The 60,948-nt window shown below is 31.2% G+C and overlaps 2 protein-coding genes and 1 pseudogene across 3 annotated transcripts; 2 read left to right on the top strand and 1 right to left on the bottom strand.

Annotated features, from left to right (window-relative positions):
* Nucleotides 1-26,857: 26,857 nt before the first annotated feature.
* On the top strand, nt 26,858-27,900 carry LOC107608434 (uncharacterized). The gene is made up of 2 exons (XM_016310229.3): nt 26,858-27,199; nt 27,379-27,900. Exons 1-2 carry the CDS (start codon nt 26,858-26,860, stop codon nt 27,754-27,756), a joined length of 720 nt encoding a protein of 239 aa, XP_016165715.1. The 3' UTR covers nt 27,757-27,900.
* An 11,574-nt stretch (nt 27,901-39,474) lies between these two features.
* LOC148554312 (uncharacterized) lies at nt 39,475-41,164 on the top strand (annotated as a pseudogene).
* Nucleotides 41,165-45,081: 3,917 nt separating this feature from the next.
* LOC107606144 (integral membrane family protein) lies at nt 45,082-47,611 on the bottom strand. Of its 2 annotated transcripts, XM_088493519.1 has the most exons (7): nt 47,402-47,605; nt 46,471-46,747; nt 46,229-46,367; nt 46,004-46,102; nt 45,852-45,922; nt 45,453-45,551; nt 45,082-45,379 (listed from the first exon to the last, which is right to left on the bottom strand). In XM_088493519.1, the coding sequence occupies exons 2-7, from the start codon at nt 46,729-46,731 to the stop codon at nt 45,281-45,283; spliced, it is 768 nt and encodes a 255-aa protein (XP_088349645.1). In that variant the 5' UTR covers nt 46,732-46,747; nt 47,402-47,605; the 3' UTR covers nt 45,082-45,280. The 2 variants fall into 2 exon arrangements, with proteins under 2 accessions (XP_088349645.1, XP_016163618.1); XM_016308132.3 differs by having other exon boundaries at nt 46,004-46,367; nt 47,402-47,611.
* Nucleotides 47,612-60,948: the final 13,337 nt, after the last annotated feature.

Genomic DNA, 60,948 nt, shown 5'->3' on the forward strand with positions numbered 1-60,948 from the left:
TTTGAAAGGAACTAATTTTTCTTATAGTGATATTTTTGTGACATAAATGTCTTATAATAAAATTTATTAAAAATTTATTTGTCTAACATATATATTAAAAATTTGATTAAAAGTATCAATCTGTCTAACAAAAATAATTCTTGAAGTCTTCTAATAAATAAAAAATTATTAAAATCTACAATATCCAATCTAAAATTTTTAAAAAAGAACAATTTGGACATTTACTTTTTTCTTTTGTATTTGTCTTACGTTTGAATCAATAAGTTGTCTTACATCTAAAATTCCCTAAAGATCACAAATAATTTGTTTATTCTGAAAATGATGGATTATTAATTAATAGTGCATTAATAATCCTATTAAGTGAAAGAAAGAGTAATTGAAAAGAGAAAGCACCCATAAGAATAAAATAATAGGAAAGTTTTAGGACCAGCAATTTTTTTAAAAATTGGTCAATATTTAACCATCAAAAGAAAATTGAATGATTCTACACTATTAGATTTAATCTTACACCATTAAAAACACTATTGATGGCCAATTGATGGTTACAAAACATAAAAGGTACTGGCCCCTAGCACAGTAGCACTCCTCATAAATAATTATAAAAGTAGTTTTATACGCTCACATAAAGTTATTTAAAAGAAAGATATTTCGACATATATTTTCTTTTAATCCATGTGTGAAATTTTAGTTAACTAATTAATTAATAAAGACGGGGGAGGGAGTATATTGGTTTGCATGTTTTGTAAAAGCATTTGTGTCTCATTAAGTGCTTCATATGTGGGAGTAGTGGTGGTAGATAGGATAGGAGAACTTATTATAAAGGGGGGTGTAGGATTTAGCTGAGGTAGTTCAGTAGATTCTGACAGTTTCTAATATGTGGGAAGTGATTGAAACTGCGAAGAAATTAAAGTGAAACATAAATGAAGGGAAGGCAAGGTGGGTTGGGGCATTTAACTGAAGAAACCTGCCGCTGAGAGAGGCTAAGAATTGAAGCTAAGAGAGCATACAATTCTTGTTTTTAATTTTTGGTGATTGTTGAAAGAAAAAAGTCTGCATTTATGTGAATTCAAGAGTGGTTTTAATAAGGCAGGTAGCCTCTCCTCCTTCATATATCTATCTATTCTTTCCTCAATGCCTTCAATTTAATGGCCTCGTAGTAGTTGGCAACTTTCTTTAACTTGGATTTCTATTTTTCTCCCCTGTCAATTTTTCATGTGGTTTTAGTAATTCCTATTATTATATGCCTTTCACTCTTTCTTTTCTTGTTCAATTAGCCATCAAGCCATGCATGCATTTAATAGATAGTAATTCTATTTAGAGCTCTTTTTTTTCTTATTTATTTATTGTATATTAGCTCTAATGATACAAATATAAGGTAAATTATACTAATATCATATGTAGATAGGTGATATCATAATAACTTGTTTGATATTTAGATTGGGTAGGTAGCATTGAACAAATAACATTCATATATTTTAGGGTAAATCACATAAATAAATTAAATGAATTTTAAATTTATATAAATATTTTAAATTCAACAACGTTACATGAATGTTTCAATTGTATATTTATATAAATCGAATTCCATTGATTTAATTTATATTCTTTCAATGTAAATCGAATTCAACTAATTCAAATTATAAAAGGTACTAATAAATCGAATTTATTAGAATTAATATACTATACAAAACTATTACGTAAAACAAAGCTTATAGCTTTGATTTATAAGAGTGGAACTACCCCAAGATAAATTAAATCTATTGATTTTGATTTAATGGTTTTGATGCCTATGATAGATTGAAATCACTTCATTCGATTTACTATATTTTGATATACGAACAAGTAAATCAAAATACATTACAAATTTTTATAATACTTATAATATCTTGTAAGTTATTTACAATAATTGCAAAAAATATTTATAATAAATATGCAATTGAGATATTCATGTAACCTCTTTACATTTAAAATATTCATATAAATTTAAAACTCATTCAATTTATTTATGTAATTTATCTTATATTTTATATAATAAAAATAATAAATATTATGTGCATACTAAAAGAAGCTAATATATATATATATATATATATATATATATATTAATTTATTTTTAATTTATATTTTTAATATATATTTTATGTTGATAATTAATTAATTTATCTTAATGAGATAACATTTAATATGGTTGAAAATAAATAAAACTATCCTCATGAATGCATGTAACCTTTATCTCCGCTTTAAAGAGGTCAATGTAAATATCACAAATTAAGAAGTGTCATAAGTAATACTACAGCTTAATATAGACCAGTACAATTTATCAGTAAGAGGATATTAAGTGATATCACAATTCAGGATTCCACTTGCACTTATTATCATTTGGATTTAGTTATCTAGTACTTTAAGAATATATTTTAATAGTATAATAATAAAATTTTAATTTTTTTATATATTTAATACAATAAAAATATAAAAATTTATTTTTGAATATTTTTAAATAAAATATTTTTTATATTATTTTTAAAATATTTAATACATATTAACCAAATTTTTATTATTTATCAATCACGCACCTTTTTTACCATGAGCAAACTTTATCTGATTGAAAAGAGTGATTAGTTATACTGTAAATTAATTAATAGAGAGAAATATTAAATTAATAAAATTTATTATTTTTGATATATTGATCACTCTAAATTGTAAATTTTAATAATACAAAAATTAAATATCTAAAATATTAGTTATATAGATAATAAAAAGTGTTCGCTTATATATATATATATCAACATCGTATGAAGTACAACAGAATAATATAATATTAATGTATTATACACCTAAAGATATATTATACTTAATGTTTCTGACATAAATTATTAGGGCCGTTGAGTGAAATAAAGTTATAGGGTGTTTTTATGTAGTAGACAAAAGAATTACTTGCAATTAGCATTTCTTATATATAAAAAGAATATATTTTAAAATAAATAAATATACACATTTAATTTTTAATTTGTTAATATTAATTAATTTTTTAATTATAAAAAATTCAAATTTTTAAAGAATTAAGATTTAGAATTTAGAATTTAAAATTTAATATTGAGAATTTAATAAGATTTAAAATTTAAAATTTAACATAGAAATATAATTTTTATAAAGTTAGTTGATATTGACTAAAAATATTGATTTTCTAAATGAATTCTTTTAAAATATATAGTACATAGAACAACAAAAATCTTAAAATATTTTAAAATAAAAAATTGATAAAATAATAAAATAAAAAAATTAATTATTATTAAATTTATAATTTTTATTATGTGTGAGTTTTACTATATTAATCTAGATTAGTTAGATTTTTATTTTCTTATTTTACTAATTTTATCAGTTTAAAAGAAGAACTTGATCCTAGTTTTTGTAGCAGAACAATACTTTCTTCAAATATCAGATTTTGCATATTAGGAATTTTTATTTTAACAGTACAAATATTTAACTTATAAATATCTAATTTAATTAAGTTATGAGGAAACGATTTATTATTGATTATCTTCGATGTGTTAGGTTTCAGATATGGTTTTACTAAAATTTAAATAAGGTTTTTAATCTTTTAAGTGTTGCTTAAAAATACTAATAGTTAATAAGACATCTATTAATTTATTATTTTTTAACGAGTGTAATAATAATAAAGTAAGAGTTTGTTTGGGTGTTATTAAGTTGTTAGAATTTTTTATTTTATTTTTTAGTATGTTTAATAAAATTTTAATAGTAAAAATAAAAATACTAAAAAAATAAAACAAACATTTTTTTTAATTAAAATAACGTTTTTAGTTTCTTAATGTTGCTTAAACGTAAAAAAAATTAAAAAAAATTATATCTTCAAAAAATACATATTTAATATTTTTTGATAATAAATAGTATATAAAAAAATTAAGAATCTTTTACTTTATTTAAAAAAAATAAATGATACCAACCTCTTTTCAAAGCAAGTAATGATATTAGGCACAGCCACAACAAAAAAACATCAGGCACAATATTTTTAAGATTCTTTTCAATCTTTTAAGAATACCTCATATATAATTTGTGAGATCAGGCTAAACTTTTCTATTTTTAAGTAGTGATGTGTGACGTTTGGGGTTAAATTTCTCTATTAGCCAAGTAAGATTATATGTATTTTTCTTTTATTCTTCCAATGTAGAAAATACAGTCTTAAATTCTCTAAATGCAAATGTTTTTTCATATCTTTCTGCTATAGTCCTATAAAATTTTTCTTCTAGCTTAAGTTAATAAATTAATATTTACCATTAATAGTTATTAAGATATCTATTAATTCATTATTTTTAATGAGTAATAAATTAAGAGTTTGTTTGAATATTATTAAGTTGTTAAAAAAAATATCTTTTAATAATTTTTATTTTTTATATGTTTGATAAAATTTTAATAGTAAAAATAAAACTACTAAAATAATAAAACAAACATCTTTTTAATGAAAATAAGGTTTTTAGTTTTTTAAGTGTTATCTTAAAAATTTAAAAGTTTGAAAAAATTATATCTTTAAAAAATAATTATTTAATATTTTTTATAATAAATAGTATATAAAAAATTAAGAGTCTTTCACTTTATTTAAAAAAAGATAAATGATACAAACTACTCTTAAAAATAAGTAATAATATTAGGCACAATCACAAAATATATATATATATATATATCAAACACAAAATGTTTAAGATTCTTCTTTAATTTTTTTAAAGATGCCTCGTATATAATTTATAAGTACATAATTTGTTATGTGTGACTGAGAAGGTATCAGAAACTCTATAAATCTGAGAAGAGAAGCTAAGAGTAGAAAAAGGAGAGAGATGAAGGCAAAGAAAAATATAAAAAAATGTGTGAGAAAATATAAAAAGGGAGCTAGGTCCTTACATTTATAGTAGTAAATAGGGAGAGAATTTTCTAACAAACTAACAATCCTTCTAATAGAATTGCCAGATTAGCATAACTAACTCCTTACCAATTCAACTGAGCTATAAACTAACTTTTAATTGTTAGCAGTTCTATCAGCCACTAACGTCTTCTTCTCTATTTACTTTAACATTCTCCCTCAAACTGACATTGGATTATTCAACCAATCTCAGTTTGGTTTTGAACCTTAGAAAAACATCATGAATTACGGGCTTTGTTAGTGCATCAGCAATTTGATCCTGTGATAAAATGTGAATTACAAATGCCTTTCTATCTATAATTAGATTTCAAATAAAGTGGAGATCAATCTCAAAGTATTTTGAACAACTATGTAAAATTGAATTCTAGTTCATAAGGACTGTGTTTTGATTGTCACAGAACAAGGTTGGAGGTGGTCTAGTTGGAATGTGCATTTCACAAAGAAGTTTTTGCGGTCATGGTATCAGCAAGGGCTTTAAATTCGGTCTTTGCACTTGAGGGCTATTGTTTTTTGTTTCCTGCTCAACCAACTTATGAGATTCATTCTAAGGAATAGAGAGTAGCCTGAAAGTTACATTTTATCTACTGGGTTTGCTGCCCAATCCAAGTCATAAAAGACAAGATTCTGAACTCCTTGCTTTTATGTATTTGAAGACCAAAGTCAACTGTCCCTGCCAAGTAGCACAATATTCTTTTTACTGTCTTCTAATGTTGTTCCATGGGAGCATGCATAAATTGAGATACCTTGTTCACTGAGAATGCGATATCAGGCTTAATGATGGTGGCATATTGTAATCCACCCACTATGGACCTGTACAGAGAATGCTTGTTGATGCGTGAGCATCTTTTCTATCTTTTCCTAATGAATTTGCATTTGAATTGTTAAGTTTAATCAAGATTTAAATATCTTTTAACCACTATGGATGCTACTTTGAGTTGTGTGCAATTCTGTTTATTTTAGGTAGCATTCGGATGGATTTGATGGAGTTTCTGTAGAAAAAGAGAAGAAAGTGAATGATGCTGTCAACTCTGACCTATTTTCACTCCAACGAAAATAACTTGAGCTACAGAGATCCAATTGACGTGATTCTCCAGCATACTCGGCCATACTGGTGCCTAACTTGGTCATTCCCAAGTTAGGCGCCGAAAGAAGAATTAAAACTCCAAGCGCTTGCTGCCAGGGTGGCACCTAACTTCAGGACAATGATCATCAACACGTCTCAAGCTTGCTGCCATAGTGGCGCCTAACTTGGGATTTTCCAAGTTAGGTGCCAAGCCTAAAGAAAGAACTGGTCCCAGCGTTCATCAAAGCAAGCAACGAAGATCTTATTTGATTTTTATTAAAACTTTAATTTATTTATAAATAGGAAAAGATATTATTTAGTTTTAGAAAATATATTTTACATTAATTAGGATTAGATATAAAAGGGAAAAGAATCAGCCCTTCGGGCTCTTCTCTTCTCTCGGACCTCATTCCGCAATTTACAGTTTTTCAGAATCCTTGTTTTATCTCTGAACCATGAGCAACTAAACCTCCACTGTTAAGGTTAGGAGCTCTGTTTATTCTATGGATTAATACTATTACTTTTCTATTTTAATTCATGTATTGATTTCAATTTCAAGAATTATTTTCATTCTTCATCTTATGAATCTGGGTGGAACGGAAGTATGACCCTTATTCTAATTGAGTTCTTGTAAAACTTGGAAAAGCAATTTACTTGAACAACAGCTTGAAAACAAATTCTCCTAAACCACTAATTATCTGGACTTAACGGGATACGTGACATATAATCCTCTTATATTTGGGTAATTAGAGTTTCTGTGGCACATAACTAGATTTGAACTTAACCCTCTAATTGAAATCAAGTGACTAAGAAATTGGTGGTTGATGAAGGTTAGAGGAGACTAAAAAAGTCTAAGGAATTAGGGTTTAGTCACATAAATTGAATCTTATATGATTAAAATAGTTGGTTTGAAAAGTTAATTCGGAAAATAAATATCTCTGAAACCTTAACTGTTTTCTCCATATATTTTACAACCCATTTACTGCTTACTTTCTGATATTCTAAATTTACTGTTTGATGCAATTGAACTCTCAAAACACCATTTTCTGTTTGTCTAACTAAGTAAATCACGCAATCATTGTTGCTTAATCCATCAATCCTCGTAGGATCGACCCTCATTTACTTGAGGTACTACTTGGTACGACATGGTGCACTTGTCGGTTAGTTTGTGGGTTATAAATTCCACACCACTTGTCAAAGGCAACACCTGAGTTGTCAAGCTTCAAAGTACTAGCCATTGGTGTTGCAATGGGTCGAGAATCAAGCATGTTGGCCTTTTTCAACAGTTCTTTTACATATTTTGAATGCTTTAGGACTAGCTAGAGAATCAACATTAGTACGTTCAAGGTAAAAATCCCATTCAATTGTTTGATTAGACTCTCAACCTCAACTTAATCTATGTCAGTTATCAATATGTCATCGACATAAGCAAGTCGGTAAGAGAGGAAAGGATCTGAGATAGTGTTTTCAAACTCGAAGCTCTTGAGTGTGCTGCTGAGTTTTAAGAACCAAGCTCTTGGAGCTTGTTTTAGTCCATACAAAGCCTTCTCCAATTTGCATACAAGCCCATACCCTTGTTCATAGCTCTCAGGTTGCATCATATACACTTTTTCATTCAAATCGCCATTGAGAAAGGCGTTGTAAAAATTGAATTACCTTACTTTCCAACTGTTTGAGACGGCCACAGATAAAATTTTCCAAATTATTGCAGCCTTTGCAACTAGACTATAGATTTGATCATAGTCCAGACCTTCTCGTTGGTGAAACCCCTTTGCCACTAGTCTCGCCTTGTATTTCTGAACTGTATTGTCTGGTTGTCATTTGATTCGAAAAATCCACCTGCATCCAATTGGTTCCACCCTAGTTGTCACCTCAACCAAGTTCCAAGTCTTGCATTCCATGAGAGCCATATACTCCTCATCCATTGCAGCCTTTCAGTATGTGGAGGATAGGACTTGTGACACAGAGGTAGGTTCAACTTGTGTTAAATCAAGTGCACTATGCTGAAGTTGTGTAGTGTGCAGTTTGGGATTGAAGATGCCAACCCGACTTCATGTAATCATTGAATGTCCATGAGTATCTGTGTGATGGGGGCAACAACTTGCCCTCCCTCTAGTTGCTTAGCTAACCTTGCATTGCTTAAGGAAAACATAGACGTAGAAGGAATCATAGCATTGTTATCAATTAATGAATAATTATGTGTATCAATAATATTGACAAAAGACTCGAGTTGGTCTAAGGGTTGGTGTGGAGTTGGGTGTGTGCATTAGAGATTCAGGTGCAGAATTCTAATTAGAAAGTACAGGAGCATGTTCAGATGCTCCGTCTTCTTTTACTGCTGAGTTAGTACAGCTTGTGATATTAGTTGCTAATGAAGCTTGCGTATTACTACTGGGTTGCTGAGAAGTAGGGGTGGTTTTGTATGAGCTGGATTAGTGTTGAGGTGATTATAGACAAGTGAGAGACAACAGATTTTGGTGTTGGAGTTTTATTAAAAAAGAGAGATTGATAAGGGAATTCGTTTTCATCAAAAAGTACATGTATGGAGATGTACAATTTGCCTAAAGGAGAGAGACACTTATATCCTTTGTGATGGGATGAGTAACCTAAAAAGAGGCATTTGTGAGTCTTGAAATCGAATTTGTGAGTGTTGTAGGGTCTAACTTGTGGGAAGCAGGCATATCCAAAGGTCCTAAGGAATGGATAATCTGGTTTCTTGTGATTTAGGAGTTCAAAGGGTGATTTGTGATCTGTGATGGATGAGGAAAGTAGATTAATAAGATGAGTGGCTGCTAAGAAGGTTTGATCCCAAAATTTTAAAGGCATTGAGGCTTCGGAGTATAGTGCAAGTCCCATTTCGGTTATGTGTCTGTGTTTTCTCTCGGCTCTACCATTTTGTTGGTCAGTGTGAGGAAAACTTAACCTGTGAGCAATACCATGTTGGGTTAGAAATTGAGTGAAGCTATGTGAGAGGAATTCCTTTCCATTGTCAGTTTGAAGGCTTTGAATCTTATGTCCAATTTTATTTTCAAGTAATTGTTTGAATTGGATGAAGTCTTGGAGAGTTTGAGCTTTATTTTGTAATAGGTATAGGCAACTGTATATGGTTTTGGCATCTATGAAGGTTATATAATATCTAAAACCTGAATTGACAATGATTGGTGCTGACCCCAAAATGTCAGAATATACTAATTCTAAAGGTGTAATATAGTTGGTATTTGAATCTCTAAAAGGTAAATTATGATGTTTACTCTGACAACAAACATTGCATAAGGGAATAATAGTTATTTTTTTACTCATTTCATCAATCTCAATATTACACTGTTGCATTATTTTTAAGACTATTTTTTCAGTTGGATGACCTAACCTTCTGTGTCACACATCAAACAATGACACTAAGGCAATCTTGCAACTTTCTTTTTCTTTTTCAATTTTTTTACCAGGTTCTCTTTCTTTTTTATTTCCTAGTTTTCCTTGTTCACCTTCTTTTTCTTTTTCTACTCTTTGTTTTTCTTGCTCTACTCCACCTAACTAAGAGATTGAAGGGTTGGCTGTGAGTGTTGATAGCCTTTGTCTGATGGAGTAGCTTTTATTACTTGTAGAGCTTTGTTCTTTTCTTTTAACTGAGGTACACACCTTGGTGGTATTTTCTTGGCCAGCACACCAACTGATAAAGGCCTCCTCTAAGGGACCCTCGTAGCAGCAATTCCTTCGTCTCTTGAGCCTTAAAAAAACAATCATAAGGATGAAACTCAAAGAACACATGATTGTCTTGTGGAAATTTAGCCACACTAATAAGATTCATAGTAATAGAAGGGACATGAAGTAGGTTTAGAGAATAACATAGTTCTGCCAATACTATTAATATACATACCTTGGCCATTACCTATGAACACTTGTTCTATGTCTTCGTACTCTGAGCTTGTGACTAGATTGTTGCCATTAAAGGTAAGATGGTGAGATCTCCTGTGTCCAAATACCATGCTCTATCTATCAAAGGTGTGGTTAATGGTACATCTGCGATTAATGCTCTTGGTTGTGATTAAGGCTGATGGAAGGCTAAAGATGGTGGAGGTGGTGGATTTGAAACTGCCTCATACAGTCTCTAAGTTCTGGTTGAATCTATGGTTATAATCCCATACAGTGTGCTCAATCCTACCACAAAGCTAATATTGTGGCCTGCTATTATCATAATGCCTAGATCTACTACCTCTAAAAATTTTACCACGTGTACGCACTCTAAAATTTTGACTTTTTCCTTGGTAATTCGATTGCTGATTTTGTAAGTATGTAAAGTAGTTGTGACTGTTTACTTGCAACTTTGACTCTATTCCTTGAGCTAGATTCACATGCACAGTCTTTATTACAATTCTCTTGAATCTCTCAACTAGTTTTTCTTGTCCTACTAGTAATGCTTTGATTTCACTTTCAGTTCTTTCAACCGCCTTTGAGTTTATCATAATAATAAAAGCACTATAATCCTCATTTAGACCTTGAGCTACTGCTTCTACAAATTTCTCACTCGTAAGAGGTGCTCCTAGAGCATAGAGTGCATTGATTATCTTTTTTTATGTTGTCCATGTAATCCAATACAAATCCTTGAAGCTGGATTGTCTTGATTTGTGTGTTGAACTGCTTTACCCTTAATTTCATCCTTTTTGCAAAATAATCCTCCACTTTGTACCAGATTTTGTATGCGAATTCGCATTCAGTTAGATAGCTAGTGAATCTTGGACGCGAAAAACCACGAGACTAGGAACTCATTTTCTTGCTCCCATGCTTCAAACTCTTTTTGTTTGTGTCTGTTAGTTGGTCGTTTTCTTCAGATCTATACCTTATCTGTACTTTTCTTGGATTGAGATGGTCCTTGAGTCTGTTTGATTTGATGAATACCAGAGATTAACGTTTTTACAGTACAAAATTGTCTTCATTGTGCTTAAATGTTACTGTATTGATCGTTGTTCTCGAATTTACTGTTGCGGAAGCTGGAATTTCATTTGATGCTGCCATGGATAAGAACCTAGAGCTCTGATACCATGAGAGGTATCAGAAATTCTATAGATCTGAGAAGAGAAGCTAAGAGCAGAAAGGAGAGAGATGAATGCAAAGAGAAAATACATAAAAATGTGTGAGGATTCATTAGTTTTGAATTACAACTGAAAAGGAAGCTAGGTCCTTACATTTATAGTAGTAACTAGGGATTGAATTTTCTAACTAACAACTCTTTAAACAGAATTGTCAGATCCGCATAATTAACTCCCTACCAACTCAAATGAGATAGAAACTAACTTTTAATTTTTAGTAGTTATATCCGTCATTAACGTCTTCTTCTCTACTTACTCTAAGGCTAAACTTTTTTTATTTGTAAGTATGTAATTTATGATGGTGAGATTTAGAATTAAATATTTTTAAATGTTAAGTCTCCATATGTACTCTTCTCTTATTCTTTTAGTGTAAGAAAATACAATCTTAAATTCTCAAAATGTAAATATTTGTTTCACATCTTTTTGTCACAGTCCTATAAAATTTTCCTTTTTACTTGAGTTGTATTAATGAATTGACATCTACCATTAATAATTATTACGATATCTATTAATTCATTATTTTTCTAACGAGTATAATAATAATAATAAATTAAGAATTTGTTTGAGTATTATTAAATTATTAGAAAAAGATATTTTTTATTTATTTTATTTTTTGTATATTTGACAAAATTTTAGTAGTAAAAATAAAAATATTAAAAAAATAAAACAAACATGTTTTTTAATTAAAATAAATTTTTTAAATTTTTAAGTATTGCTTAAAAATACAAAAGTTTAAAACAATTATATCTATAAAAAATTATTATTTAATAATTTTATAATAAATAGTATATAAGAAAATTAAGAACTTTTTCTTTATTTAAAAAATAATAACTGATACCCGTCTCTCTTAAAAGCAAGTAATAATATTGAGCACAATCACAGAAAAAAATAATATTAGACACAAAATTTTTAAGATCCTTCTTCAATTTTTTAAGAATATCTCATATATGATTTGTAACTACGTAATTTGTTATGTGTGATGTTTGATGCTAAACTTTTCTATTTGTAAATATGTAATATGTTATGTGTGACGTTAATTTTTTTGAATGTTAAGTCGGCCGATTTGTTATGTGTGATGTTTTCTTTTTGTAAGTATATAATCTATCATGTGTAACGCAGTTTTTTGTTGCGCTATATCCTCCCATGTAAGGCGTTCCTTTGTTGGCTTTTCAAGAAAGATGATGGGGTATTTGTCTTCTTTTCTCTCCGAAAATAATAAAATAGAGTTGTAACCATTCTTTTATTGTGTTGGTATGCAACTCAGAATTTTGGAATATTATTAGATCTTGTTTCTGGATTGAGTAGAACAGGGATAAACGAAGTTCGTTTTGTTTTTCTGTACATATCTGTAATGTGTAAATTCCTATGAATAAAGGGACAACTTACAAAAGATGATCTATACACAATGTTAACTTAAGTGATTAGAGTTAACTTTCCTGAATGCTAAGTCTACCAATCTGTTATGTGTGACGAGTTAACTCTCCTAAATATTTTATGTACTTTTCTTTTATTCTTTCAATACAAAAAAATACAATTTTATGTAAATATTTTGTCACATCTTTTTGCCACGACTATGAAATTTTTCTTCTTGCCTGAATTGTATTAATAAATTAATAGCTACCATTAATAGTTAGTAACCAGTGTAATAATAATAAATTAAAATTTTATTTGAGTATTATTAAGTTGTTAAAACTTTTTTTTTATTTTTTAGTATGGTTGACAAAATCTTAATAATAAAAGTAAAAACACTAAAAAATAAAATAAACATTTTTTATAAAATTATAATTTATTTTTTTTAAATATTTTTTTACTTAAAAAAATATTTTTAACATAATAAATAAACAAGAAGTATATTGTTATACTCAAATATAATTATTAGATAAAAAAATATTTTTACATGAAACATCTAAACATAAAGTACTTTTATTTTTCTAAAAAATCATTTGAAAAAAGACCACTTCAAAAATATTTTTTATAAAAATTCACCCAAACAAATTTTAAAATTATTAATAAGATAATAATTAAAAAACTTGACCTTTTAAGTTTTAACCAATAGTTTAGATTAAGCTTTTGGAATTATAAATTAATTATTTTATTATATTTTTTAAATATGTTATGAAGTATTTTATAATAAAAAATATATACTAAAAATAATCCTTTATACATTGTATATAAGTAACTTTTAATACTTCTTTTACTATTTTCAAAGGACATTGTCAAGTAAATTATTTTGTTAGACTATAATAAATATTAACTAAAAAATTAGCAAATTACAACTTATTTAAAAGTAGATTAATTTAGCTTAGTTCATATAACTAGTGAATTAAATAAATTAGTAGAAGTTGACTCAATTCTCTTTTTTTTTTTCTACTTTTTTTTAGATAAGCACCGCATGAAAATTCAATTGACAATTTTGTGTTGAAGATACTCACGTCAAAATAAAAATGTCAAGATTTTTTTGAGAAATTTAGAAACTATAGATATGAAGTGGAGTTAATATATGTGAATGGTTATTTTGAGTATTGAGAAGAGAGAACAATAAATTTGTATAGAAGGATTTTTTTTTATCAAGTTAACCCTGGTTTGATGCTCCTAGTTTAAATGAACAATATTCAATTTCAAAAGTTAGTTTATGAGGTAAAAAAAAATTATTTTTATAAATTCTCTAACAATTTTATGCTAAAGAGATTTAAGACTTGGAATAATAACTATGTTTGATAATAATGATCTTATTTTTATAGAATTTTAATCTTAATTTCAATGTATCTTGTTTGACACTGAATATCTGAGTAATATATATGTATGTATAAATTATGTAAAATAATAATTTTAATATGTGTTTTTAATGTACAAGTTAACTAAACCCTGTATTTATAAAAAAAAAACAATAGTCTTTTACTTTATTTAAACTAAAAACTCTCTTGTTTCTAATATCAGGCACAAAAAAAAATAGTATCAGGCACAAAAATTTTTAGATTTTTTTTTAATTTTTTAAGAACACTTTGTATATAATTACTAAGTATGTATGTGAGATCAGACAAACTCTCCTATTTGTAAGTAGTATTATGTGATTTGATGTTTTGGATCAGACTATTTTTTTTGTAATAATTATTTTATTTGTTTCAAATTTTAATTTTAATCTGAGTATACCTTATTTAACATTGGAGTACTAAGTAATATATATATATATATATATATATATATATATATATATATATATATATATATATATTTATGAGAAATTATGGAGAGCTTATTTCAAGAATTAATTAAAAGAGAGAGTGCGTAATAAATTTATATAGAAAGGTTTAGTTAACTTATGCACTAAAGTAGAGCCATCAAAATAAATCTTACTCACGAGTTAGCTTCATCATTAATAAAAATTAACAAATTACTTGTTTAAGAGCGGTTAATTTAATTCGGTTCGTTTAATTCGTGAGTTAAACGAGTCAACATGAGTTGACTTGTCTAACTCGTTTTTTTTTTATTTTTTTATATAAATTAGATGTATAAAAATTACGTGTGAAAATAGGCAAGTACCGCTTGAAAATTCAATTGCAGGTAAGGAATAACTTTGTTTTGAAATCAAACTTATACAAAAAATTCAGGAAGTATGAACATGAAGTGCAGCTAATGTATGACAGAAAATGTGAAGCAATTTCGAGGACTGATTAAGGACAGAGAAGAGAGAACAATAAATTTATATGGTAAGATATTTTTAATTTTGAAATGAGTGGTGGGCACCTGTATATCCCTACCGTAAGGGCACTATTATAAGAAAAATGCTGAATATCGTCAGAATTATTGTTGAAAAAATGAATAAAATCTGACTGTAAGTTAATTACCAACGAATTTATTGTCGAAAGAAATCCGATGGTATAAACTTCGCAGGTAACCAGTTATTGTCAGGTTTTTTCGTTGGACGGTAATTACTGTCGGATTCTGCGACGGATTACCTGCCCAAAAAATCAGTTACCTGCAAATTTTTTGACAGTAATGTTGGCACTACGATATCTTGTATCCCGCACTATTACCGTCGGATTATGCCCTCAGTAAATCCAACGGTAATGTCATTTTTTAAATACTGTGACGCAATTTTTTTAAGCTTTTTTTATTTTAATTTTTTATTTAAATTTATTTTTCACACAATTAGTGGTCAAATTATAAATAATAGAAACTAATTATGTAATATTAAACACAAATGTTCAAATAAATTAAAAGTCAAATAAATCAAATACAATGAAAGAGTAAAACAAAGTCCTAATCACTAAAGATCTTGGTAGTCGTTGTTGTCATTCCCGTGTCCTACTGAGGCAGTGGAAAAGGCAGTGATGTCTGTGTCCTACCAGCAGCACTGCTGCCATCAGCAGCACGGTTCCACCAGCAGCGATGCTGCTGCTGGCGCGTATCTAAGTCTGGTACACCGTCATCTGCTGCTCCATCCGCTGAAGCCGCTCCCTCCACTCCAGCCTGAGCTCATTCGTGTTCGTCACCCATGTGAAGATCTTCTGATACCTCTCCCGAGTCTCGTTCAACTTGTGAGCCTGTTCGTGAAGGCTCCGGATGAGCTCTTGCACCTGCAGCCTCAAATCAATGCCTTTTTTGGGATTGACTGCTCGAATGGTGGTAGTGGCAGACGATGACCTCAACGTGGAGGTGCGGAGGCTGCTGGCGAAGAATGACCCCAGCCCGTATACGCAGTTCTTGTACGGCGCTGAGGAGGTCTCGCGCCAAACCGCATCGGAATCGACGACTGAAGCAGTAGAGCCACTGGCGTCCTCCCCACTTTGTTGAGATTACTGAGTTGAGGTCTCCAGTCTTTGTGTGTAGGACTCCTATGTAACACATGTTATTATGATTAGGACTGCAGCTATACAGTTAATTAAAAATTTTATATCACAAGATCAGATGTTTACTCACATAATGATCCACAGACTGCTGATCAGTAAATCTCTCTTTGTTCTCCTTCAAAGTGTAGGTGTACTTGAAGTTCTCTACCAATGTCGCATCGTGATCCAACGACTTTGACTACACATGTTGCATTGAAACAATATGTTAGGATGCCTACTAATGATATGTCAAAGAATATAACTAAGTTAATAATAAAATTAGAGAAGTTACATACCAGTCTAGCCTTAGTCTTCGTGAAGGTCACTGAGCCGCCGGTATACTTGGACGACCTGGCCAATGCCATGTTAGCTCTATTTGTGAGATGCCAATGCCTGAATCCCTCATCGGTCTCCCAATGAATGTATAGAGCCTTCTTGATATCTGGGCGGACCCAAGAAGTGAGATGGTCGTGCCTCTCACGTACATCCTCCAGCATCTGTTGTAGCCGCCTACCCATTCGATAGTCGCAATCAGTGCATTGTGCCCCTTGTCCCATATAAAGTTCACCTGCACAAAGAAACTTTAAAATTAGTTAATTAAAATATATCATATTAAATAAAATAGAAGATATAAACTAGCTAATAAGGTTTGACTATATTAAGATTTTACCGCCTACTTCTGAAACCATCGCTCTTTGGTCTCAGAGGGGATCTTCTTGTAGTTCGTTCATGGATGGTCGTACATTAGCTTGATGACGTTGGGCATCTCCTGAGTAGAGGTGTTCAAAACCGATTCAGACCGAATAAAATCGACCAATCGAACTGAAAAAATTGAAAATCGAATAAACCAAAAATCGAAAAAATCATGTTTTGTTGTTTTTCCTGCGATTCGGTTTGATTTTCGGTTCTAACCTAAAAACCCTCACCGAATCGAACCAGTACATTTAAAACCCTAAACAAAACCATTGAACCAATCCCCCCCAAATCAGATAACCTAACCTAAAGTCCTAAACCTAGCGCAATGTCGCAGCCTCACTCTCTCAGTCTCTCGAAGAAACCTCAAGCCCCAGTGCGGTAGCGCCGGACCCCAGCACCTTCCAGCACCGTCGTCCTCCATCGTTGCTGGTCCTAAACCTAGCACAGCGTTGCAGCCTCACTCTCGCAAAGAAACCTCAAGCCCGAGTGCCAAACCCCAGCACCTCCAAGCACCGTCCTCCTCCACAATCCACAGTACTGTCGCTGACTCACGGACAACACTTAGCCACCCACAGCACCGTTTTTGTCATCGTGGTCAAAACCCACAGCACCGTCTCCTCCACACTATCTCTCTTGCCATCTCCTCCATCGTCTTCACACACAGCAGCTGCCGAGTTAGATATATATAGAGCTTCCGAGTCAGGTATTCAATTTCTATCAATGTATTTGTTTAATTATTTGTTCAATGTATTTGTTGCTGATTGTTGTTCATTGTTCAATGTATTTATTGTGCTGAAATTTCTAGTAATTTTATTTTGTTGTTGATGTATTGTTGTGCTGATTTTTGTTCATTGTTCAATGTATTTGTTGTGCTGAAATTGCTAGTAATTTTATTTATTAGTTAATATATTTGTTCAATGTATTTGTTGTTGATTTTTAATTATTTGTTCAATGTATTTGTTCATTGTAGTTATTATTGATTTTTTAAAATTGCTAGTAATTTTATTTTGTTGTTTAATGAATTTGTTTATGCAGTTTGATATCAGTTCAAGTGAGAATATGGGCGACACTGAAGGAGCATGCAATAGGAGCTGCTGTTGCTCTTCCAAATGAATCTGCAAGCATCAGATCTCTGACTGCATTACCTGCTATGCCAGCTCCTCGTAGAAACACAAGGAAGCTTGCTAATAGAGGTTGAAGGAAGAGGTGGGTTGTTGAAGAAGCTGTTGTTGATGACACCACTGAAACTGAGACTGATGAAGGTAAGAGAAAGCCTTGTAGACCTAGGTCTTAGACATGGGATCACTTTACTAAAGATGAAACTAGTAATTCACAGTATCCTAGAGCTAAATGCAATTAGTGTAGGGCTAGTTATACTTGTGATATACATAAAAATGGCACTAGTAACATGAAAAATTACTTGTTGTCGTAATGCAAAAAATTTCCTAAGGAGGAATTAGATCCTACTCAAAAGATTCTTTGTTTTCAAGATGTGATAAAAGATTATGAGAAAGAAATAGGTAGTTCATTTTCTGCTGTATCTTTTGATATTGGTCTTTGTAGACAAGCCCTTGCTAGAATGATTATTGTGGATGAATTGCCTTTTTTGCATGTTGAGGGGGAGGGTTTTCATTATTATATGAGTTGTTTGCAACCCAAGTTTCTAATTCCTAGAAGGATCACAGTTGCTAAGGATTGTTGGAAGTTTTATGAATGAAAAAACTAAGTTAAAGTCTATTTTTAATCAACCAAATCAAAATATTTGTTTGACAACTAATTGCTGGTCATCTGTGCAAAACTTGAACTATCTTTGCCTTACTGCTCATTACATTGATGCTAATTAGAAACTGTAAAGAAAGAGTCCTGAATTTTTGTGCTATCAAGAATCACAAGGAAAAAATAATTGGTAGAAAGATTGAGAGATGTTTGTTGGGATGGGGGATATCGCGAATTTTTTCTATAACAGTTGATAATGCTAGTTCAAATGATGTTGCTATTTCTTACTTGAAAAGTAGAATGGAAGATTGGAACTCACATCCATTGAAATAGAGTTTTTACATGTTAGATGTTGTGCTCATATTTTAAATCTTATTGTGAATGATGGGTTGAGAGAAACGCATTATTAAATTTTAAATATTAGAAATGTAGTTAGGCATGTGTGTGCATTACCAGGTTGTACTGAGAGGTTTAAGGCTATGATTAAAGAAGCTAGAATTCAAGAAAAAGGCATTATGCATATAGATGCTCCTACCAGATGAAACTCTACTTTTTTTAATGCTTGAAAGTGCTTTGAAGTTTCAAAAGGCATTTAAACGATTAGGGAGAGGGGAGAGACTTAGAATATACTATAATGGTTGATGGGATCCCTAAGTCTGAGGATTGGGAGAATGCAAGACATTTTGTCAAGTTTTTAAAAATATTTTATGATGTAACCAACAAAGTTTATGGTTCAACATTTGTTACATCTTCTCAACATTTTAATGATTTTTATAAAATATTGTCTACACTTAAGCATTAGATGGGAATCTTAGATCTAGTACTTTCAGGCATGGCTAAGAAAATAAAGTCCAAGTACAATAAATATTAGAGAAATATAAAAAAATACAAATATGATAATTTTTATTGCAGTGTTTCTTGATCCTAGGTATAAGTTTCAGTTGATCAAGTGGAGTTTTGAGAAGTTGTATGAAAAAAGAAGATGCTGATTTCTTGACTTCAAAGGTGAAGGGGACGCTTTTTAAGGTATTTGATAGCTATTGGCTATTTGGTGGGATTGGTAACTATCAAAGATCTACTTGTCAAGATCCTCTTGAAATTGGCACACAAGAACTTGATGTAAATAACTTTTTTTGCTATAGAATTTGAGAAAGAAATGCAATTCAATGAGAGTGTTAACCAGAATGAGGTGAATTTATATCCTATGGAGGCTTTAGAGAAGAGTGGTATGCAATTTGACATCTTAAACGGGTGAAAAATGAATTTTACTAAATATCTAATTCTTGGGTAGATTACAAGAGATGTCTTAACCATACTGGTTTCTACAGTAACTTTAAAATCGACATTTAGTACTGGAAGAAGGGTGTTGAATAATTATAGGAGTTCTCTAACTCCGATCACAGGTGAGGCATTAATTTGTACACAAAATTGGCCCCGATGCTCTCCAAAACTTGTTCTTGAGGAGCTTATTGAGGATTTGGAGAAGTTGGAATGAATTAGGTATGGTCAAGTTTGGACTGATAATTTTTTTTATTACCTTTGAATAATTTTTAATCTAGTTTTTATTTATATATATTATTTGTTATGATTGTTACTTGTTTTGTAAGTTTTATAGTTGTACCCACTCCTGATCCTAATAAAGAAGATTCTGGTGTTGAGTCTGATTGAGTACATCTTATCATGATACGAATTATTCTCTTTAATATTAGAGTATATAACTAAATTAGAATATTTTTTTACTGGTGTTATATTATTGTTGTTGTTGTTGTTGTTGTTGTGTAACTGCCTTTTGATTTCAGGTTGGTTTGCTTAAAAAAGTTTCATTTTTTTTGTTGGAGAGGACACCAAAACGTGGCTCTTCTTTCTGGAAATTTATTTTTATGTTTTGTTATGTTGACTATTAAACTTTTAAACTTCTTTAATTGTCGTATTTTATCTTCTTTTGTCATTGAATTTCATTGGATCAAGACTTTTGTTAGTTATTGTGCATTTGTGTTCAATGATTTCAATGTTATGACTTTGTGAAATAGTATGGCAGGTTTTTGTTTGAATTGATTGAAAAACCGAACCAAACCAAACAGATTTTAATTGGTTTGGTTTGGATGGCCTCCATAAAAAAACTGAATCAAATCGAACTACAGTTTAATTAAACGATTGGATCATATGACTTTTCTCTAAAAAACTATACCAAACCGCACCGCAAAAGCACCATATCTAAGCCAACAATTTACAAACCTACCAACAATTCATAAACAAACCAATATGGCAATATAAATTAAAACTTCAGAAGCAAATAACCATAATATATAAAGATTTTTTTAGAAATTTTGGTAGAATTTTATCTATAATAGGAATGTGCCACAAACTCTATCAATCAACAATTAACTTAAACAACACCAATTATCAACAATCATTGAACAACAATCAATAATCAAGAAGCAACATCCATAAATCCACTAAACTAGAATCAATAATCAATAATCACCATATATCAAACACTTTCATAAGTTCAACCCTACAATCTTAAATCCACTAAAATTAGAATCAATAATTAAGAATCACTAATCACGATATCAAACACTTTCAACAGTTCAAACCTACAATCCTAAATCCACTAAAACTAGAATCAATAACCAAGAATAATTAATCACAGATTATTAAACACTTTCAGCATATATATAAAAGACTTAAAGTAGCACTTACATCGTTCTGCCATTAGGTCAAATCGTCATCCGTACGATGGGAAGTGGTAGAGGGGCATCAGCTGGTTTCCGTAAGAGGATTCCAGCGGTGCGGTGTCCGTCACCGAGATAGTGGGATGCTGATCGGATGGAGGCAGCGTCATTGCCGTAGACGTAGGGACGTAGTTGAGGTTAGGCACCATGATGATTAGCTGTTTTGATGCACCTGCAACATGTGACGTCACTGAGGTAGTCGGATTAGAGGGAGAGAATCCAGATTTTCCAGTGATACTGGCAGAAATCCTCCCTCTACCACGACCACGACCACTAGGCTGATCCGCAACACCTCTACCTGTCGTCATGTCTGCATAGAGCATACCAATTAAAAATATGCTAAACATATTCACAACATCATTCAAAATGCTTAGCTTAGTAAAAATAAACTACGTTAAATTTAGTTAAAAAATACATTATCCGTTGAAATCAAATAAAACAAAAGAGGTAAATGCACATTTTAACTTCACAAACATTTAGCAATATATATTGCTACATGTATAATTTTGTCCGTATGCAAATAAAAATTCATCCATAAATCATTTAAAATGATCTCATATTTGATTTTTTTTTAATTTACTGTCATTTTCACTCTTAAAATATATTTAAAATATAATATAATTAATTACACTGACTAGGTATAAAATAAATAATTACTAGAATGATAGAGAATTAATTATTTAATTACACCAATAAAATTAGTTTAACCAAAAATTGACTCATATAAAAGTAAGTTTAACCAACTTCAGAAATATTTAGCAATGTGGCTATTTGAACAGAATAACTTGAATTATGTGAAATATATGCATTCAAGTTTGAGCATCGCCAATTTACTAAATTCAATTCCAATTCAAAATCAACAGCACAACCACAACAATATTACATCATTACAGTATTAGAACTCAAAAGAGTCTAATAACCTAATCTAATCCTATCTTAATCACTTAAATTCACTATACAAAAAAATTATTTCTAATTAAATTATAATACTAATTAACAACTAAAATCTAAATTAATTCCAAATTTAACAAAAACAAAAACAAATATTTATTTATCGAAGAATGCAGACACAGAGGTGGACGGAAGAATGTTGATGATGTCGGCACTGTTGGTGGCGGCTGGTAGAATTGAATGCAGCGAGAGGGAGAGGGGCTTCCAGAGAGGATGCGACGGTGGGGCTGACACGCGGCGGGGCTGATGGAGCGGCTAGGGAGGGAGAGGGTTAGAGACAGAGTGGAAGAAGAAAGAGAAAAGATAAACAAATTGAGGAGACGGCGGCGGAGCTGACGGAGTGGCGGGAGGGAGAGGGTTAAAGAGAGAGTGGGAGAAGAAAGGGTAGAGAGAGAGGGAGAAAGACGGATTCGAAATGAAGGAGGAGAGCGTTCACGCTTCGAATTTAGGGCAAAATTATTGTCGGATTTATTGTCGAAAAGATCCGAGGGTAAACCATTACGGATTACCAAAACATAGCATTTTTACTAAATGGGTTTATCAGCGGATTTATCCGACGGTAAATTCGATACTAACTTACTCACCTATTTTTTTTCTTCTAGTTATTACCAGCAAATTTACTGTCGGAAATGTATACCGGTAATAATTTAACCTGACGAATTTGATGCCTTCTCCACCGATAAATCCGTCATTATTCTGCAACGTTAAATCTGACAGTATTCAGCATTTTTTTTGTAGTGGACATATTGAATAGACTTAGACGAATAAAATTCAATTTCAAAAGTTAATTTATGAGATAAAAAATTATTTTATTTTTATAAATTTTTTAAAATTTTTATATTAAAGAAATGTAAGACTTATAATAATAATAATTATGAGATGTCTTAGTACGTAATAAGTATCTTATTATTTTTAGAATTTTATTTAATCTGTGTACTTTGTTTAGCACTGAGTTATATATATATATATAGTAATTTAAACCTGTGTTTTTAATGCAAAAATTAACTAAATCCTATATAAAAAAGGTTAAGGCTCAAAATGTTTAGCATAAAAAAATGACTAATGTTAATTTAAAAGTCGGACAAAAAAAAAAAGAAAAAATATTGATTATCTAGAATTTCTCAATTTGTATTTATATTTTTTATAATAAGATTGAATTAAATTTTGAAAAATATTATTTTAATAATTAAAAGTAATTTGATGATAACTAATAATTAGAGGATAAATTATTTAATTGATTTTTTAGTTGTTAAATATTAATAAAACTTAAAAATAATTTGAATAATTTAATTTCAGTTATTAATTTTCAAGCTATTTTTAATTGTTAATTTTTTTCTTAAATTTGATGGACTAACATGTTTAAAATTTTAATAATTGTCCATTCAAGTAAATGTAAGTTATTTGGTAAGATAGTCAAAAGTAAAAAATTTGGAACCTTTTAATATAACAAACATTAAAACTTATATTTTTCAATATTTAAAAAAAATCATATTTTTGAATTTTGATCATTGGTGTAAAGACACTTGCTAAATAAAATTACAAATATAAAATTTCAATTTAACAAAAAATATAAAGTAAATAGTAATTTTTTATTTTTTTATATATTTAATATATTAAAAAACTAAAACTTTTGTCTTTTATCCTGTTAAACTAAAATTTTTGAAAGAAAAAATATTAGAAGCCAATAATATTTTTAGTAAAAAAAAAAGGGGAAAACAGAAAACTGACTAGTGTCGCCTCAAATACAAGGTAAACACAAAAGATTTTACTTTAATACCAATTAAAAGATTTTATATAAAAATATAAAAAATAAATTATGAATATACTTGTTATTTATGTATTAAAGTAAAAGTTTAAAATTTTCTACAAATAATAACTTTAACATGTGTTTTTAAGACCCATATTAATTAATGTCTTATTGAAAATTAAAATTGTTACATTTTCAATGTACTTTTAAATATTAAATGCATAAAAATTAAAAGCCTAAAAAATAACTACTTTTAGTGTCCTTAACACAAGCAATTGCTTATATAAAACATGTATACGCTATTAATTCCATAAGTCATAGAACTTGGTTGGTTTAATGGTGGAGGGTGTTGAGAGCCTTTAAAGCTTGCTTGTTGAGTGTTTAATTCTATATAGCATAGGTCACCTGTGGCCGTGGTTCGTTTTAATGGCTGACGAGGGTGTTGAGAGCTTTAAAAGCATACTATTTATTTATAGCTTATTGAGTGACCCAATTAGGGAAGTTGGAGTTATTATTTTACATTAAAGCATTCAAGAATCGAGACCTTCCCCCTTCAACTGTATACGTATACAAACTCGCAACATTAAATATAAATAATAATGGCCATGCCATACGTACACACACATAACTCTTCTCTCTTCTCCCATTTCTCTGTTATCACCGCCTTGCCATTAGTGCAATCAAACTTGACCTTTGAACTTGCCTTTTCACTATGTCCCGTACTCTCATGCAAGAGCCAAATCAATTTAATTTATCTATTTAATTACTTCTTAATTAGAATACTTGTTCGTCAAATTCTTCAATTTATCCTATGATTACATATATGTTGTCGTATGTTTTCCTTCGCAATTTGGTTTTCTTTTCTTTTGCGCGTATATATGCGACCTGGAGTGACGTGGCTTTGATGAGAGAATTTCATTTATTAGATTCATATGATGTTGACATACATGTTAACATTTTATTGCATGGGGTCAGCATGGATATGATGGTCATTATTGTTTGGTATTATCATTTTATAATATTATTATACACAAAGAAAGTATATATAAATTTAATTTTGAGAGAAATATAAACCCTAAACCTATAATGGGATCTAAGATAATATAAAATAACACAATTCCAGAATATACAAATCCAGTAGTGTAATTAGGTTTTCGATGCATGTGCGGGTTAACACACTAGTGTTTTTTTATAATAAAGAAAATTTTACTTTTTTTTAAAGAGATATTAAGATGATATTCTTATTTTTTTATTTGTAAAATATATATTTTTTTATAATTTTTAAAATATTTTTTTATTTTATTTTAAATTTTTTATGTTAATTAATATTAATTTTATCTATTTTTTTTTAAAAATTATTTTTTACAAAATTTTTTTAACAAAAAATTTATTTTTTTGTTATTAAATTTTATTTATCAAAATATCCTTTAATAAATTATTTTTTATTGATTGAATTGTATTTTTATCAAAATATTTTTTTAAAAAATTTAATAATTAAATTATTTTTTCTAATATACCATTCAATAATTTTTTAATTATTAAATTATATTTTACCAAAATTTTCGTTAATAATTATAATTATATTTTATTATTAATTTTTCGATATCAATATATATTATTTTAACATTAAATAAAAAAATCTTGATAAAATTATTTTTTGATATCAATATATATTAATTATTATACATATTAATAATGGCAAGATTTTTTTATTTATAATATTATAATAGAGAAGGTATATATAAATTTAATTTTGAGAGAAATATAAATAATTATAATTTCTGTCTGAATTTTTTAAAACCATTATTATTGTTTTTATAATGTGTATGTGATTAACTGATTATTGTGCTTATTCAAGCTAATAACTATAAAAGAAATTCATCAAGTCTTTATTTCTGTGAACAGAATATTTGTATTCCAAAGATATTACATAAAATTATGTATTGCAATGAAGGAATGTTGAATCACTTAGCACGATCCAGCTGAATTGACGACATATGTGTAAAGGCCATTGATGACTGTTTTATAGGCATGGTTGTAACGTTCTGAGCACTTAAGACATGAAGTTCTGTTAAAATTAAATTTTATGAACCCTTATTATATATTTTAGCCTATTAGTTTTGTTCCCTGTTTCATAAGATTATCTTTCGAGATGATAAAGTGAAACTCATTCTCTATAAGAAAATAACAAAAATTGTAGTCATACATATAAAAATATATTATAATATAAAAAATATACATTAAAAATATATAAAATAATACATATATTTATACATAAATATATAATAACTAATTTTTAATATATATAACATTTTTTTTCTAGAAAATATATAACTAATTTAGTAACTGATACTTGTTAAAAAAGTTTAAAACAATACTTATGTAATAACTTATTTAATTATTTGATGGATAACTTTTAGTGTTGTTAGAACATTTTTTATTTTTCACAAATAACTATTTATATAAAATTTGTCACTATATATCCTCCTTAAAAATTACCATGTAGTTTTGGGCTTTTTTTCAATTTAATTCTTAATTAAAAAAAATACATTTTGTTTTACAAAGAGTAAATTAAAAACAAATTAATTGGCACAAAAAACCGGTTAACTAAGTTTGCTCATTTCTATAATGTAAACTAACATGGTCGAAAAATTTTTAATTATATAAAAAAAACATTTGAATTGAGAAGTAAAAAGATATAAAACTGGCATAAAATATGTGAGATCTTCTCAAGTAATGAGTTATAACTCAAATGGCATAGTCTCTCCATATTCATTTAAGAGGTCGCAGGTTCGAGTCTCTCTATCTTTAGTAAAAGAAAAAAGCATTATCAAAAAATTAAGTTAATAAGAGAAAACAACATTAATTAACTGATCACAAAAATACTATTTATTGTTTACACACAAAAAAATAATAATCAAATTAGTGATTGCATATATATATTATTTAACTTATATAATGTATATTCTATATTTTAATAATTGTAATATAAATTTAACATAGTTACAGTCGTAATTAGGTTGGGTATAGTAAGTGAACTGAATGTGTACATGTCTCCGTACCCTACCTCCTCTATATATATCTCAATAATCTTATCTTATGCTTCATGCTTTCATTCTACAAAAGACAGACGCAAAAGGTTGATGGCAATATAATTAAGAACCCTTTGATTTGTAAGGTGTGTAGCTTAGCTATGATGTCCCTTGAGAAAGCATTGGGTCCTGAGAGCCCAAGAACCAGAACCGAACTCCATGCAGATTTCGAATCCACTTCAAAGAAGAGAAAGTGGCAGCAGGGTCCCCAAGACCACCCACCATTTGCCCAAGAATTCTTCAAGGATCACATGATAAACTCAACAAAGAAAGAGGTCTTCGACATACAGCTTCACCTTGACACCCCTTTTACCCCAGATAAATGGCGTCAATTCCTCGCTCTTCATCATCATCAGGTATATATGTGTTTATTCATTTATTCAGAAATAAATGGCTGAAAATTCAGCTGCAGTCAACTTCATATAAAGTTGATAACTGACAGTCGTTAAATGACTGTCAAATCATTTAACAACTCTTAGCTATCAACTTCGTTTCATTTCATTTGGTTAATATTTGTTATGGTTTTTTTTATCAGTCAATGGCGAAACCGGAACCGATACCTCCAAATCACCAGAATCATCAGAATCACATGAGCTTAGACCTTGATCTGAACTTGACATGTGAATCTCTGAAGAAGAAAGAAGCAGCAGTAGTAGCGGAGGGGACGAATTCGAACAAGCTTATTATTAAGAAGAATAATAATGAGGAGGAGGGTTTGATCCGTACTCCGTCGTGGCTGTCAATGTCAGAGGGAGATAATGAGAAAGAGATGGTTGCAACGGTTTGCATGCGGTGTCACATGCTGGTGATGCTGTGCAAATCTTCTCCTTCCTGTCCTAACTGCAAATTCATGCACCCACCAGATCAGAACCCCTCTTTCTTGAAGAAGAGGTGTGGCCCCCTCTTCTGCTAGAATCAATTCGACACTATGTATTATTACCTTGTTTCGCAAGAAAAAAAAAAAAACGAAAGAAAGAAAAGAAACTAATTAAGCAACGTAATCTAGATCATATGTACACGCTGTGTTCCTCATTATCCAAAATCTACTTATGTTTATATTGCCTCTGGGTTTGAAAATTGAAATTATATTACTACTAACAGTTTCTCTGTTTTAGTCTGTTAAATGATGATCATGATTATTCAAGAGCAAGAGCTTAAGCATTCTCAACTCAGTGTTAAAAATTTTGGATCATATTATTACGTGATGTTTGCAAAAGACATATGATTTTTCTGTCCTTTGGTCTGATGTGTTATTTTAAGATCACAAACACAGGTTTGGTGACACTGCTTTAATGAACATCACCCACCGAACAATAACCAATTACTCTATTCATTTCATGATATCTATCAGTTAGAAAATTCGGTACAAATACATTAATTAAGTTACGAATGAATTTGATTCTTAAAGTGATAGGAATTTTATAAAAGGAGCAAATATAATTAAATTATTGACTACTTAGCTTGATATCAATTAATTAAACGAATTAAAACAGAGGCGGGTGCTACAAGCATCAACATAGTAATTAATTAAACCCTTGTATATACATAGGTCAAAACTTCCTAATCTAATGCATCATAAGTACTGTTCAGAACCAAGAAGAAACAAATTAAACCTCTCCAACCATAGTTTGTTGTTTTTTTTTTTTTTCCAATTCCCTTTAGACCAATTTACATCAAGAACAACAAACACCGAAAGCAAAAGAAATCTACAGTAAATAACTGCAACCAACAGAAGATATTAAATGTTTTATTTTCTCAAGGTTCTGTCCCTTTCATGGCATTACTATAACACATACACAGAGAGGGACACGCACTCATGGAAAACAAAGGAAACTTGCATAGTTGCATGTTTTAATAAGGATTTGCTAAAATAGGTTTCAAATTGTTACGATACATTTAACATTTAAGAAAGAACACCAAATTCATAAAAGATGCTTTATTTGACCAAGCGGTATATACTGGCTGTCACACAAATTCATATATATTGGAAGCAAATTAAAGTTCATTCAGAGTATCGTATATGCTAACGGATTACTTTTACATCCCTTAATTCGACAAAAAATTAAGTAATTTTGTTTCTAATTTCTATATTTCAGTTTAGAGGAGAAAGTGGGGAAAAAATCTCATCCAATTAATATAGTTAGTTGGGAATAACCAATCATGCAAGATCCCACAAAAAATGCATTGCAACCTTAGCCAATGTCTTTAATGCACATATATTCTGCTAATTTTATTTAAATACATAAATGAATGTGAAAACACACCCTTTTTGATATATAAAAATAGGATTTAGCTAACATATAATAATATATATGCCAAGAAGCAATAGCTCAAATGGCATAGTCTCTCCATACTCAATTAAGAGGTTGCGGGTTTCTTGAATTATAAGAAGGATATGAAATTTTTGAAATTAGTCTGATTTTAAACTGATTTAGTTTTGAACCCGTGGAAGGGATTGTATACTGGTTTGGTTGGGACCCGAAACGGGTGGCAAAGTCCAAGTTTTAGGGGAGATACTGCTAAAATTTTATGAAATTCAAGATTTTGTTTTCAAGTATGATTTAGAAAAGGATTGGATTCGAGAGGTTCTATTGTTTGGTTCTTGATTTATTAAGAAACAGGTGATTCAAGTTTAATCTTTTAAGAAAAGCTTATGTTTTAAGTTTGATTTAAACATGAGGAGACTTATGTTTTGCGGTTTGGTCAAAGAAGTACTCTTGGAGGATTTTTAGCAGATTTTAAAGAAAATTGAACTTTGATTACTTAATTTCGCATTGCTTTTGAAGTATTCTTTAAATCTTAACTAAACAAATCCGAGCCTTTGAAAAAGTTTCCGATTTATATATGATCTATCACAATAGAGACACGTGAGAGCTCTGCTATGATTTCATTCGAAAAAGATGACCTGATGCAATGAAACACCAAAAAAGTCAAAATCTGCGATGTTGACTTAAATCAACCGGGAGATAATATGGATCTCTCGTTGGAGTTTGACTCTACTACCTCGCCAAAACCAAGAGTCTCGTATAGAGACTCCCTGCTGGTGACGCCAAGGCCTATGGAAAATGATTCAAGCCCACAATCTATGGATCCTGTTGAAAATAAACCTAATCCGGAGGATCGTTGGTATAGGGAGGAGGATGCTCTTCCTAAAGAAGAGAAATCTTTTGACCCTTGCCCTGAGATCAAGGTGATGAAGGAAGAGTTCAATGAGTAATGTAAGTCTTGACATGCCTTGTTCATTGTCAAGGTTCTAGGGAAGATAGTGAATCTCGGCTTCATGGAACAATGTCTTGCTAGGGATTTGGTAAGGAAAGGTAAGATTAATGTGATAGACATGAATTTTGACTATTTTCTTGGTTCATTTTTCAGAGGAAGTGGACTATTCCTATGCACTCACAGGAGGACCGTAGATGGTTGTCGGACATTATCTGATTGTTCAAAGGTGGAGACCTTTCTTTTTGGAACCAGAAAAGGAGGTTAAAAAGATTGCTGCTTGGATCCGGATCCCGAACTTACCTATTGAACTCTATAACCCACATTTCCTATGGAGGGTTGTGTCTGTTATAGGAACCATGCTTAAAATTGATCGTGCAATTAACCTCTATTCATTCCAGAGGGGGGTTCACCAGGATCTGTATCAAAATCGATCTAACTAAGAAGTTGGTTCCTCGATCTATTTTGGGTAGTATATTGAATATTGAATATTGAATATGAAGGTCTCCATCTTATCTGCTTCACGCGTGGTCTTTACGGACATAGGTCGAAAGATTGTAGTGAAAACATCATTGAGGAGGATGACCATCATGAGGAAGGAACTTCTGTGGAAGGGAACAACCCGGGCGATCAAAATGCATTAATTTTGACTGGAGAATCAAATACAGAAGATCCGATTAGAGTGCAAGGATCAAGATATAGCCAAAGCCCTCTGGAATTTGGTCCATGGATGATGCTCAGACGCCAAATAAGGAAAAAATCAGAAAGCGTAAGTATCGAAAAAAGAATCGCTGCTAACGGAAAAGAATCTCATGTATTCGAAAAAGTGAGAATCATAAAATGGTGCAATCAATTGAGAAATGATCACGTTTTAATGTGCTTTATGAAGAGAGAGAGAGGTTGATGAGCATGATAACGGGAGTCACGTCGAAGAGAATCAGGAGGCCATGCAAAGTGGGCCAGTTATAATATACTCCTAAAGGAAATGGGCTAAATACCCAGTTGGCCCAAAAAATTTTAAGGCCTGGTGCAGGTAAGAATCCCCAAATTCCTAAGAAAAAGCAGATTACCATGAATGGGCCAGGAACTCTTAGCAAAAGCCCCAAGGAACCCTGAAACAACAAAAAAGACTAATGTTCCCGAAAGCTCTCCAAAAATATCCATCAATAGCGTTCAACATCAAGGAACCCTGAAACTATGGCTATGGAACATGAGATGCTCACGAGTAGGGGTGGAAACCGATCAGGCCAGCCAGGCTTTACACTTAACATGTCAGACATGTCATGTAGTTAGTCGGCCTGGGTTTGGTCTGCAGCCTACTATAGACTTTTTTTTAAAGTATTAAGTTTGGCCTATTATTCAGTTTGGCTTGGCCTGAAACCTGTTAAAAGCTTGACAAATTTTTTTTACAAAAAAAAAAATATTTATATGTAAATTTATAAGAATTTTTAAACTTTTAAAGTATTTAAAATATACAAAAGTATTTATAATACATATAATAAATTTAAAATATCTAATAATTTTGTTAATAATAAAAAATTATTTATATATTTAATTATATTTTAACAAGCACAGGCAAGCCTGACAGGTCAATAAGGCTAATTAGTGAGGTTAGGCCTGGCCTATTAACATATTAAGATTTTTATAAGAGATTAAGCCTGTGCTATTTTATAACAGGCCAGGCTGCAAGCTCCTGATAGGCTGCCTAGCCTGTTTCCATCCCTATTTGCGAGTATGTGAAGACTGCAACAAGAGCAAATGGAATCATAGCATTCTTCGAAAGCAATGAAGAAAATCCTGGAGGAGTATGTTGTAAAGGATGGATTTTTCGTTCCTATTTCTAGTAAGAGCAATCTTAAAGAGATTAGGCAGAAAAATCAACAAGCTCAATGCCAAAGCAAAAACCCCCGGATAGAAATTCTCTGCATACTAGGAACGCCACAAGCAATAATTCAAGTAATGGAGACCACGATATAGTGGTTGCACCTGCTCTGGCTTCTGGGTCTCGTGCCCAAAATTGATTTGGGGTATGTTTATATCCTATTATTCTTCTGTGGTTATGATGAATCTTATAGTGTGGAATTGTGGAGGAGCAGGGAAAAAACTTTTCCTACTCTAATCAAAGATATTAGAGGGGGAATATCGTGCTAGTTTTTGCATTTTGTTGGAAACCCACATTAGTGGTGATCCTGGGAGATCTATTTGTGAGAGATTGATGTTTGACAACTTTTTCAATGAGGGTGCTAGAGGGTTTTCCGATGATATTTGGTGCTTGTGGAGTAATGATTGTTGGACTGTGGATATTATCTCTCGCAGTTCTCAGATGGTGCATATGGAAGTAAGACAAAGACAATGTGTGTGAAAAAGTCTATGATAGACTGAAGTGGTCCTTTATCAAAGATACCCTGGAAGACATCGGTGTTCTGGAGCACATAGTCAATTTAATCTATTACTGTATCTCAACTATGAAAATGAGAGTTTTTTGGAATGGTGAAGCACTTGATGAATTTTCTCCCTCTAGAGACATCCGCTAGGGAGATCCTATCTCCCCGTATATTTTTGTTCTATGCATGAAAAGGTTATCCCAACTCATTAATGCGGCTGTAGATCACAAATTTTGGAGACCAATCCGTCTTAATAAGGATAGTCCTGATTTATCCCATTTTTGCTTTGCTGATAATCTTATTCTTTTTACGGAAGCGAATTTGGGTCAAGCTAATACTATTAGGAAAGTTTTGGATGCTTTCTACTTGAGTTCTGGATAGAAAATCATTAATGATAAGACTAGAATTTTGTTTTCGAATAATGTAGGTTACAGTGTTCGGGAGAAAATTAGTGACTCTGCATGCTAGGAACACCACAAGCAATAATTCAAGTAATGGAGACCACGATATAGTGGATGTACCTGCTCTGGCTTCTGGGTCTCGTGCCCAAGATTGATTTGGGATATGTTTATATCATGTTCTTCTTCTGTGGTTATGATGAATATAGTGTGGAATTGTGGAGGAGTAGGGGAAAAAAATTTTCCTACTCTAATCAAAGATATCAGAAGGGAATATCGTGCTAGTTTTTGCATCTTGTTGGAAACTCACATTAGTGATGATCCTGGAAGATCTATTTGTGAGAGATTGAGGTTTGACAACTTTTTCAATGAGGATGCTAGAGGGTTTTCCGATGGTATTTGGTGCTTGTGGAGTAATGATTGTTGGCTTGTGGATATTATCCCTTGCAGTTCTAAGATGGTGCATATGGAAGTAAGACAAGGACAATCTGTATGAAAAAGCCTATGATAGACTGAAGTGGTTCTTTATCAAAGATACCCTGGAACACATCGGTGTTCTAGAGCACATAATCAATTTAATCTATTACTGTATCTCAACTGTGAAAATGAGAATTTTTTGGAATGGTGAAGCACTTGATGAATTTTCTCCCTCTAGAGACATCTGCTAGGGAGATCCTATCTCCCCGTATATTTTCGTTCTACGCATGAGAAGGTTATCCCAACTCATTAATGCGGCTGTAGAGCACAAATTTTGGAGACCGATCCGTCTTAATAAGGATAGTCCTAATTTATCCCATCTTTGCTTTGCTGATAATCTTATTCTTTTTACGGAAGCGGATTTGGGTCAAGCTAATATTATTAGAAAAGTTTTGGATGCTTTCTACTTGAGTTCTGGATAGAAGATCATTAATGATAAGACTAGAATTTTGTTTTTGAATAATGTGGGTTACAATGTTCGGGAGGAAATTAGTGACTCTGCATGCTAGGAACACCACAAGCAATAATTCAAGTTATGGAGACCACGATATAGTGAATGCACCTGCTCTGGCTTTTGGGTCTCGTGCTCAAGATTGATTTGGGGTATGTTTATATCCTGTTCTTCTTCTGTGGTTATGATAAATCTTATAGTGTGGAATTGTGGAGGAGTAGGGAAAAAAAACTTTTCCTACTCTAATCAAAGATATCAGAAGGGAATATCGTGCTAGTTTTTGTATCTTGTTGGAAACTCACATTAGTGATGATCCTGGGAGATCTATTTGTGAGAGATTGAGGTTTGACAAATTTTTCAATGAGGATGCTAGAGGGTTTTCCGATAGTATTTGGTGCTTGTGGAGTAATGATTGTTGGACTATGGATATTATTACTCGCAGTTCTCTGATGATGCATATGGAAGTAAGACAAGGACAATCTGTGTGAAAAAGTCTATGATAGACTGGAGTGGTTCTTTATCAAAGATACCCTGGAAGACATCGGTGTTCTGGAGCACATAGTCAATTTAATCTATTACTGTATCTCAACTTTGAAAATGAGAGTTTTTTTGGAATGGTGAAGCGCTTGATGACTTATCTCCCTCTAGAGACATCCTCTAGGGAGATCCTATCTCCCCGTATATTTTCGTTCTACGCATGAAAAGGTTATCCCAACTCATTAATGCGGCTGTAGAGCACAAATTTTGGAGACTGGTCCGTCTTAATAAGGATAGTCCTAATTTATCCCATCTTTACTTTGCTGATAATCTTATTCTTTTTATGGAAGCAGATTTGGGTCAAGGTAATATTGTTAGGAAAGTTTTGGATGCTTTCTACTTGATTTCTGGATAGAAGATCATTAATGATAAGACTAGAATTTTGTTTTCGAATAATGTGGGTTACAGTGTTCGGGAGAAAATTAGTGACTTTTTGGAATTCAGGAGAATTGAGAATCTGGGAAAATATCTTGGTGTTCGTCTTATTCACTCTAGAGTCACAAGGAATACCTACAAGAAGATTGAATCAAAGATTAATGCAAGACTTAATAATTGAAAAGCTACCTTTCTATCTCTAGATGGAAGAACAACCTTGGTGAGATATGTCCTTTCTTCTATTCCTAATTATATAATGCAAACTACTGTTCTACCTGTTTCTACTTGTAATTTTATTGATCGTAAATGCAGGGACTTTATTTGGAGGGAAACAGATAATTCAAAAAATTCCATCTTTTAAATTGGAAAACTGTGGGTAACCCAAAAAGGGCTGGTGGATTAGGAGTTTGCCATGCAAAAGACATGAACTATGCATATATGATGAAAGCGGGATGGGGTCTTATTGAGAGGAAGGACTCCCTTTGGACCAGGGTGCTTAGAGCGAAATATCGGTGTGAGAATAATATTATTCCTAATGTTAATAGGAGGCAAAATGATTCTAATCTATGGAAAGGCATTTGCTCCTCTTGAAAAGATATTGAAGATAACTCCATCTGTTATATCGGAGATGGGTCATGCATCAATTTTTGGGAACATCAATGGGTGTCCAATATTTGGCGTCTTGATAGAAAAGTCCCTTGGGTAACTAACCAAAATATCGGGCACTTCATTAACGGTTTCAGGAGCTTGGGACGTTAACAAACTAAAGGAATGGTTGCCAGAACCAGTGGTGTGAATGATTGTTTCCTTGTTTCAGCCTTCTCCTTGGAAACGAGAGGATCACATTGCATGGGCTGCCTCTCTAGATGGTGCTTTCAACCTGAAAACAGCCTATTAAGCAAAAAAAGGAGAAGACGGTACTAGTCATCACTTGTTCAACCTTGTTTTGAGATGGAAAGGGCTAGAAAGAAGAAGATTTTTTCTCTAGCTTGTCGCCCATGATACAATCTTGACTAATGCTGAAAGGAAGAGGAGACATATGACCCTAAATTCAAGCTATCCCCGCTGCAACCATAACAATGAAACCTCACTTCATGTGCTCCGCAAATGCTCATTTGCAGTGGAAGTTTGGAGAATTCTAAATTCACAATCTCAGGTTAGGAATTTTTCAGATTAGATAGGAGAAATTGGTTGATGAGCAACCTCTCTAGCCCTAGTGATTGGCCAAGCCACTTTGGTATGGCGATTTCTTCTTTATGATTCGCCAGAAACAAGTTAATCTTCGAAGGTGCTATCTTGCACCCGGTGAATATAGCTGAAGCAATCAAGGCTCGTAGTAGATAATCCATTGAAGTCTTGATGAAAGTCTACGGTAAGGAAGAACCACACTAACTCTGACGTCTTAATTCGTTGGTTTTCCCTGCTGAAAATTACATTAAGGTAAATGTGGATGGGTCTTTTTTCTCTCACAACGGAAATGTTGCTTGTGGTGGTGTGTTACGTGACAACCTTGGTAGATTTGTCAAAAAATTTTCTTGCAACCTTGGTAGATGCTCTATTATGTATGCAGAATTGTGGTGTGTTATTAAGGGTATGCAAATTGCTATTGACAATGGTTTACTAGTATTGCAATCGAGTTTGATTCTATGATGGTTATCAGCTTTATAAAGGATGGTTGCCCAAGATACCACCCATGTTTTCCCCTATTAGATGATATTAAGGTGCTGACAAAATACATGAATCATGTCTCCTGGAACCATTCTCTTTGTGATGCTAATGTAGTAGTTGATCTTCTTGCCAAGAAAGGCCAATGCCTCCCCTTTGGTCTTCATATCTTTGACTTTCCTCCCCCAGAGACCGTTCATGCTCTCTTACTATGTGGATAGTACTGGTGCCCTTTGTTTGAGGGGAGGTGGTTAACTTATCTTTGTATTTTTTGTTTCTTTTCTGCCTTTGGGGTCTGTGACTCCCTTTGTGTCCACATAAAAAAAAGGCTAACATGTATTCCTGTTTCCGGATAAATTTATCATTAGTAAAAGATTTTAAATTTTTCATTTAATAAATACAAAACAAATGCATTAAAAACTTAAATTTTTGTATTCCCAATAAAATTTTTTTAATTTATAATTTTAACAAGTACCCTTAGGACACAATATAGATAAACCCATAAAAATATTTATAGGAATTGAGGGCACCGTTAAAAGATATGAAGAAGACACATTTTAATAGAGTTATTATCATTTTAAAATAAATTTATCCTCATATAAATATGTCAGTCATTCAAAAAAGAGTATATCATAGTACAACTAATACTTTAACATTATTGAATTTTGCCCTGTTGTAATTTCTCAAGCAATGCCTCTTTTTCATCTTGTCTAAGAGAATTAAATATGAAAATAGACTTGTCTCTAATATCATCCTTCATGCAAATAGAAGAGTTAGCAATCAAATATTAACTTCTATTGAAATACTTTGCATCACAATAAATTATTATAGTATTGAGTAAATTTTATACTATAGATTGGTTCATGTATCAAAGACGAGAAGCATAAGTAGTATGATGGACTTTTTCTACTTCTAATTTGTAGATTGCAAGTACGTCATGTAGTGTGTGATGATGTGTGTGAAAGTTTAGCATTGAAGAATATAAGAGTTTAGCAATGATGATGTGTGAAAGTTTAGCAGTAATGATGTATGTGATGGATGATGATTTGTGTGATGTTGAACAACAAAATGAGCATTGAAAAGGCAAACCAAATCCAAGGAAAATGTAATATTTCCTTAATGGAAAAGTATAAGGAGACAATGAGAATACTAAACAATGTGAACGATGGATATATCGGATGTTTAATTCAATAGGTATGCAGATGATTATGTTAATTCTTAGTTGGATGGTGGTTATTCCTTTTGATTCGATTTACTCATACACAGTTAACAATGGCTGGATGTTCAATTCACTAGGTGTGCGGATGGTTATCCTAATCTTAGGGTTTAGTAGGTAATTTGGGGGTAGAGTATTTTTTTACTTTATTGGGTCAACTCTAGAGCCCATTGATCATATTGTTCACAAAAGTCATTGTCTACCTAACAAAATTGTATTTTAATATTATGCTTCTTGTAGGTGTATTGTTAATATTATTCATTCAAAATCCCATAGTACTCAATTCAGTCAATTGATAGCATACAAAATCTTTTAATATATACATTACTTTTAACTCATGTTAATTTTGTGTTTTTTTGTGTTGCTTAGTTTGTAATGATGAAAAGAGTGAAAATTTGTAACTTTCTATTAGTTTAGAGTTATGATAAAAATAAAAAGAAAATTAATATGTAATTGAATCTAAATACAAATAGAGACTCAAATGGAGATTCTGATAATTTTACTTGGATAGATGATTGAATGAGAAAACATACTCTGTTTGATATATACAAATATTTTTAGGAATTAAAGACACAGCCAAAAGATACAAAGGTACATCTTAACAGAGCTATCATCATCTCAAAATTCATTCCCATATAGATATGACAGTCATCCAAAAAAAATACTGGTACAACTGATATCTTAACACCTATGAAGCACGAACACTTTGTTTAATTGTCGTGTCGGCGTGTCAGACACATTTCGAACATGACGCACAGAGACACTCGTTCGACACACGTGTCTCTCGTGTCCAAACGTGTCCTGTCCAAAAAAACAAAAAAACCAACCGAACACGACCCAGACACGGACGGACACGGCCCAATAACATTTCGGAAAGTTCTCCTCAGTTTTGCCCTTTCACTTTAACAAAAGTTAAAAACCTAACTTTCCACCTCCACCCCCAAACCCATCTCTGGCTCAGTGGCTCCAAACCCACTCACCCTCTCCTCACCGCCAATCTACCGCCACCTCTAGTCATCACCGCCACCTCCGGTCGTCATCGCCGTGGATGTTCGTTGTCCCTCTCCACACCCACTCACTCTTAATCTCAACATCTCCTCTTCACTGCCGCCACTTCTTCTGCGGTGCTTGTTATCGCTGTTCACTGCCATTCACTGCTTCTCCAGCCACCACTTATTGTCGTCATTGCTCCAGTTCTCGCTGTCGTGTTCGTTGCCTCCCTGGTCACCACTTCTACCGTGACCGTTGCCCTGCTCTCGTGCTCTTCCTCCGTGCTCTTTCGCCGTGCTCTTCTGCATCCTCCATTTCAAGTAAGAGAGAATGTTTATTTTTACATCAATCAATTTCTGGTTCTGTATTTCTATTTTGCTCTGGCCTCTGTGCTTCTCTTTGGTTCTGATTTGTTTTGTCAGTTTTGTGCTTCCATTTGATTCTGGATTTCTATTTTGTTCTGTGCATCTCTTCGGTTGGGTTTTGTTTTGTTTTATGCTTCTGAAATTAGGTATTGTTAGAGATTTCTTTTAGAATTTTTTACTGGCTGCTATGAAAAGATTAGAAACCAGAAAGTAATAGAAAGACACAGAAGAAAGACAAGAGGAAAAAAAGCTGTATTGATTGTTAATGTGTTTTTTAGCATATATAATAAGAAAGATGGGTTTGAAACATGTTCTAGTTCTGCCATTTCCAGCACAAGGGCATGTGAACCCTTTAATGCACTTAGAACACAAACTAGTTCAACATGGCTGCAAAGTTACCTTTGTGAACACTGAGTTCAACCACAAGAGAGTTCTTTTTACAATGAACGGTAAGGTTACTCTTGATGGTTCAGAAGTGGAGCTAGTCTCACTTCCTGATGGGTTAGGAGTTAGGACCTGAAGATGATAGAAGTGACGTGGCTGGTTTAATTGCTTCAATGGTGAGAACCATACCTAGTGATCTTGAAATGCTTATAAGGGACATTAATTCCAGGGATGTTGGGAGTAACAGAATCACAAGCATAGTTTGTGACACATATATGGCATGGGGCTTGGAAATAGCACAAAAGCTTGCAATAAAAGTGGGCCTATATTTTATGGCTATAACTGAAAGTGGGCCTATATTTTTGAAAGTTGTAGATTGTTCAGATGAGATCAAAGACAAGGATTATGTTGCAAAGCAAATAAGAGATGTGATAAGAGAAGTCGGTCTCTCAAATGTAGTGCAGATTGTGACTGATAATGCGCCGGTTTGTAAAGTGGTTGGTTTATTGATTGAAGCTAAATTTCCATCTGTTTATTGGACTCCTTGTGTTGTTCATACTCTCAACCTTGCTTTAAAGGACATTTGTGCAGCTAAGAATACAGAGAAGAATAATTTTGTTTATCAAGAATGCTCATGGATTACTCAAATTGCTGAAGATGCTTCTTTTATAAAAAATTTCATTGTTAATCATCATATGAGGTTATCTATTTTCAATGAATTTAATACACTAAAGTTGCTTAATGTTGCTCCTACTCGATTTGCTTCTACTATTGTGATGCTCAAAAGATTTAGGTTGTTAAAGCAAGGCCTCAAAGAGATGGTTATAAGTGAGAAGTGATCTTCATACAAGGAAGATAATATTGGCAAAGCTGAGCTTGTTACAGAAAAGATTTTGAGTGAAAATTGGTGGCAAAAAATTGATTATATTTTTGCTTTCACAAATCCTATTTATGATATTTTAAGAAGTACAGACACGGATGCACCTACTCTTCATTTGGTCCATAAGATGTGGGATTCAATGATCAAGAAAGTAAAAAGTGCTATATATCTCTATGAAAGAAAAGATGAACAAGAGTCATCGTCCTTCTACAATGTTGTGCACTCAATATTAGTTCAAAGATGGACAAAAAATAGCACACCTCTTTATTGTTTAGCACATTCATTGAATCCAAGGTAACTTTTTACATTTATTGTTTATAACTTTTATTTATAGGTGAAGATAATTGAATCATTATTAATTTCTGCTTAAACACTAATTATATAGGTATTATAGCCACCAATGGTTGAGAGAAGATCCTACACGAGTTTCTCCTCATCAAGATATTGAGATCACTAATGAGAGAGTTAAATGCTTGAAGAGGTATTTTCCTAATGAATAAGAGAGGAGAAAGGTAAACATTGAATTTGCAAGCTTTTTCTGATGGTAGAGGTGTCTTTGATGATTATGACTCTTTGAATGATAGAGGCATAATTGATGCAAAGTCTTGGTGGCTAATTCATGGTGGTAAAGTAAAATTTCTTCAACCAATTGCTCTTAGGCTACTAGGGAAACCATCTTCATCTTCTTGTTGTGAAAGGAATTGGAGCACATATTCTTTTATCCATTCCCTAAAAAGAAACAAGTTGAAGTTAAGCCTAAACGTGCAGAAAATTTAGTATTTGTCCACACTAATCTTCGTCTTCTTTCAAGAAAAACTCCACAATACAATAAAGGAGAAACTATGATGTGGGATATTGTTGGAGATGCTTTTTCACCAATTGATGAAGAAAATGGTGTTCTTGAAGTTGCTCACCTTTCTCTTGATAAACCGGAGTTGGAAAGAGTGACTTTTTCTAACGATGAAGATATCAACCATATATGATGGAGAAATAATATGACTTTAGATAACTTTTTTTTTGTGTACATGTGATGTACAAAATTCTTACTATCTCTATTAAGACATAGGAGTTTAGGATTTTATCTTTTAAATACCTATACACTTTAGGAAGAAATGCATATCATATGGTTGTTTTTGAAAATATCTCTATTTAATAAATATATTATATCATTAATATATGCGTGTCCCCGTATCTGACAACTTTTTAGAATTCGCGTGTCGTCTTATCGTGTGTCGTGTCGTGTCCCGTGTCCGTGTCCATGTCTGTGCTTCATAGCTTAACACTAGTAAATTTTGTCCTGTTAGAATGTCTCAAGCAATGTCTCTTTTTCATCTTGTTTAGGAGAATTGAACATGAAAAACAGATAAATTTATTGTCAATATCATCTTCATGCAAACAATATAAATTTTGTACAGACAGTATCAAAGACCAAAAATATAAGTACAATGGATGTTGAATGTTTTTTACTTCTAATTTGTAAATTGCAAATACGTCATGCCGTATGTGATTATGTGTGTGAAAGTTTAGCACTGAAAAGTATAAGAATTTTGCATTGATGATGTGTTTAAGTTTAGCCATGATGACTGATGATGTATATGATGAATGATGATTTGTGATGATGTTGAACAATAAGACGAGCATTGAGAAGGCAAACCAAATTCAAAAAGAAATGTAATATTTTAATATTATGCTTCCTGCAGGTGTATTGTTGATATTATTCATTCCAAATCTCATAGTACTCAATTTAGTAAATTGATAGCACACAAACTCTTCATATATATATATATCTATATATATATATATATATATATACTACTCTTAATTTAGGTTAATTTTGTGTTGATTAATTTGTGACAATGAAAGTAATGATGGTATTTTTTAAAATAAGACAACAGGAGTTGAAAATTGTGTGACTCAAACATTTTTATATGCTAAGAAATGGTGTGGTAAGTAACTCAGGTTGTTGATGGCTATGCCGAAGATAATTTAGGAATTACTTATTTGTTTAGTTTTCCTTGTCTTGTTTGTTCCATTTCGATGTTGAGCTTTCTCTTTCAAAAAAAAAACTTTCTATTAGTTTAGAGTTATGATAAAAGATAAAAAAAAATATATATATAATAAAATTTAAATACAGATAATCGAAAAAAAAAATAAAATTATATTAAATGAATACGAATATATGATCATATTTAGTTACTTTATTTCAAAACAATTTCAATAAAATTAGCACTATCTAAAATCAATTATGCAAATAGAGACTTAAAATGGTGATTTTGAAAATTTTACTTAGATAGATATTTTTATATACAAAATATTTATAGGAAATGAAGGCACACAAAAACAACATTTCAACAGTGTTGTTATCGTCTCAAAATTTATCTCTTTATAAATATAGTAGTCATGAAAAAAAGAGTATACAATAAATATAGCTGATACCCTGATACCCTAACACTATTAAATTTTGTCCTGGTGTAATTTGTCAAACAATGTCTTCTCTTCATCTTATTTAAAAAAATTGAACATAAAAATATACATATCATGAATATCATCCTTCGTACAAATAAAAGATTTAGCAATCAAATATCAACTTCTATTTAAGTACTTTGCATCATAATAAATTATTATAGTATAGAGTAAATTGTACCATAGATGTTGAAAATTTTTTACTTTTAATTTGTAGATTACAAAAATATCATGCAACATGTGATGACGTGTATAAATGTTAACAGTAAAAAGTGCAAACAATACGAGCACAATATTTTAATATTATGATTTTTCCAGGTGTATTAGGAGTATTGTTTATTCCAAGTTTTACGGTACTTAAATTGATAACACATAAACTTTTCTAAACATATGCATTATTTTTAGGTAGGCATTCACATAGTGTGATGCCTTAGCACCGTTGAAGTGTGTGAACATCCATAACACGAGTACGAAAAAGATGATACAATATTTTATTATTATGATTTTTCTTGGCGTATTAGAAGCACTATTCATTTGATAGCAGACAAACTCTTCTAAACATACACATTACTCTTAGGTAGGCATTCACATGAGTTGATGCCTAGTTTGTGAATGTCAATACTGAAGAGTATAAATAACATGATAAAATATTTTAATATTAAGAAAATTATATGGTGCTGATTAGAAAAGTTAACATATGTGATATGTCCTGACATGATAGATTGGAATAATAACGATGCCCATGGTAATATAACGATGCTCATGGTAATATGTAACACATGGATGCTATTTATGATGTAACTGTGATAGAGTGGTAAGGTGACAAGGTTTTTTTCAATACGTTAAAATTCAATTTTTAAAACACTTCATTAAAAATATATATTTAAATATTTTTATCGTATTTTAAAATAATGTAAAAATATTAATAAATAAAAAATTTTATTTATTTATTTATAAAAAAATCCAGTCAATAATCTATGACTATTACTTAATATTCACATAAATTTTGTTCAACTCTTCTTGACATCATATTTTCTTTTTTTTTTGGTGATACTCAGTTACCATTCATTTCTTCCTTATTTCATACCATCTCTGCTAAACTGAAAGTTTACCTTGGATATACAATAAAAGAAATCTCGCAGAAATACAACACTGCAAAAACATAATAATACTTGAATTATTCACCTCTTAATAATTCACATACCATAACAAACTAATTAAACTTGATTAATTTGGGTAATGATAAAAAAATACTGATTAATTTTCATGCCAAACACAGAAAATGAAACGCTTGCAACTCCATAAGAGTTACATCATAACAGTGTTCATGTGCTATTACCATGCATGCCTCTCCATGTCATAAAGACATCATCATCACATGCTGATTTTTGATATAGTACTTAATTGATAGCACACAAACTCTTTTAAATATATACATTATTTTTAAGTAGGTATTCACATACATATTAAAATTGTACATAAAACACACACAAAAAAGAACACACTATCTTTGGTAAAAAAAAAAAATGAGTATGGCATAGTCTCCCCATACTCATTTAAGAGGTAGTCTCCTAACTTAGGTTAATTTTGTGTTTTTAGTTTTGACTAATTTACAATAATAAAAGGAGTGAAAATTTGTAACTTTCTATTGCTTTAAAAGCTCTTAGATAAAGAAAAACTCAAGAAAATTAATAGATAATAGAATCTAAATATAAATAATTTAAAATAATAAAATTATATTAAAAAAATATAAGTATATGATCATACTTAAGTTAATTTACTTCCAACCAATACTGATAGAATTAGCACTATTTAAAATCAAGTTTGTAACTAGAGACTCGGATGATGTTTCTATAATTTTACTTAGATACATAATTGAATGAAAAACTTTTTTTTTAATATTATGCTTTTTCTAGATATATTAGAAGCATTATTCATTCTAAGTCTCATAGTACTCAATTGATACCATACAAACTTTTTTAAACATATGCATTACTTTTAGATAAGCATTCACATGCATATTAAAATTTTACATAAAATATAAAAAAACACTCATTATTAAAAAATAGAAAAAAAAAACAAAACAAAATAAAAAAAATCACATGATTTCTTCTTTCTTATTCTATATTTATGTACAATTGGGAAATATGTATGAGAACGAGTAATTATTTTTAAATTATGTTAATTTTGTGTTTTTTTTGTTTTGATTAGTTGTAATAATGAAAGAGTGAAAATTAGTAACTTTCTACTCGTGATAAAGATAAATTCTAAGAAAATGAACAGAAAATAGAATCTAAATATGAATAATTCAAAAAGATAAAATCATATTAAAAGAATATGAGTGTACAACAATATTTAAGTTACTTTAATTCAATCCAATTTTGATAGAACTAGCACTATCTAGAATCAATTCGACAAACAAAGACTCAAACCGTGATTCTGATAATTTTACTTAGATACATAATTGAATGGACATTCTTGTCTTTTCTGATATATACAAATATTTATAGGTATTGAGGATGCAGTCAGAGAGTATAAAGTATGAAAACACATCTTAATAGAGCTACGTCATCTCAAAATTTATCCTAATAGTCATCCAAAAAAAAAAATGTAATAATTCAGTTGATGCCTCATCACTATTGAGTTTTGTCCTGTTGTAATTTCTCAAGCAAGATCTCCTTTTCATCTTGTTCAAGAGAATTGAACATGAAAACAGACTTGTCGCCAATATCATCCTTCACGTAAATGCCAGCAATCAGGTATGAACTTATATTTAAGTACTCAGAGAGTAAATAATGCTAAATATACCTTAATTGGCTGAGTGAACTTCCTTCCCGCAAATATCACGAAAAGCGTCATCCATGAAGCAAGTAGAAATAATTTAGGTCCATCATCCATCAAACCAGACTGCAAATTTTTAACTTTTTAGTTATCTATGTGTAACAAGCAAGGAACAAAAGTATTGAGAAAAAATAAATAACGTGTAATCATTCCCATGTCAAATAGACTAAGGAAAGAAAGAAAGATGCAATGGAATAATCAAGCTTCCACTAAAGCATAATTTATCTAGGATTGATATAAAACTAAAAAAAAAGTTAGTGAATACAATATTTTTTTAATTCATAAAACCATGATCAGTTAAAAAAGAACATGATTATGGACTTAATGTATAATAAATTACTATATAGATGATTAAAAAAAGAATACCAAATGACCGAGAAGAAGAATAGGAATAACAAAAGTGAGTACTCCTGCTTCTAACTTGCCATAGCACAATCCTGTTTAGAGAATACAAAAGTTTAAAAAAGATAAATTTCTTCAAATTAATATTCAATGCAAAAGAACAAATATAGCAAGACCTTCCTTGAAGACCAACCCTGTCATCGCAGCAAAAAGTGGACCAACAAGCCAAACAGCAGATGGGTTTTCCAAAACATACTGTGTCAGACTCTCATGAGCTGGTTGTGCAAAGTTGATGTAAGCAGTAGCTGATCCAATAACGCCAAGCACCCACAATGTTTGCAGGATGCGCTTGATCTCAGAGACATAGATGTGAATCAAAAGTAATGATAAACCCAACCCACCTGAGCCAATAACATAAAAAGCATCCAGGTTCTGCTTGAGTACAGCACTTAGTGATGAGCTATCCGGAAAAAAGGCAGCGGATGCCGCGATCACAAATGATGCCGCAGCTGTCACCAGTCCTGATCTGTACAAAATTACCTGCCATACATGGCATAAGCGAAACACAATGCTTTAAGCTGTAAATTACAATGGAGTTAGCCTAGCTAATCTGCACTGAATTTGAATGGAGAAAGTGTAACACCTCGCGAACATCGGATGATTCAATAGTCCAGGGGCCATAAATACCCTCATAAACAACACTATTGTTATTGCCCAAGGAACCTTGGCGGCTTTCTCCCAAACCTGCACATCTTACTGACTTGGTTCTAATTCTGCTGGCTGATGCTCCATAAGAAGAAATTCGATCACCATATAATAACCTCGATCCACCACTGTCTACTTTGAATCGAGGACTAGGAGGCCGTATTGCTAGTGCCACCGTACTCAAACCTTGCAATGTCATCTTCTGATTTTGTTTGCTGGGAATTTCAAGTTTTCAACTTAGTAACAATGAGTTTTTACTGGTTACAATTAACTCAATTCAAAAAGGAGTGGCACCAATATGAAATTTACAAGCAAATATCCTTTAAAATTAAATTAAACTTAGAAGAGAAAACCAGTAATTGGGTAAATCTAAGTTTGGATATCAAGAAAGAACTCATGAAGGAACCAAGGATTCCAAGGTTTAGGGCTCAGGGTAAAGCCAGTAGCCACTCCCAAATGCTTAATATCAAATGTCAATAAGACAGTTCACATCAAAACACCAAACTACACCAAAACAAATGTTCATATCCAGACACAGTCAATTCAACGAGCAAACTTCCAGCCAACCAAAATTAGACCAAAGGAAATATAGAATTAGAAAAAGCAGCAACATTTGGCCCTTTCAACCTTGTAAGTTTTTAGCTTTGAAGTTAGCATAAACCGAAATATAGTCCTCTTTTTCTGGACAGACCACGATGTAAAACCAAAATATCTTTAAACACAGGAATAATTCATGACATTGAAATTTTATTGCCCACTACTGGTATATATATTCCAACCCAACCAATATAAAACATGCTAACCTTTCAGAGATAACATTGATCAAAGAGAAATATATATTCCACCAAAGCGTAGAAATTGGAAATTACCAGTGAGTCAGTGACGTGGCAGAGGGCGGAAGAGGGAGAGGGAGAGGGGGAGGAAGAGGAAGGCCACGCAACACGGAGGTGAGTGGTTGTGGTTAGCTTCAGTTTTGGGTTTAGCAATATGGAATCTAGCGTAATGAAGGGGAAAAAAGGAAGGAGCTGGCATTATAGGCTCAATCTAGATAATTTTAGAAAACACACTAAAACAAAACTAGCGGCTAGCTTTTTTATTTTATCGTTTTTTATCATAATAATAATATTATTAACAATTTAATTTCAATTCGTTATCATTATCTATGCAGAATAATTTAAATAGACATTCAACTGTATATAAAAATATGAAAATAATATAAATAATTTCATAATAAATTTTTAGTATATATATATATATCTATATATATGTTATTTTTATTTTTATTTTACATGAATACTATATGGATCAAATTTAACGCAAAAGTTTAAAGTTAATTTTTTTCTGAAGTAAATATATATTTTTGCCTAACTCTTAATTTCATTCCAATAAAATATAAAGAATAAAGCCATGTTGTTAGTATTTTTAAAAACTTGTTCTCTAATATAAAAAAGCGACAAATTATTTTTTTAATACAACATGTATATATACAAAAAAAATTCATATCCTTGGTAATTTTTAATATTCAAAATGACCCTTGAAATTTAACTTCAATTTAATTTAGTCTTTAAATTTTTAATTGATTTAAATTATACTCTAAAATTTTAACGCATACCTTAAATTGGTCATTCCATCACCGAAAAGCTGACATGGCACAATTAAACAACGCCGTTTTGCTATTTGTTTCAAAATAACGTCATTTAATTTTCTGTCTTCTTCTTCCTCCTCCTCCTCAAGTAGCCATGGCTTGGGTACTGCTTCGATCTTCAAAAACCTCAAGTATGGTCTTATCCTCAACTTTAGACTCATCTCTTCTTTTTTGTTCATTCTCCCTCCGTATAGCTGTTAAATCCATCACTCACACTCTCTCCTTTTTTCCATGGCTTTTCTCCAACCCAATTTTAGTGATCAAGTAATCATCATCACCTTCATCTACACACAAATGAGCAACTGCTTCATTCACAACAACAACCACAACCACAACTGCTTCTACTTCCCATAGTTGTCAGAACTGAACCGGTGATTGAACCGATCAAATTACTGGTTTACTAGTTTATTGGTTCAACCGATAAATCACTGATTGAACCGGTAAAACCGGTGCCACGTAAATAAAAAATATAAAATAGTTAAAAGCTTAAAATTAAAATTTAAAATACATATCTTCACTAACATTTTATGAAAGAATTAAGTCTCAAATTCTAAAAATAATCAATATAAAAAAACATATAATTTTTCAGTAATACTACAATAGTATCTTAATTTGACACAATAAAAGTAACAATTAATTCACAAATTCTATCATCTAACTATAATATCAGTAGATTTTAACATTAATATCAAAATAAATAACTTTAATCCCAATACTAGCATTGAAATAAATCAAGCTGATTAATAAAATTTTAATAAAATTTATATTTATATTAATAATGGTATATAATTAAAATATAATTAATTTGAAAAATAGAGAATACAAATTTAAATTAAATTAGATATTTATAAAATTATGTAATTGAATGTATACTATATAATTAATATTTGTCATTTATAATAGTAAGAAGCTTTATGGCTGAGTGGCAAGTGTGCATTGTTGCACCTTGAAAGTTTTGGGTTTAGGGTTTATGGCTAAGTGGCAAGTGTGCACTGTTGCACCTTGAAGGTTTTGAGTTCAAAACCTAGTGGAGACTTTTTGAATAATTTTTCAAACAGATCAGTTCGGTTAGACCGATTTGCACCGATTTTGACCGATTTGTTCCGGTTCTTACCAGTTCATAACGGTTTCCTTCCTTAAACGGTTCAAGAAATAAATCAGACCGGTTTAATATTCGATTCACCAATTTTTTATTAAATCGGCCAGTCTGGTTCGATTTTTACAACTATGCTACTTCCTCCATTTTATTTCAAAATGATTCTTAATTATTATTATTATTATTATTATTATTGAAAAAGAAAATACAAAATGGGGGATAGGATTCCAGTACAACACTATAACCTCAACTCACCCTCTTCCTTCACCGAGAGTCCCCTCCACGTTCTCAAAGCCGTCGACGCCAGAACCACTGCCCCCTCCCTCATTATTCCGGCCAAGACAAAATGGATAAAGAGAAAAAACAGGAAGATACCGTATAAAGAGAAGGAGGAGGAGAAGGAGGGGGCGACGAACGGTGCACATTGGTGCAGTGGCCAAGGTTGCACGAACAAAAAAGAGGCGGCAACGATTACGAATACGGCGGTGGTGGAAGGATGTTGTAGGAGCTTCTTGTTGGTTTGTTTGGATTTGGCACCATGGAAATTTTACACCCCTTCAATGATGAACGAACAGGAAATTGGGATTTTGAAAAACGACGTCGTTTTTCTTGTGCCACTGCTAATTGTCAACTAAATTTATCATGTCATTTTTTCGGTGACGGAAATCGACGGAAGGGTCAATTTGAGGCACGCGTTAAAATTTTATGGTACAATTTGGGTCAATTAAAAATTTGAGGATTAAATTGAATCCTAAGTCAAATTTCAGGAGGCCATTTTGAGTATTAACTCTCTTAGTTCTTATAGGATTACATGGACAAATTGTTAATTTTATTTTTAAAAAAGAAAAATTCTTTTATTATTTGTGATTTGATTTAATTATTAACGTCCTTTTCTCTCAAAGGTTCATTATATGACTTTTTTTTTAATGAGTTCCAAACAACATGGCCACAATAAATGTCTTTCACATTGATGTGGTATAAATGTATAATCTTCGTAAAAAATAATTAAATATACCTCTTGTTATACATTCAATTTTTTTAGATAATTTAGTTTGAGTCTAATAAAAATCAATTTAGTAAGAATATGAATATATATATATATATTTCAACTCTCCAGCTATTAATGTGAATATGAACGTTGATATCTTTATATTTTGTATTCTTCTTTTTTTTTTTTTGCATTTTTTTTGTATTTTCTTCTTATTGTTATTCTTTTATTATTACTGTAGTTACATTTTTTTCTTTTTTTTTTAGTAATTTTGTAGCATTGATTTTTTTTTTAGTTTTATTCTTCTTTAAGAGAGTAAAACAAAAAGAATTTATGAAAAAAATAAAATAAGAAGAAGATGAAAAAAAAGGCAAAAGTTAAAGAAGAAGAAGAAGAAGGAAGAGTTTTAAATTATGTAGAATTTATCAGAACAACACCGAAATTTCTTAACAATATAACACATAAATTTATTAGTTTTTACACCAAAATTTTGCTATAAAAGTACAAAAATGTCTTCTTTAATGGGTTAATAGTCAAATTAGTCCCTGAAAGATAAGACATTCTTCAAATTCATCCCTAAAAGATTTTTTCAGTCAAATTGGTCCTTCAAAAATTACGAATTAATCATATCTGTCCTTCAGTTACTCCATTCATAATTTTCGTCAACGATTGATGATGTGAAATGTTAACTGATAGCATACATGACACATAAAATGTTTAATTAGACGTTGACTAAATATGTTTACGAAAATCTATCAATTTAGTCACTAGGTCTTATTAGGAATATGATTTTTATAATTTGAGAAAATGATTAAATTAATAAATTTTCATAAACATATTTGATCAATATCCAATTAGACTTATTAGGTATTATATATGTTATCAATTAACATTTTACATCAATCTTTGAAAAAAATTGTTAATAAAGTGACTGAAGGACAAATATGATTAAGGGTTAAGTACGATTTTGGTCCCTAAAGTAGGGGTTGAAAATTTTTTTCGTCCTCAACTTTCTTTTTCTTATAAAATCGTCCCTAAGATTTAACTTATTTTAAAAACCGTCCTTCGGACCAAAATATCCTTCTGCTTCTTCATTGAAATACCCTATTTCTATTCTTCTTTTTTGTTCTTCTCCATCAACAACAACAACAACAATAAAATTACCAGCAACAGCAATAATGAATCAAAAAAAATAATGAAGCACAAGAACAATGAATCTGAATCCAAATCTAAATCAGAAGCACAAGAACAATGAATCAAAAGGAAAAACAATGAAACTATCTCTTCTTTTTTTTTCTTCTTCTTCAACAACAACAATGAAGCAGAAGTATACGCACAATTGGAAACAAAAGTCGAAGCAAAATTGGAAATAGAAATAGAAGTATCAAAATTAAGAGAACAAAGAATCAGATGCAGAATTAGAACCAGAAGTAAAATCAAAAGCATCAAAATTAGAAATAGAAGCAGAATCAGATGTAGAAGTAACAGAAGTAGAAGAACAAAAAATCAAAATTGGAAACAATGTGATTAACAAAATCAGAATCAAAATCAAAATTGGTGGATTAACAAAATCAGAATCAGAAATATGTGATTAACAAAACCAGAAATAGAAACAAAATTGGGGATAAATGACGATGCGACGATGTGACACGAAGAGGAAGAAACTGCTGCCGCCGTTCATGCATGTCGCAACCGCTGGAAGGGAGCTGGCCACCGTCGTCGTCACGGTGGGTTGAAGTCGTCACCGTGCATGCCGCTGCCAGTGGAGTAGAACGCGAGGAAGAAGAGCTGCGAGATCTGGCGGCGAGGACCGAACGACGAGGAGCAGCGACAGCGGCGAGGACTGAACGACGAGCGGTGGCAGGGGCGGATTCCTTCTCCTTCTCTTCCACACCTTCCCTTCCCCCTCTTCTTCCCTGGAAAGCCCCCTCCTCCAGCGTGATTCCCTTCCCTCTTCCCCTTTAATTCGTTTTTCTTTTTTTATATATTTTTTAATTATGGGTAATTTGGTAATAAAAATTAAAATTTTGGTAAAAGCAACAATTTTAAAAATAAGTTAAACCTTAAGAATGGTTTTTTAAGCAAAAAAAAGGTTGAGAACGAAAACAAATTTCAACCCCTACCTTAGGGACCAAAATCGTACTTAACCCTATGATTAATTTGCAATCTTTGAAGGACCAATTTGATCAAAAAAATCTTTCAAGAATGAATTTGAAGAATGTCTTATCTTTTAGAGACTAATTTGATTATTAACCCCTTATTTATTGCTGTATTTTTCTTCTTTTTCTTCTTTATTTCTTTCTTTTTTCTGTTGTTCTTATTTCTTCTTTTAAGAGCATTGTTTCTCATATTAGACTTGAATGAATATTTTTGTAATGTATTGCAATTTTATTTAGTTGAATGAATGTAGGTTCATCCTCTTCTTAGAGATTTTGTAGCATTATGTAAATCTCTTTCTTCTTTGTTTGATTTTTTTTTGTTTTTATTCTTGTTAAGAAAGTAAAATAAGAAGAATCGTAAGAAGGTAAAACAAGAAGAAAAAGATGAATAAGAAAAGAAGAAGATGATGATGATAATGAAGAAGAAGCAGGAGGAGGAGTTTTGAGTTATCATTAAGTAATTTTGGTGCATTTTGAATTTAAATAAGGTGCACTTTTTGGTCTATGCTTATTTCGAATTGAGTTCGTTTGTGTGTCGTTATCATTAAGTAATTCTGGTGCATTCTGGATTTAAATAAAATGCACTTGATATGTGCTTGCTTTGAGCCGAGTTTATTCGTGTATCGTCATTATTAAGTAATTTCGGCGCATTTTGGATTTAATTTTGGTGCATTCTAGATTTTAATAAGGTACATTTTTTGTTTGAACTTGTTTTGAACTAAGTTTTTTTGTGTGTCGCCATCATTAAGAAAGTTCGGTGCATTCTGGATTTGAACTGTTATACATATAATGATGATAGTGGAGGAGGAGGAGGAAAAAGAAGGAGGAGATCGAAGAAATCCAAATGAGAAAAGAAAGAGGAGGAGGAGGAGGAGATGGAGGTAGTGGCGTGGTGGTGGTGACGACGACGATAATAAAAAAGAAAGATGATGAAAAAAGAGAAGAAGAAGAAGACGACGATGATGACAATAACGATGTTGATAACAATGGAGAAGAAGGATGAGGAAAGGGAAGGAGAAGAAGAAATTTAAATGGAGGAGGAGGATGAGGAGAAGGAGGAGGAGGAGGTGGTGGTGGTGGTGGTGGTGGTGATAGCGACGATGATAACGAAAGAGAAAAATGAGAAAAAAAGAGAAGGAAAAGAATAAGAAGCAACAGCAACATAGAAGAAGAGGCGCGTGAATTTAAAACTCTTAATAACAACTTAGTTAGACTTGATTAGGTATTTTACTTGATTGTAGAGCTTTTCTCTTGAACCTATATCTTCCTATGGGTGTTTAAATGCAAGAAATCTCAAAGTTTATCCAGTAAAAAAGGAAAATCAACCATAATTGTATATACACATTCGAATATACCTAATGAGTAATACTACGTGACTATTAAAATTTATTATTTTTTGCCATCACAATTGGCCAGCAATATTTGTATTCATATTTATATGTGTTTATATATAAGGAACATATAATTTGCACTTATATTTACCAGAATTTGCACATATGAATCAATACAATTTACACTCACATTCTTCAGAATTTGCAACATAATTTTGGATCAGTACTTAACCGTAATAATTTGCACCCATATTTATATGTATTTGTACACAAAAAATATATAATTTACACATATATTTATCAGAATTTATACACATAAATCAATACAATCGACATGTATATTTTCTAGAATTACACACCTAAATGACAATTTAATATTTATGATAGTCAAATAATAATCGAAATTATTAAAAACGGATGCCCCTAGAGTTTCTCTATACCTAATAACCAGTTATTCTTTTCAATCCATTAACTCCAAATTGTAAATATTTATGTGAGACAACTTCAGCAAAATCAATACTTTCGTCAGCCCCTGAGATTTGTGTTATAAATGCCAAAGAAACACAAAAAAAATGTGTTTCGTTTAAGTTCTCTTAATCTCTTTGCTAGCTTGATTTCACAGTTGACTAGCGCATAGAGTGAAAGTCAAGAACAGAGCACAACTCAAAGAGCTAGCAAATCTCGCCTAGTAGTTTAAGAGATTCCATGATCTCATCCTACATATTCATGACTACCCAAAGCACCTGTTCTTGCTAATCTATTAATAACCACATTTTTTTTTCGCAAAATAAATAAAACTAAACATGCCAATCAAATAGGAACATTTTTTGAATCTTTAAAATCAAATCGTTATCTTTACTTAAGTACTAGCGTGATAACCCGTGCAATGCACGGGATTCATGTAATTTAAAGATTTTTAAAAGAAAAAATACTAAGATATAACTAAAATATATTCTATAAACATATATATGTTGTATTAAATTTCGATAATAACAAAATTATCACTACATTAAAATAAAATAATAGAATACAATAATTATTCAATATGTCAATGAATAATGCTATAAAATGTTTTCTAAGATAATAAAATATAATAAAAATTGTTTGACACTAAGAAAAAGAAAAAAAAAAGTCCAACAGAGATGTAGTTTACTATTATGTATAATCTTAAAAACAAAATAAGTCCAAACTAGTTTAACATATAGTTCAAAATATTTATCAAACAGTTATACATAGCAGGCCTAACATCGTTGAATCGACAACTCTATCTGGCGGTTTGGTAGGGAGTCGAGTTTCAAGGTAATCTTGTTCCCCTCCTTTAAATTGTATACTCTACAACATTCATTCAACCCGACCACAAACTTCCGTTCTCCATCTCTTCCTCCACTCTTCAGTAAGTGGAAAAATAATACATTCTTCTCTATATTGGAACGTGGACCAGGGAGTTTAAGATATGCAGCAAATTTCGAAGGCAGATACTGCAATGAATAATTCATAGTTAAGATAAACATAGTATTTTCATACACAACGAATGACAGATTTAGGAAGAATATTTAATAAGCTTGCAAGAAAAAAAATATATAGAAATCACTCTTTTGATGGTCTTTTGATAATAAACATCTGGAGTGGATCTGATTTAGGATATTTTAAACATGTTAGTCACCACATTAAAAGATACCAATCTATAACATGATATTAAAATCCAAAACACAAGAAAAAAAAGTTACATTTAGCATTACCCGTGGTCAGACAATTCGCTTGTCTCATTTTTAGGATATTTTAAACATGTTAGTCACCACATTAAAAGATACCAATCTCTAATATGATATTAAAATCCAAAACACAAGAAAAAAAAGTTACATTTAGCATTACCCGTGGTCAGACAATTCGCTTGTCTCATTACTTTGTTCGTTGGCCATCATTGATGAAGTGCTTGCACCACACAAATCTATGGGATTATGAGAATTATCTCCTTCCAGTGTCCCATCTTCATCATTGTTTTCATCACCGTCTGATGAAAACTCATCATCAGATGGTTCAGACCCAGATAGAACCATCACATCAGGTGATGAGCCCTCATCAATCCTGGTATACTTTATGTTGAATACTCTGTATATGTTATCAAGTGTCTCTGGGTCCATTAGCTCAGCTGCTCAGGCACATATGAGTCAGGATCAAGGTGAATTTGGATGGGCTGGTTCTTGTGATTCCACAATGAAATAAAAAAAATTCCGAAACTGACATATCTAAATTGAACAGATGCCCCTCTATTGATAAAATAGAAAGATTTAATCTGTTCAAATGAGGTGTCAGTTATAAGCAACTGATCATTGTTTCTTCTCAGCTCCAGCACTAAACAATTATCGAGCTCATCAATGACATAGAACATTGTCCCTAATTCTTCGCCATGAGTTGAAACAAAAGTTGGGGGAAGAGCTCTCTCACCCTATATTCAATTTTCTTCCTAAAGTTAATTGATGTCTAACAAAGCATGCTAAAAATGCATCACATAATATTACATAATGATTTAGCAAAGAGAGGTATATATACATTTATATCTACCATTATTACCTACTGAACAAGACAAGAGAACAATAATCACCCAAATAAAATGGCATTATAATCAACATACAAAAATAAGTAACTAAGTAAGAAACACATATCAGGTGTTTTTGAATGTCCAGGAAAAAATACTAAAGTTTTGAAAGAAACAATGAAACAAAAATTGCTGTTATCTTGATGGATTGTGAAACCAAACATCTACATAAACATCTAATCATGTTTTCCCGTATCAATGAATGCTGGATTTTCAAAGTCATTATCATTATATGTATGATTAGTAAACATTATATTTATTTATTTTGATTGTACATTGATAACTTATCAAAATTAATCTTTTTAGAGTTGTTGTAGTCTACACCCATTTCAGATTAGAAAGATTAGGAACTCAGAGTTAGCTAATCAAAGTTATCTAACAGGCAAAAGAAACTATTAAGAGGAGGAAATTAGAAAACATCACTAATTGAATATAAATTAAAAACAGAGCATTCGAAGTTAAAGATTTAACCCACCTCTTTAATGGGTTAACATGCATGATATAATATTCCATCATATATTTGCTTACCTGGTTATTGAAAAGCGAAATCTGAAAATCCGTTCTTTTTCGTTGGGCCAATATTCTTGGGTTGCCAAAAACCTCCTATTAGCACATAATGGTATTATTAGAGTTTAAGACTGAGACTTTTAAGCAAGAAACCAAGTAACTAAGTATACCCAAAAAAAAAAAAAAGTAACAAATTAATGAACATTATAAATTGTTACCAAAAGTTTCATACCTCAATAAAGTCCAAGAAATAAATTTAGAAAACTACTATACAACATATTTTAGAAATTACGAAAAGTTATGAAATGTGGCCTACATATAAATGAAAAGCCAATAAAATTGAATTACAACATGAAAAATATCTGAGAAAGAATTTAAAAAAAAATTATAGATGGTATAACATCGAAATTTAATTGACATTAAAATTTTCACAACTTAAGGTGAAATATATTGAATAGAAAAGTAGATCAGACATACGAAATTGAAAATGCAGCAAAAGAAAAGAAACCTAAATATCAACTTAATAAAAACAATTACAAAGATTGATGCTTTTCATAAATTTATTTTAAAAACTAAGGGAAAATATTAACTATAATAACATAATCCAGACATTGAACAGATCAAGTTAAGTCTATGTTCCAGGAGTTGTTCTAATGTTGACTGCATGTGAAGAAAATTCTGGTGTAAACTATTTTTTCATCTATGAATAGGTGTAACGTAAAAATTGGTTTTAAAGGAGAGAGAGAGAAAGTCAATGATGTTGTTCTTGAACCAATTTTTCCTTCTGTTTTTTCAGCTGATTCATGGTCGTTGTTTTTTTTTTTTTTCTAAAAAAAGAAGAAGCATATGCAACATAAAACCAAAAACAAATTTCCGATGAGAAAACCAAATTGAATATGAGGCACAACTAAAATTGTTGAAAGTGACGAATTTTCTACAAATGTTCAGCACCATACCTGTTTGGATCTTCTCTATCAGCATGCATCACCATTCAGCCTTATGAGATAGATAGACTTCGTATAAAGACTCGAGAATAAACAAAAGATCTTGTCTCTTACTACAAAACAGAGTATTATAATAAAGTAAACCCTAATAGAAGATTTCAACAGATTCAAGAAAAACAAGTAATGAAATTGAATCTAGAAATATAAAGAAAGAATCCGGATTTCCGCAAAACAAAACCTGGAATAAGGAACAGCAACCGTTGATGAACAAAAGAAGAAATACATGAACAAAAATATTGTTATTTATTCTAGTAAATTGAATTTCTACTAATTCTAATTATAATGTTCAGAAGTTTCAGAAATCTAACCAGTACTACTAATAATTATTTAAACAAACAATCATGAATTATGAACTTATTAATAAGAATATGCATAATAAACGATATGAAAAAAAGAAAATATACAAAAATTAAATCAATAATGAAATATAAAAAACCAACTTAATAAGAATGAGATGTTGCACTCAAGCAAGTATGAGACATGTCTTGTTCTAAAAATCAACTGTTTCTTTCATTCAGTTTAAATTGGTAGCTAAAGTTTCATTCAATGATACATGCATGTCCAAACATATCACAATATCTTATATTAGTGACAATAAGATTCAGGACCATGTCAGGCGAACAGAAACACTACTTTTAGGAAGAAAATAATCAGAAAGCATATTTGAAGTTAGCACATTCACATAAGCTTATTAACTCAATGTTTTCAGAATCCAAAACTTCACTTAATGAAATTAACGAAACAAAAATACCAAAAGTGAAAAGAAAAGCAAAAGAATAAAGAGTGAACAAAAGATTTTTTATATTTTAAAATAACTGAAAAAATAATGTAAATAATAACTATATTTTTTAACACTAACGAAGAAATTACAAAACTTGAAAGAATAAAACCAAATCAATAATGAAATATAAAAAACCAAAATGAATATTCAAAAAATATAAATATGATAAAATTGATTTTAAAAAAAACCCTTTTTATATTTTAAAATAATTGATAAAATAATGTAAACAATGACTATATTTTTTAAGTTGAGGAAGAGATTACAAAACTTAAAAGAATAAAGTCATACCTAATAATATGAAATTGGGATTAATAGTTGGAGTACGTTGCAAAATAATTGATCCATGTAAAGAAGAAAAAAAAACGTTTAAATGTAAAATTAAAATCATGGTAACAGAAAGCATAAACAAAAACAACTTAATAAGAATGAGATGTTGCACTCAAGCAAGTATGAGACATGTCTTGTTTTGAAAATTAACTGTTTCTTTCTTTCGGTTTAAATTGGTAGCTAAAGTTTCATTTAATGATACATGCATGTCCAAACATATCACAATATCTTATATTGGTTGACAATAAGATTCAACACCATGTCAGGCCAACAGAAATACTACTTTTAGGAAGAAAATAACTAGAAAGCATATATATTTGAAGTTAGCACATTCACATAAGCTTATTAACTCAATGTATTCAGAACCCAAAATTTCACTTAATGAAATTAACGAAACGAAAACTACCAAAAGTGAAAAGAAAAGCAAAAGAATAAAGAGTGAACAAAAGATTTTTTATATTTTAAAATAATTGAAAAAATAATGTAAATAATAACTATATTTTTTAACACTAACGAAGAAATTACAAAACTTGAAAGAATAAAATCATACCTGATAAGCTGAAATTGCAATTAATAGTTGGAGTACGTTGCAAAATAATTGATCCTTGTAAAGAAGAAAACAAAAGGTTTAAATGTAAAATTAAAACCATGGGAAGATAGAAAAAATTAAGAGGTAGATTAACAAATCCCACATTTATCAAACAATAGATAGTCGTGGTTTCATCTCCGATGTGGAGAGCTCCCCGCATTCCAGGCCGGCTCCAATCCTAGGTGGAGGCTCTCCTCCAGCGTGGCTTCTCCTCTCCAGGGGTGCATGTGCTCCTCTGTCATTCCGCCGTCAGTTGTCCCTTTTACCGACTCGCTCACGCAACCTCTCTTCTTCACGGATTTGGTTGAACAGGTAATCATTACTTGGAACCCTAGGACCTTTGCCTTCTTCCTTTCCTCTGCCCTACCAAGCGCTGTCTACGAGCTCTGTTTCTTGGGTGTTTGCTTCTCCGCCGTTCATCCAGGTTAGCGATTTCCTGATGGAGTCTCAAATTCAAGATCTCCAATCAATCAATCGGGTAAATTCTTCTGGTGCTTTTAGTTCCAAACCTGTTGTCATCTTCATTGTTTTTCTTTTCGTTCATTGTGTACATCCTTGTGATCAATTTTGGTATCTGTTCGGTATTTAACCCAGATTTTATTGTCTAGGGTTTGTGAAATTCCTAATTTTGCAAATTGTGATCATTTTTGGTATCTGTTCGACGATTAACTCAGATTTTATTGTCTAGGGTTTGTGAAATTCCTAATTTGCAAATTGTCTATCTGACTTGGTTTGTTTCTGGGTTCATGTTCTTGGTTACATTGGAAGTTGCTGTTAATTTTGATTATGGTCTATGAATCTGTTTTATCTTCTTCATTTCATTATTTAGAATTTGATCTTATTATCATTTCTCCTTTTGCTACCTGTTGAATTGTTTGTTGCATGTGGTTTGTGTATTTCATTGATTTTTTGGATTTGATAATGATTATCAACATTGTGTTCTTACTTATGTTTTCTCATATTTATGGATCATGGGTTTGGTTTTGTGAATCATTGTCTAGGTATAGGATTTCTACCTAATCTACTTTCTCTGTGATGATGTGATTGACAGAGTTTCTCCAACAAAGTGAGTTTATAGACCCAGCTTCTCCTATTCAAGTTTTGCATTCCCAATTTCATTCTCTCCTATTCAAGCTTTGCATTCCAATTTCCATTCTCATTCAATAATCCCTTTGAATAGTTTGGGGTGAATGTAGGAATTTATAATGTTTTCTGCATTCAGAATCATGTTCTGTTATTTATGTTTGATGTCAAATTTTATGAAGAACTCAAATAATTATATCCAGAGTAGACCCATTAAATCAAATATTAAAAACTGGTGAATCTATTTTTTTTTTTTTTTGTATATTCAACAAATCCATTAAGTTTAGATAAAGTGAATTGCTGGTTGCAT

The sequence above is a fragment of the Arachis ipaensis genome, chromosome B7 (assembly GCF_059453495.1).
Source record: "Arachis ipaensis isolate K30076 ecotype BB chromosome B7, ASM5945349v1, whole genome shotgun sequence".
NCBI classification, from domain to species: domain Eukaryota; kingdom Viridiplantae; phylum Streptophyta; class Magnoliopsida; order Fabales; family Fabaceae; genus Arachis; species Arachis ipaensis.

Bases quoted from the DNA above. Each gene is read 5' to 3' on its own strand.
- LOC107606144 (XM_016308132.3), bottom strand. From the start codon at position 46,731: ATGACATTGCAAGGTTTGAGTACGGTGGCACTAGCAATACGGCCTCCT. The intron at 46,368-46,470 runs GTGTTACACTTT...CATGTATGGCAG, and splicing joins AATCATCCGATGTTCGCGAG to GTAATTTTGTACAGATCAGG. The intron at 45,380-45,452 runs GTATATTTAGCA...ATTTACGTGAAG, and splicing joins AGTTCACTCAGCCAATTAAG to GATGATATTGGCGACAAGTC.
- LOC107608434 (XM_016310229.3), top strand. From the start codon at position 26,858: ATGCTTTCATTCTACAAAAGACAGACGCAAAAGGTTGATGGCAATATA. The intron at 27,200-27,378 runs GTATATATGTGT...TTTTTTTATCAG, and splicing joins TCGCTCTTCATCATCATCAG to TCAATGGCGAAACCGGAACC.